The 72,089-nt window shown below is 44.5% G+C and overlaps 1 protein-coding gene across 2 annotated transcripts; it reads right to left on the bottom strand.

Annotated features, from left to right (window-relative positions):
* Positions 1-11,551: 11,551 nt before the first annotated feature.
* On the bottom strand, positions 11,552-70,913 carry KIAA0040 (KIAA0040 ortholog). 2 transcript variants are annotated; one of them, XM_040360374.1, is made up of 3 exons: positions 70,711-70,913; positions 26,338-26,468; positions 11,552-12,095 (listed from the first exon to the last, which is right to left on the bottom strand). In XM_040360374.1, exon 3 carries the CDS (start codon positions 12,024-12,026, stop codon positions 11,652-11,654), a length of 375 nt encoding a protein of 124 aa, XP_040216308.1. In that variant the 5' UTR covers positions 12,027-12,095; positions 26,338-26,468; positions 70,711-70,913; the 3' UTR covers positions 11,552-11,651. The 2 variants fall into 2 exon arrangements, with proteins under 2 accessions (XP_040216308.1, XP_040216307.1); XM_040360373.1 differs by lacking the exon at positions 26,338-26,468.
* Positions 70,914-72,089: the final 1,176 nt, after the last annotated feature.

Raw genomic sequence — 72,089 nt, 5'->3', positions numbered from 1 at the left:
GCACCGTCGGATCGTAACTCCTCCGGCGGAATGCAAATTCCGCGGCTAGGGGGAGTGTACAATTTAAATCAGGCGCGTTCCCGTGCCGATTTAACTGCGCATGCGCCGCCGGCGAAATTTCCCAGTGCGCATGCTCCAAATGACGTCGCCATACTTAAAGCGGGGGTTCGCCCTGTTAAAAAAAAAAAAAAAGTTTTTTTTTATTAGACCATTAAATTCGGCATCGTAGCGCGAGCTACGGTATGCCGGTCTTACATTTTTTATGCCCGTACTCACTGCGGTATCGCTGATTGAAGAATCCGGGGAATGGGCGTTCCTATGGTGAGAGAAGGTGATTGACGGCCGGCCCTGGCACGTCACGCTTCTCCGGAAATAGCCGAAATAGGCTTGGCTATTCATGGCGCCTGCGCATAGCCTGTGCGCAGGCGTCGTGAATAGCCGAGACCTACTCCGGCTGTCTTCGGGGAGCGTGACGTGCCAGAGCCGGCCGTCAATCATCCTCCCTCTCCATAGGCACGCCCATTCCCCGCGGGAGTCGATTTCTTCAATCAGCGATACCACAGTGAGTACGGGGATTAAAAATTTAAGACCGGCATACCGTAGCTCGCGCTACGATGCCGAATTTAATGGTCTAATGATTGAAAGGAGGGTGAACTACCGCTTTAACATTAGCTACCCCTCATATAGCAGGGGTAGCTATCCGCTGGAAAAAGCCGAACGCAAAGGACGTTAAAAAAAAGCGACGGGCGGGCTTACGGACTTAAATCGGCGGTTCTCCTCATTTGCATATCCGACGCGTAAAAAAAAAAGCGTCGTATCTCTTTGATGAATCTGCCCCCAGGTGTCTACTTGTTACTGCTATTAATGCTACTATTAATGCTATTAATGCTGCAATTTTGTAGCTATGATGTGTGCAATGCAATCTTAATCTCCATACATGTCAGGAAAACTGGTCGTGTGTACAGGGCATTAGGCTGGGTTCATACTATTGCATGATAGGAGAGTGTGACCGGCTCTCAAAGGAGCCATTTCACACATCTCTGATGTGGCTGCGAGTGCACAGCAGAAGAGTCCTGTGATTCTTTGGCTCCGTTTCAGGCAGGGTTGCCACCTTTTCTTCAAGTCAAACCCGAACACTTCAGCATCACACAGAAATGTTTCCATACTATGCATGGATAAACTATGCATAGATGTTGCTATTAAATAACATTTATAATCGTATGAAGTTATTCAGAAGAGTCCCCCTTTACATCACAGTCCACAGAGTTCCCCTTTTACATGTGAATGCGCAGAGATCCCCCTTTACATCTGAACTTGCAGAGTTCCTTTTCACTGTTAGGCCCCTTGGGGAAACGGTGGGGAAACTTTCAAGCCAGTGCAGGAGGATGGAAATTATTCTAGCAGAACGGCAGCAGTGACGTCACTGGAATGTGACACGTTTCTTGAGCGGGCGTACTGCGATGACGCGGCAGTCGCGCTCCTTTATCAAGCTCTTGCGTCGCATTCCAGTGATGTCACTGCTGCCGTTCTGTTAGAATAATTTCCATCCTCCTGCACTGGCTTGAAAGTTTCCCCACCGCCGTCGGCTTCAACACCTTACAGCGGTGAAGGACAGCTTCCCACAGCACAGCGCCCAGCAGAAAAAGGACCAAAGTGACAGACCTGATGACTTCACCCAAAGATTTTATGTACAAATGCCTATTTGAACTCTACCAAATGTGAGTTGCCTGTACTTATTTACATATTAAATTGCTTAAAACATCTACACTTAGAGGCGCCTCTTCCCTTGCTCTTTTTGTTACTGATGTAAGGGGGAACGCTGAGAACTCTGATGTACGGAGAAGACTCTGATGTAAGGGGGAACGCTGAGAACTCTGATGTACGGAGAAGACTCTGATGTAAGGGGGAACACTGTGGCCTCTGGTGAAGGGAATATTTACAATAATGGCGCACACTGACAGAAGATAAAATAATTGTCCATAAGAAGTCCTTTGAGCTAATAGCTCTAAAACAGTGTCTGGATCTGGGCAGCCTTGTGTGGGGAGCCAGGGCTGTACTGGGACAAAAATTTGGCCCTGGACTTCATCCAGACCGGCCCACTTTAATTCAATAAAATGCTGCTCCCCCCCGAAAAACTCACGCCAACCAAAAGGCCCCTACATCCATTATTGTATATCATGAGAGGGTGAGAGAGAGGGAGGGTTGAGGGAGAGGGGGGTGAGTGTAAGAAAAAGAGAGTGAGTGTAAAAGAGAGGGGGTGAGTATAGGACCCCTTTTTACACTGAGGCATTTTTAAGGCGCGTTTGGGCTAAAAATAGCGCCTGTAAAGCGACTGAAAAACGCTTCCGCTGCAGTCCCAGTGTGAAAGCGTGAGTGCTTTCACACTGGGGGCTGCCAGGGCGTTAAAAAAAGTCCTCCAAGCAGCATCTCTTTTAAAAAACGGCCCACTGAGCCATCGGCCCACCGGGAAACTCCCTGTAGTCCCTATGGCCAGTCCATCCCTGTCCAGGGGAGCCGAAGCCGAACTCCAATGCATGGAACAGAAACAGAAACAAAAAACAGGCGCCACTTAGAAAGACTGTAAACTTTAATGTAAAAATAGCATCAAAGCACTCACATTGAGATAACTGTGTACAGGCATGTAGAGGGGGTACAGTCTATCCTGAGCCGAGATGTGTGGTCCCTTGTCGCTGTAGGACCTGTTCGCTGCGCTGGTGCTGCTTGTGAAGGAGCCAGTGCGTTGTTCACCGAAGGGCGATTTTCGGGTAGGCTCTGCGGCTACCAGACCGAGGGCTGGAGCGCAAATGATGGGTCTTTGCTGGGACACAACGGCGTGAGGGGGAATGACGTCACACCGAGGACCAAGATGCAACGCGTTTCGGTGCATGCGCCGTTAATTGGTAAGAATCACAGCGCGCACCTTTTTCAAGCTGGGTGTAATGGCGGTATACAGCCTGTTTATATATGCCTGTGTGGTGTTGCCACCTAATGGTAGTAGATGTAAATGCACTCCACAATATTAGAGAGATTTACACTAATAATGGCACACATTTTAAATAGGAAAAACAACAAATAGAATATGTAATGTGTAAACCGGAAATGCTATAGATAATACACTGAGATGGACCCGTAAAAGCTATTTATAATACTGGAGAATAGATAAAAAAATTAAATAAGGGGGAAGGGTTGGATTATAAAAAGTTACAAAAATGCTCTTTTACTGGCCTATAAACTATAGACACAAGAATAGGTGGATTTTTTTGAAAAGTAATTGGCTCCTCTTCATGTATAATAGTTAAAAAAATTAGTAATATAAGGGAATTATTTAAATGATAATATTAACTACTTGCCGACCAGCCGCCGCAGTTCTACGGTGGCAGGCCGGCTCCCCTGCGCTGGCTCTCTAAGCGGCCACTAGGGGCGCGTGCGTGCCGCCGGAGGCACGCGCGCCCCCCGCTCGTCCCTGACTCCTGTGCGCGTGCCCGGCTGGTTGGCTGTGGAAGTGCCTATCAGAGCCAGCGCCTATCAGAGCCTCAGGCTGTAATAGGCTTCCAAACACTTATCTAGCGACGCACGGGGGGTGCGTTCCTTGGATAAGAATGACAGGCGTCTCAGCCAATCAGGTTCACCGGTTCTGGTTACCGGTAACCTGATTGGCTGAAGCGTCATCGAGGGCGGGAGAAGACATCGAGGGACTGTGGAAGGAGGATGGCCGACCCCAGAAATGTAAGTGCCAGGCGGGGGGCATTTTACAAAGCACGATGGCGTAAATTGATGGGCACAGTGGTGACAATTGCTGGACACAGTGGCGAAAATTGATCGGCACAGACAGTGGTGACAATTGCTGGGCACAGTGGCTACAATTGATGGGCACAGTGGCGACAATTGCTGGGCACAGTGGCGAAAATTGCTGGGCACAGTAGCTACAATTGATGGGCACAGTGGCGACAATTGCTGGGCACAGTGGCGACAATTGCTGGGCACAGTGGCGACAATTGCTGGGCACAGTGGTAACAATTGATGGCACAGTGGCTGTGTTTGATGGCACAGTGGCTGTGTTTGATGGCATGGCACAGTGGCTGCGTTTGATGGCATAGCACAGTGGCTGCATTTGATGGCACAGTGGCTGCGTTTGGCATGGCACAGTGGTGACAATTGATGGGCACAGTGGTGACAATTGCTGGCACAGTGGCTGCGTTTGATGGCATGGCACAGTGGTGACAATTGATGGGCACAGTGGTGATAAATGATGGCACAGTGGCTGCGTTTGATGTCATGGCACAGTGGCTGCATTTGATGGGCACAGTGGCTGCATTTGATGGGCACAGTGGCTGCATTTGATGGGCACAGTAGCTGCGTTTGATGGGCACAGTGAGCCTGCAATTGTTTTCTTTTTTGTTTGTTTGCGCCCCCCCAAAAATTTGGAGCACCAGCCGCCACTGGTTTAATCCCTCTGGGGCTCCAACTCCCACGGGCCACAGTCCAGCCCCCCTAAAGTCTAAAGAACAATAATATGGCCCTTTGTTTAGAAAGTTTGGAGATCCTGGGCTAAAACGTCCAGCCCAAAGTTTTTATTTTGGATATAGTAGATACTTTGGATACAGTAATTACTGTAAATATCTCTACTAACAGGATTCCCCGGGTCAAGATTTTCTGTTTGACATGCTTTGGCTAAAATGGGATTTCAAAAAAGTTTTTGACATGAGACTTACAAAATAATTAGTTCTGAAGCTTAAAGGCTAAGTTCACCTTTTTTTGCCATACACTATACAATCTGATTGTAAAATCTCTGTATAATTTTCTATAAATTTATCAAAATTATGGAATAGGAGGACCCATCTATCTAATTATTCACTCTGTATCCAATCAGGCAGGCCCTTGCACTTCATCAGGGGCAGGGACGGGCGGTGAGGTCAGTGACTGGTGAGGCACTGGCTAGTATCAGAGCCAGATACACACAGGTTACATACGCCGCGATCTTTAGATTGAGGGCAATAATTGTAGCACTAGACCTCCTCTGTTACTTTAAACATGTAACCTGTAAAAAAATATAAAGCGACGCCTATCGAGTTTTTTAAGTACCGAAGTTTGGTGCAATTCCACAAGGGTGCGCAATTTTAAAGCGTGACATGTTAGGTATCTATTTACTTGGCATAACATCATCTTTCCCATTATACAAAAATCGCTCTAACTTGATTTTTTCTTTCATGAAACAGTGTTTAAAAAATTGCTGCGCAAATAATGTATAAAATAATATTTGGGGGTTCAAAAGTAATTTTCTAGCAAAAAAATAAAAAATGTTACATGTAGGAGAGAAGTGTCAGAATTTGCCTTGGTGGCAAGGGGTTAATTACCATATGTAATATACAAATATTTATTTGTTATAACTTCCACCCAGTAATTTCACAGTAAATTTATCTATTTGATCACCTCTGCGTTTTAAAATATGTTGCGCTATAAATAAAAAAAGTCTTGCAATTTTGAATAAAACCCAAAATGTTTCACTTTCTGCTAGAAAACATATCCAATAAAAAAATAAATAAAAAAAAATAGAAAAAAATCTAAGGTCTTCATCAATTTAGGCCAATACGTATTCTGCTACATTTTTTTATGTTAAAAAAATCCCAATAAGCCTAGTATTTTCCGGCGTATAAGACGACCCCCTAATTTTCCAGGAAAAATTTTGGTTTTGGGATATACTCGCCATATAAGACTACCCCCTTCCTTCTAGTCTTTCTGGAAGCTGAGGGGTAGCCAGAACAACCGCTGACAGAAACAACCGCTGACAGAAACAGGCTTTTTTCAAGCCTCACTATGCCATTACATGCCTCACTGTGCCATTACATGCCCCCACTGTGCCATTACATTACATGCCTCCACTGTGCCATTACATGCCCCCACTGTGCCATTACATGCCCCCACTTTGCCATTACATGCCCCCACTGTGCCATTACATGCCCCCACTGTGCCATTACTTGCCCCCACAGTGCCATCACATTACATGCCCCCACAGTGCCATCACATTACATGCCCCCACTGTGCCATCACATTACATGCCCCCACAGTGCCATCACATTACATGCCCCCACAGTGCCATCACATTACTTGCCCCCACAGTGCCATCACTTGCCCACACAGTGCCATCACTTGCCCCCACAGTGCCATCACTTGCCCCCACTTTCCCCCCCACTGTGCCATCACTCACGTTTTGCAGGCCGGTGACAGTCTCTGTCTGCTGCGAGCGTCCATGATTTCAAAGCCGCGCCGTCATCTCAGCGTGTCCTGTGATTGGCGGAACAGAAATTTTCCCAGTAGCGCCTCTGTTCTGTGTTCCGGCCAATCACGCATGCCTTCTCATCTCGTCCAAGGATGAGAAGGCATCCGTGATAGGCGGAACACAGAACAGAGGCGCTGCTGGGAAGATTTGTGTTCCGCCTATCAAAGGACACGCTGAGAAGACGGCGCGGCTTTGAAATCATGAACGATCGCAGCTGCACGGAGACCATACCCGGCGTATAAGACGACCCCCGACTTTGGATGCATTTTTTTGCATTCAAAAAGTCGTCTTATACGCCGGAAAATACGGTATATTGTTTGCACAAAAGTTATAGCATCTTCAAACTATAGAATATTTTTATTTATTTATTTTTTACCAGTAATGGTGGCGATCAGTGACTTATAGCGGGGCTGCGACATTGTGGCAGACATTCTGACACTAATGCCCCTTTTACACTGAGGAGTTTTTCAGGTGGTATAGCACTAAAAATAGCGCCTAAATTCCGCCTGAAAAACTCCTACCCAGCATTCTCAATGTGAAAGCCCGAGGGCTTTCACACTGAGGCGATGCGCTGGCAGGAGAGAAATAAATCTCCTGCAAGCAGCATCTTTGGAGCGGTGAGAGGAGCGGTGTGTATACCACTCCTTCCCATTTAAAACAATGGGAAACCGCGGTAATACTGCCCGCAATGTGCCTCTGCAGAGGCGCATTGCAGGCGGTATTAACCCTTTTTCGGCTGTTAGCGGGGGTTTATACCGCACCGCTAGCGGCCGAATCCCGCGGAAATTCTGACGGTATAGCGCCGCTATTTTTTTGTGGCGCTATACCGCCACCGCACCTCCACTGTCCCGTGTGAAAAGGGCCTTACTGACAAATTTTGGTGACACTAATACAGTGATCAATGCTAAAAATATACACTGTCACTGTACTAATGACTGGGAAGGGGTTAACATCGGAACGATCAAAGGGTTAACTGTGTGCCTAACTAATGTTTTACTACACTGTGTGTGGTGCTTTTATAAGAGGAAGAAATGGATCCTAGTCCCTACTTTGCAGAGACACAGGATCCATGCTTTCCTTCCTGGCTGATGATCAGCGTGTGCCGGTGTTCTAAAAAAATCCTGGACTTATGAAAAGTCCACTTCCGGTGCGGCTACGTAACGAAACAGCTTTACCGCTGTATTATCGGGCATGCGTGGATGCAATTTTCGGTTTAAAAAAATTATAGAGCCGAGCGGGTGAGCGGAGCGGCGATTTATTTAAACTTGTCATTGGCAACATCGCGTCCAGCCCCGCCCCCGCCACTAACACGCCCCTAGGCTTTTTTTTTCTATTAACCCGAACCAAAGGAAAGTGGGAGGGGGAGATAGAACCGTGCGTGGAGAGGGGGGCGTGCATAGCACTGTGTGCAGCCTGCCCCCCTCTCCAAGCACCGCTCTATCTCCCACTTTCCCTCGGTACGGGTTAGTAGAAAGAACAGCCTTATGCCGCGTACACACGATCAGTCCATCCGATGAGAACGTACCGATGGACCGTTTTCATAGGTTAACCGATGAAGCTGACTGATGGTCAGTCGCGCCTACACACCATCGGTTAAAAAAAACAATCGTGTCAGAACGCGGTGACGTAAAACACAACGACGTGCTGAAAAAAACGAAGTTCAATGCTTCCAAGCATGCGCCGACTTGATTCTGAGCATGCGTGGATTTTTACCGGTGGTTGTGCCTACTAACGATCGGTTTTGTCCTATCGGTTAGGAATCCATCGGTTAATTTTAAAACAAGTTGCCTTTTTTTTTTAACCAATGGTTAACTAACCGATGGGGCCCACACACGATTGGTTTTGACCAATGAAAACGGTCCATCAGACCATTCTCATCGGTTTAACCGATCGCGTGTACGCGGCATTAGGGGTGGTGTAGTGTCACATTCCGCTCCCTATCACAGAATGCCCCGAAAGTGACGCAACCATCTTGCTACACCCCACACTCATGCATAGTAATGATAGAGTGAGAAGGGGGCAAGCGGACATCTTGTTACACCCACCGGAGTTTTAGATTTCACCGTTATTTTCAACACAAATGGAGCTTATATGCTTAAATACAGTATTTGGAAATCCGATGGACTGTTTAAATGTTAAATTTTAACCACTTGGGATCCGCGCTATGGACAAAAGACGTCCACAGCGCGGCTCTCAAGTGCCGGGTGGACGTCCCTGGACGTCCTGTTGTTGTTGTTACAACGTGCCCGGCGCATTGCTCGGGAGCCGATGCGAGTGCCTGGCGGGCGCGATGTCCGCCAGACACCCGCGATCGTCGGTGACACAGCAGGACGTGGAGCTCTGTGTGTAAACGCAGAGCTCCACGTGCTGTCAGGGAGAGAGGAGACCGATCTGTGTCCCTTTACATAGGGACACAGCATCGGTCACCTCCCCCAGTCAGTCCCCTCCCCCACACAGTAAGAACACACCCAGGGAATACATTTAACCCCTTCCTCACCCCCTAGTGTTAACCCCTTCACTGCCAGTCACATTTATACAGTAATTAGTGCATTAGTGGTCCCAAAATTGTGTGAAAAGTGTCCGATACATCCGCCGCAATATCGCAGGCCTGGCAAAAAAATCGCAAATCGCCGCCATTACTAGTAAGAAAAAAAAAATCATAAATCTATCCCCTATTTTGTAGGCGCTATAACTTTTGCGCAAACCAATCAATATACGCCTTTTGCGATTTTTTTTTAACAAAAATATGTAGAAGAATCCGTATCGGCCTAAACCGAGGGAAATTTTTATTTAAAAAAAAAAATGGGATATTATTATAACAAAAAGTAAAAAATATTGTGTTTTTTTCCAAATTTTCTGTCTTTTTTTTTTTTAGCGCAAAAAAAAAAAAATCGCAGAGGTGATCAAATACCACCAAAAGAAAGCTCTATTTGTGGGGAAAAAATGCTAAAAATATAATTTGGGTGCAGTGTTGTATGACCGCGCAATTGTCATTCAAAATGCGTCAGCGCTGAAAGCTGAAAATTGGTCTGGGCACAAAGGGGATTTAAGTGCCCAGTAATGAAGTGGTTAAAAGCAGCCGCAAACCTGCTGACCTTACATGGTTGCTAATGTGACAGAACACCTCTGATTTTCACATGTAACATGTAAACAGTCAGTCGGATTTCCAAACAATGGGCCGGATTCAGAAACGAGATACGATGGCGTATCTCCGGATACGCCGTCGTATCTCTGAGTGCGGGAGGTCGTATCTATGCGCCTGATTCAGAGAATCAGTTACGCATAGATTTCACTAAGATCCGACTGGCGTAAGTGTCTTACATCGTCGCATCTTTGGCTGCATATTTACGCTGGCCGCTAGGTGGCGCTTTCGTATAGTTACGCAAGGAATATGCTAATTAGGTATTTACGCCGATTCAGAAACGTACGTCCCGCCGGCGCATTTTTTACGTCGTTTACGTTAGGCTTTTTTCGGCGTATAGTTACCCCTGCTATATGAGGCGTAGCTAATGTTAAGTATGGCCGTCGTTCCCGTGCCGAGTTTTGAAAATGTTACGTCGTTTGCGTAAGTCGTTCGCGAATAGGGCTGTACGTCATTTACGTTCACGTTGAATCCAATACGTCCTTGCGGCGTACTTTGGAGCAATGCACACTGGGATATTTTACGGACGGCAAATGCACCGTTCGTAAAAAAACGTCAATCACGTCAGGTCACCCTCCATTAACATAAAACACGCCCCCCTCATCCTAATTTGAATTAGGCGCGCTTACGCCGGCCCTATTTACGCTACCCCGCCGTAAGTTAGGAAGCAAGTACTTTGTGAATACAGTACTTGCCTCTCTGACTTAAGGTGGCGTAGCGTAAATACGATACGCTACGCCACCTTAAAGCGGTAGTTCACCCATTTATTAAATTTTTTTTTCCTCCCCTTAGATTCCTGCTCGTTCGGTCTAGGGGAATCGGCTATTTGTATTAAAATATGAGCAGTACTTACCTGTTTTCGAGCTGCAACTTCTTCCGTCGCTTCCGGGTATGGGTCTTCGGGAGCGGGCGTTCCTTCTTGATTGACAGGCTTCCGACGGTCGCATCCATCGCGTCACTCGTAGCCGAAAGAAGCCGAACGTCGGTGCGGCTCTATACTGCGCCTGCGCACCGACGTTCGGCTTCTTTCGGAAAATCGTGACGCGATGGATGCGACCGTCGGAAGCCTCTCGGAAGACTGTCAATCAAGAAGGAACGCCCATTCCCGCAGCCCATACCCGGAAGCGACGGAGAGGATGCATCTCGTAAACGGGTAAGTACTGCACATATTTTAAAACAAATTGCCGATTCCCCTAGAGAAAACGAGCATTAATCTAAGGGGAAAATGTGCCCTCGAAGGGTGAACCCCCGCTTTAAAGATGCTGCGACCTCTATGAATCTGGCTAATAAGCTCCGTTTTGAGTTGAAAATAACTGAAATCTAAAACTTAGATGGGTGTAAGAAGATGTCCACTTGCCCCCTTCTCACTCTATCATTACTGTGCAATGGTGTGGGGTGTAGCAAGATGGCGGCGACAGGACGTCACTTCCGGAGCAATCTGTGATGGGGAGCAGAATGTGACAAGACACTGGACGCGTGTTTGCCAATGATAAGTTTAAACAAATCGCCGCTCCGCTACGCTTCGGGTCTATAGTTTTTCAACAGACTCTGAATCTTAGGTGAATGATTACACTCCATCCAGATTTATGAGGCAATCCCAATTCATGTTTATATAAAAAGCTTGTCTACAGTTTATTTATTAGAGAAATACATGGACACACTGATGGTTCACATTGATATACCGGTATGTGGAATGCTTAGGGTGACCACATTTCCAAACTACCATTTAGGGACACCCCCTACCAAAAATCAGCTTGTGCTGTAACAAATCGCTGCACAGCGATTGGACACAAGAGGTGGGATTTATGATTTCTCCAATCACAAGCAGGGGGCGGGATTGTGCTCCTCCAGGCATTCCCGGCCAGGACAACTACTGTCAGTGAGCAAAGCGGTAATGTGGTGGCTCTTTTTGGGGGGGCATCAGATTGGCCCAGGGGTGGCTGTGTCAGTTTCATTCCGGGAGACTGTATTGTAATGGAATGAATGTGCCCGGGCCGGGACAGACCTGCAAAATGCGGGTCTGTCCCGGGCAATCCGGGACACGTGGTCACCCTAGGAATGCTTTGAGTAGCAATGTCCACAGATTGACCTAAGGATAAACAGTAGAGCTACGGTATGTATTCTGCATCAAATGCCATAACACTTATTGATATTTTATTGCTAAGCTGTAACAGCCAATATGTGCTTATCAAGAAGAATCTGTCCAATGGTTTATTGTCCACAGTCCCATTGCTATACATTAAGAGAAGGAACCTTCTCCAGCATGATGGACTTGGCTTGAGGGCTGGGGATCCATAAGTCCTCCTCTTCATTCTTCTTCTTTTTCTTCTTGCTTGGCAGGGGTTTGAGCGTGTTCGTTTTTTTGGTCCGACAACAGCAAAAATGACAGCAGATAATACTAGAAATGAACAGAACAAGCAATGGCAGGGCAAGCAGCACTCCCAGGCAGATACTGTTGTAGAGTCCGTCTTCGTGTTTATTTTGTAACATTGTGTAGATGCTCTGGAAGAAAGCAGATATTTGATCCATGGCGGGAGTCGCAGGTTCTCGGTAGTCTGCGGTACTCAATGGTGTACTGATGGAAGCGTTCAAGTTTTGGATATCCATTTTAATGTGGTCAATGGAAATACAGTCATAGTAATAATCCAACTGCTTTAGAGAACGTTTGACTTCATCCTGTGGGATTAAATAAACATGTGTTATTTTTAGAGACCGTGAACAACAGACATTCATCAAATGCCCTGGAACTAAAAACTAAAATGTTTGGAAACTCCTGCCATAAAGGGGTTGTAAAGGTTCGGGTTTTTTCACCTTAATTAATTCTATGCATTAAAGCGGAGCTCCACCCTAAAGTGCAACTTCCGCTCATCAGATTCCTCCCCCCCTCCGGTGCCAGGTATCCTTTGCCACTTCCGGTGGTGGCCATGACGCGGCAGTGAAGTTACGGCGGGGCTCCCTCCTCCTCCCCTGGCCGCCGAGTTAAAGCGGAGTTCCGGTCACAATTTCACTTTTTAAATATAAATACCCCTGTAATACACAAGCTTAATGTATTCTAGTAAAGTTAGTCTGTAAACTAAGGTCCGTTTTGTTAGGTTGTTACAGCATTTAGACACTTTATAAAATAGAAATTGACTGGGGCCATCTTAAGTGTGGGCATCATGAAGCCAGACTGTTTGACTTCCTGGATTTCAGCCTTGCAGATCTCGCACATGCTCAGTGCTGCACAAGCAGTGTAATAGGTTTCAGATCAGGTTTTTAGCACCTGTACTGTCCAAGTCACATGATTCTTCGAGACTGGGGAGTGCACAGACTCCTGCAAAGTTACACCCACTACATTCCCAGGAGTCTGTGTGGTGTAGGTTAGGAAGCTTAAGCACCTAGGTGCAGGAAGTGGGAAGATTAACTATTCTGCCTAGCAACAACACTTTGAAGGCATCTAAAAAAAATGTTTTTTCTTAAAGGACTAATGACATTTTTTTAAAACTACTGATGTAATGTTATATTTATGGGTGGAACTCCACTTTAATAGGAGAGAGGAGCAGGGCCTCGCGCATGCAGAAAGGCTACACTGCTGGGTTCCCTTACCCGCAATGGCAACGAGTCAACGACAGCACCCGACAGCTGATGGAAACATCAGCTGCAGTGACGACATCGAGGGACAGCAGGACAGATAAGTGTCCATTTATTAAAAGCCAGCAGCTGCAGTATGTGTAGCTGCTGGCTTTTTAAAAAAATAAATCCCCCGGTCCTTCACTTTAAGGTGAAAAAACACCTGGCAATGACGACCCCGGCCCCCCCGTTTACTTACCTGAGCCCGTTCACCTACTATGCGCGTCCCCCGGCGTCCTCTTCTCCACAGAATTTGGCCTTTGATTAGATAGATTGATAGCAGCGCAGTCGTTGGATCGCGTTGCTGTCAATCACATCCGATGCGGCCGCCAGGGGGCGGGACCGAGTCATACACTCTGTGTCTATGGACGCAGCGTGTATGACAGGGAGCGCGCCCGCAAGCTAACCCCCTTGGGAGAGAGCTTCTCAGAGGGGGTTAGCTATTGTGGGGAGGAGCCGAGACAGCCACCGAGGGACCCCAGAACAAGACCCCAGAACAAAATGAACTGCACAGTGGAGGTAAGTATTTGTTATATATAAAAAAAAAACATACAACTCCTATAAGATGGTTTTACATTGGCAGTCTGATCAGTCCCGCCGGTCTGTTTTTCATGCAGACCTGATCGGACCATCCATTGCTCTCTATGGAGTGGCGGATGTCAGCGGACATGTGAGGATAGGAGAGCCAATTACTGGCAAGGCTCACACGTGTTGCAGGACATCCATGAAGCAGCTCCTGCTGCTGTCCTTCAGCCAATCAGGAGGCAGAGGCCCAGGAGAACAGCCGCTCTCATGCATATCGCTGGATTTCGATTGGACTTGGCTAAGTATTAGGGGGATGAGGAGGGAGCTGTATACTAAAGGTTATTTACTTTCATGCAAAGAATGCATGAAGGTAAAAAATAACTTTAGCCTTTAGAACCACTTTAAAGCGGGGGTTCTCCCTAAAATTTTTTTTTTTCTAGCATCTCATTCAGCATAGTAGCGTGAGCTACAGTATGCCTTTATATATATTTTTGGCACCGTACTCACTGTGTACTCGCGTAGTAAAGTTTCAGGGGAATGGGCGTTCCTATGCAGAGGGCTTGTGATTGACGGCCGGCTATGGCGCGTCACGCTTCATGGAAATAGCCTAAATAGGTGTTTGCTCTTCACGGCGCCTGCGCAGTCAGCTCCGATGTCTGTGCGCAGGCGCCGTATAGCGCCGGGAAGAGCCGAGACCTACTCCGGCTATTTTCGTGAAGCGTGACGCGCCATAGCCGGCCGTCCATTACGAGCCCTCTGAATAGGAACGCCCATTCCCCACGGGGAGTCTGAAATTTTACTACGCGATTAAACAGTGAGTACGGCGCCCAAAAAAAATATAAAGGCATACTGTAGCTCGCGCTACTATGCTGAATGAGATGCTATAAAGTTGTTTTTTAGGGTGAAACACCGCTTTAAAGTCTATGTGTGTGTGTTTTTTTTTCTGGGATGTTGGGTGGAGAGCAAAGTTGCATGAGGGGCCCCCAAAAAAATATTTGCCCAGGGTCTAAACAATATTAAAGACAGCTCTGCATATGCCATTTATATGGATCCGAAACATCTCCAAAATACACCCTTTCTAACCGTTGAGACCCCTAAACAACTTATTCACTTCCTTGTTATCTCTCGCCTTGACTATTGTAACTCCCTCCTCATTGGCCTACCTCTCCGCAAGCTATCCCCTCTTCAGTCTATCATGAATGCTGCTGCCAGACTCATCCACCTTACTAACTGTTCAATGTCCGCCACTCCTCTCTGCCAATCCCTCCACTGGCTTTCCATTGCCCAACTAACAAAATTCAAAACACTAACAATAACATACAAAGCCATTCACAATTCTGCTCCGAGCTATATCACCAATCTTGTCTCCAAATATCACCCAATCCGTCCTGTCTGCTCCTCCCAAGACCTTCTGCTCTCTATCTCCCTAATATCCTCCTCCTATGCACATCTCCAGGGCTTCTCCAGAGCCTTGCCCATCCTCTGGAACTCATTACCTCTAACCCTCTTGTTTTGAATTGTACTGTTGGTGTATTGTCTCCCTACATTGTAAAGCGCTGCACAAACTTGTATATATGAGGTGATCCACAGTTCATTGTATATTACCAGGATGTGTTATGTGGGGGAGGGGTGGATTTCTCACCTTTTATACTGTGGATCACCTCATATTATGATAAACATAACATAACATATGATAAACATGTCCAAGCTAGATATGTAAATAACCTGTCACTCAAAGCAAGGAGAGAGGAAAGGACTTTTTATTTAGACAGGGTTTTTATCTGGAAGTCTGTTAATTTTCACTGAACAATAAAAGAGGATTGCTCAGAGCTGGATTAACTCTGTGTGGCAAGACTGGGAACAGATGATAGGAAATCTTATACTCTACATTGTGACATCAAAAAAAAAAAAAAAAATTTTTTGGGTTTACATCCACTTTAAGCTGCCTGTGGATGATGCCAATTCAGCAGGTGACCATACTGTCTGGACAAACCGGGTCTTAAAGCGGGAGTTCACCCTATTATATATTTTTTTGTCTTTTCCCCTTAGATGGATGCTCGTTTTGTCTAGGGGAATCGGCTAGTTGTTTTGAAATATGATCCGTACTTACCGTTTTCGAGATGCATCTTCTCCGTCGCTTCCGGGTATGGGTCTTTGGGAGCGGGCGTTCCTTCTTGATTGGCAGTCTTCCGAGAGGCTTCCGATGGTCGCATCCATCGCGTCACTAGTAGCCGAAAGAAGCCGAACGTCGGTGCGGCTCTATACTGCGCCTGTGCACCGACGTTCGGCTTCTTTCGGAAAATCGTGACGCGATGGATGCGACCATCGGAAGCCTCTCGGAAGACTGTCAATCAAGAAGGAACGCCCAGTCCCGCAGCCCATACCCGGAAGCGGCGGAGAAGATGCATCTCGTAAACGGTAAGTACGGATCATATTTTAAAACAACTAGCCGATTCCCCTAGACAAAACGAGCATCCATCTAGGGGGAAATAGTGTCATGTGCGGGTGAACCTCCGCTTTAAGAGGTATGTCAATGCATACAGCATTTGAAACACAACAGAGGTAGGAAACAAGCAGATAACCGTTGCAATAAGGTGGGAAGTCACTATAAGGGTAAAATGTGTTTGTCCATGGAGTTTAGCTTTAACAAAAAGATATATCCAAGAACAGAAAATGAGTTTGATCCCATGCACATGTAAGTTCTTATTACTTCAGTGTAAATGCTAAAGGGTCCCTGGCATGAAAACGTTGTTTATGGCATACTATGATGAAATAACGCTGGTTATTGCACTGACTTTATAAATCATCCAGAAAACTGCAGCCTAGTACTAAGAATCTTGTTCTGCCTTATAAGGTACAGAAAAAACAAACTGGCACACGTTTTATTAAGTAGCATGCTTCCTGCTTAGACCTGCGCCCCCCCGATCAGGGTCTGAGAACATGACACATCCTGTTTGTGCTAAGATTGGCATCTACCCACTTCTCAGTTCTTTCTTATGTAAAATGGGAACTAGTTTCTGTATCTGTGAATTCCATAACTAACTAAGATGACATCATTGCATTTAAACGTTGAACTACACACACATTTAAAAACATTAACCACTTAAGCCTCGGACCATTATGCAGCTTAAGGACCAGGCCCCTTTTTTGCGATTTGGCACTGCGTCGCTTTAACTGACAATTGCGCGGTCGTGCAACGTAGCTCCCAAACAAAATTGGCGTCCTTTTCCCCCCAAAAATAGAGCTTTCTTTTGGTGGTATTTGATCACCTCTCCGGTTTTAATTTTTTGCGCTATAAACAAAAATATAGCGACAATTTTGAAAAAAAAACAATATTTTTTACTTTTTGCTATAATAAATATCCCCCAAAAATATATAAAAAAACGTTTTTTTTTTCCTCATTTTAGGCCGATACGTATTCTTCTACATATTTTTGGTAAAAAAATTGCAATAAGTGTTTATTGATTGGTTTGCGCAAAATTTATAGCGTCTACAAAATAGGGGATAGTTTCTTGGTATTTTTATTAATAATTTATTTTTTACTAGCGATCAGCGATTTTTATTGTGGCTGCGACATTATGGCGGACACATCGGATACTTTTGACACTATTTTGGGACCATTGTCATTTTTACAGCAAATAGTGCTATAAAAATGCACGGATTACTGTAAAAATGACACTGGCAGTGAAGGGGTTAACCTGTAGGGGGCGCTAAAGGGGTTAAGTGTTAACTTTTTTAGAGCCTCTCCAAACCTATGGAACTCCTTACCCCAATCTGTCCACTTATCTCCTACTCTATTAGCTTTTAGACAATCCCTGAAAACCCTCCTCTTCAGAGAAGCCTATCCTACCCACACCTAAAAACTGTATTTTCATCTTGTCCATCTGATCATCCCCCACAGCTACTACCCTTTGTTCCACTTGACCCTTCTAGATTGTAAACTCTAATGAGCAGGGAACTCTGATTCCTCCTGTATTGAATTGTATTGTAATTGTACTGTCTTCCCCAATGTTGTAAAGCGCTGCGCAAACTGTTGGCGCTATATAAATCCTGAATAATATAATTAATAACTTTGGCTTGTTCATTTAGGCTTTTATGAATATACCTGAAAGGTGATCGGTTTCTATGCAGAGCTGCACCAGATTTAGCACTCTCCAGTTTTACAAAATGTACCCCATTGTGGTTAGTGCCTGGGGGCAAAGGTGAGTCTGCAGCTCCTTTTTTCCAACCTACCCCATCCTGCTTATCTACTATATGTATTCTTAACCACTTAAGGACCGCCTAACGCCGATATACATCGGCAGAATGGCACGGCTGGGCACAGGCACGTACAGGTATGTTGCCCTTTAAGTGTCCAGTCGCGCTTGCGACTTGTTCTGAAGTTCTGTGACTGCGCCCGCGGGACCCGTAGACCCGATCGCCGCTGGTGTCCCGCGATCGGGTCACAGGAGCTGAAAAACGGGGAGGTGAGTGTAAACACCCGTTCTTCTCTGTGGCAATGTCAGTGATCGTCTGTTCCCTGTTATTGGGAACGATGATCAGTGACATCACACCTACAGCCACGCCCCCTACAGTAAGAATCACTCCCTTAGGGCACACTTAACCCCCTAGTGGTTAACCCCTTCACTGCCATTGTCATTTTCACAGTAACAGTGCATTTTTATAGCACTTTTCGCTGTGAAAATGACAATGGTCCCAAAAATGTGTCAAAAGTGTCCGATGTGTCCGCCATAATGTCGCAGTCATGAAAAAAATCACTGATCGCCACAATTACTAGTAAAAAAATAAATAAAACTATCCCCTATTTTGTAAACGCTATAACTTTTGCGCAAACCAATCAATAAACACTTATTGCATTTTTTTTACCAAAAATAAGTAGAGGAATACATATCGGCCTAAACTGAGGAAAGAAAATTTTTTTTAATATATTTTTGGGGGATATTTATTATAGCAAAAAGTTAAAAATATTGCATTTTTTTCAAAATTGTCGCTCTATTTTTGTTTATAGCGCAAAAAATGAAAACCACAGAGGTGATCAAATACCACCAAAAGAAAGCTCTATTTGTGGGGAAAAAAGGACGTCAATTTTGTTTGGGAGCCACGTCGCACGACCGCGCAATTGTCAGTTAAAGCGACACAGTGCCGAATCGCAAAAAGGGGCAAGGTCCTTAAAGCGGGGGTTCACCCTATAAAAAAAATTTTTTTTTTCTTCTAGCATAAAATTCGGCATAGTAGCGCGAGCTACAGTATGCCTGTCTTAATTTTTTTATCCCCGTACTCACAGTGTAATCGTACATAGAAGATTCCGACTGCCCACGGGGAATGGCCGTTCCAATCCAGACGGAAGGTGATTGACGGCCGGCTCTGGCGCGTCACGCTTCTCCGGAAATAGCCGAAATAGGCTTGGCTCTTCACGGCGCCTGCGCATAGTCTGTGCGCAGGCGCCGTGAAGAGCCGAGACCTATTTCGGCTGTCTTCGGGGAGCGTGACGTGCCAGAGCCGGCCGTCAATCACCCTCCCTCTTGAAAGTAACGCCCATTCCCCGCGGGCAGTCAGAATCTACTATGTACGATTACACTGTGAGTACGGCGATAAAAAAATTAAGACAGGCATACTGTAGCTCGCGCTACTATGCCAAATTTTATGCTAAAAAGTTGTTCTGCAGGGTGAAACACCGCTTTAACCTGCATAATGGTCCGGGTCTTAAGTGGTTAAAACATATAAAGGTTTTACTTCCAATCATAGACTCTGCCTCTTGCATCAGAGAGCCGGCATTGCTTATAATATAAAACGGAGCTTAGTTCAGTGTACAATATGGCCGCCTAATTGCTACAGAGATTTTAGTAGTGAATCTTATTTGCCTAAAGTAATAAAACCATTACATTAAACTCGTCTTGAATGGCATACAGCACTAATAAGCTAAAAGTTTTGAAGCCATTTCACTTAAGGCAGTGGATAACAGGCTTTATTAATGAAACGCTGCGGCATTCAATGAATTTTGCAGAATGCCAATACTCAACACTAGCTGGTCAGAAATAATTGCCACGTCTGTGTATTTTAATTGCTGTTCGATTGAAATAGTTATTTTATGGGATCAATGTAAAACAAGTCAAACTAGAGGTCTTGTTATTAATCTAGAGATCTGCGGATAAGGATAGACTGCAATTAGAGCCCTGAAAGGTGTACACAGCGCAGAGTGCACACTGCAAATATCTTGTATAAATTCCTGTTTCATTTAACCCCTTCCATACAGGGCTTTTATACACACACCTCCATACCGGGCCTATTCTGGCTCTTCTCTCCTACATGTACAAATCATCATTCTTTTGCTAGAAAATTACGCAGAACCCCCAAACATTATATGTTTTTTTAGCAAACACCCATGGGAATAAAACGACGGTCATTGCAACGTTTTATCTTGCACGGTATTTGCGCAATAATTTTTCAAAAGCTTTTTTTGGGGGAAAAAAATTGTTTTATGAATTAAAAAAAACAACAAAACAGTAAAGTTAGCCCAATTTTTTTGTAAAATATGAAAGATGATGTTACACCGAGTAAATAGATACCTAACATGTCACGCTTTAAAATTGCGTACACTCATGGAATGGCGCCAAACTTTGGTACTTAAAAATCTCCATAGGCAACGCTTTGAAATTTTTTACAGGTTACCAGTTTAGATTTACAGAGAAGATCTAGTGCTAGAATTGTTGCTGGCACTCTAACGCACGCGGCGATACCTCACATATGTGGTTTAAATGGCGTTTACATATGTCGGCGGGACTTGCGTGTGCGTTCGCTTCTGCACGCGAGCTACCGGGGGCAGGGGGGTTTTAATTTTTTTTTATTATTTTTTTACTTATTTATTTATTTTGTTAAACTTTTTTTAATTTTTTTTCTTTTTTTATTACTTTTATTCTTATTACAAGGAATGTAAACATCCCTTGTAATTGGAAATGTGAGTGACAGGTCCTCTTTATGGAGAGATGCGGGGTCAAAAAGACCCCGCATCTCTCTCCCAGGCTGGAAAGCATGAGATCGGTGAAAAAAATTTCACCGATCTCATGATTACTGTTGCTTACTAGCCGCAATCGTGGCTTTGTTTACTTACGGGGACCCGGGCGTGACGTCATCACATTGTGCCGGGTCCTCCGACGGTCATAGAGATGACTGGTGACCATCTGATCACCAGTCATCTCTATGCTTCCTGCCAGCGCCGGATGATTCTTTCTCCGGGCCCCCGATGGCACGGGAGAGCCCGGAGAAGCACCGGATGGCGGCGGGAGGGGGGGATGTCCCCTCCCGCCGTCTATAAGAATGATTAAGCGGTGGAACCGCTGCTATGATCGTTCTTATGGTGCGCAGGATCGCCGGCACTAAAGAATGATGCCTCTAGCTGCAGCTCTCCCCCCTGAAAGAACAGGGAGTTGTGTGTTTACACACACAGCTCCCGGTTCTCATTCTGTCAAGAGCGATCGCGGGTGCCCAGCAGTCATCGTGCCCACCACATCGGTTTCGGGGGAGAGCAACGAGCGCGTGTGCGCCTCCGGCGGCGCACACCCCTAGTGGCCACAGGGCGAAGCGACGTAACATAACGTAGTTTCCCCCAGCCAAGCCATGCTGCCGCAGTAAAACTGTGGCGGCTGGTCAGCAAGTGGTTAAACAAAGGCAAAGATGGCAGCTTCCTTGGCTGAAAACGATACAGGGGTTTTAATTACACTTTAAATGTACAGGCCCGGATTCAGAAAGGAGATACAACGGCGTATCTCCATATACGCCGTCGTATCTCTGAGTGTGCGGCGTCGTATCTATGCGACTGATTCATAGAATCAGTTACACATAGATTTCCCTAAGATCCGACCGGCGTAAGTGTTTTACACCGTCTTATCTTAGGCTGCATATTTACGCTGGCTGCTAGGTGGCGCTTCCGTATATATTTACGCGAGGAATATGTAAATGAGCTAGATACGCCGATTCAGAAACGTACGTCCAGCCGGCGCATTTTTTTACGTAGTTTACGTTAGGCTTTTTCCGGCGTAAAGTTACCCCTGCTATATGAGGCGTAGCCAATGTTAAGTATGGACGTCGTTCCCGAGTCGAGTTTTTAAAATTTTACGTCGTTTGCGTAAGTCGTTCGTGAATAGGGCTGTACGTAAGTTACGTTCACGTCTAAAGCAGTGACGATTTGCGGCGTAATTTCGAGCATGCGCACTGGGATTTTTTCACGAACGGCGCATGCGCCGTTCGCAAAAAACGTCAATTGCGCGGGGTCACAGTTAATATACATAAAACACGCCCACATCATCCACATTTGAATTAGGCGGGCTTACGCCGACACACATACGTTACACCGCCGTAACTAAGGCCGCAAGTTGTTTCTGAATACGGAACTTGCGCCCTAATTTACGGCGGCGTAACGTTTATTGTTTATTTATTATTATTATTTAAACGCTGTATTAAGAACACTTGACACAGCAGCTGGTGGAAACAAGCAAGCAAGCAATTAAATTTGACAGAGGTCCCACTATATAAAAAAAATGGCTGGCCTACTTTGAAATGTTTGGAGTATAAACAAAACATAATAGAGTCATGAAATCCTTTACCGGGTCAGAATCATACAAAATGAAGAATAGCCTGACTGACTGACATTTTCCTTTTCTGGGAAAGGCTCATTACGCTGGTGAAGCTTTATTAATCTAAACATTTAGACATTTCTGTTTCCCTTCATGGTGTTATTAAGTACATCGCTGAATGGGAAGCAATTGAAAGCGCTCCTCTAAAACTTGACAGCTGTGGAGGAGTTTAGAGAGTTTCCCAAACTTGTGACGACTGATCTCAGCCAACACAGGGGAGCGAAGGCCGAGGGAGAGGAAACCAGCTTTAAACAAGCTAGATTACGCAAAAAAGGAAAAAAAAGAAACTATGTCACAGTTACCAGCTCACAGAGAACATTGTGTAGCCAGCAGTCAGATGGTAAATAGCAGGATCCTGATTCACAGCCCCAGCCCTACCCTGGAATGTGGTTTTTACATCTGCCTTCAGTACTGAGAACTCATCACATTGGTATTTACTATCACAGGGGGGAAATCAACAGTGTGACTTTGTAAACCTCACATCTCTACCGTGTCATGTCTGAGTCGGCGGTGAGCAACCTGCTAAAGCTTAAAGTAGAACTAAAGTGTAGCATTTCTGAAGAGTATTCAATCTGTATGAAACACAACAGAAGGCGAGAAACAGTTCTTTTTTTAAAAAAAATCTAATTATTATCTTCACCGCCACAGCCCTTTGGTTTCCTGTACAAACTTGCAGTCGGGTGTGTGTGTGATGCACGGCATACTAGTCCCCTCGACTCGCCGCCTTGGGACTGCTTGTCCCACAATTGATAGGGTCATGGCACGTGCATGCATGCCCCAGAAGCCTTCCTTTGCTGCCTGGTCATGTCAGCACAGGCAGTGTCATAGGATTCTCTCCCTCCCAGCAAAACACATGTAAGGGCGATTCAATAGGCAGTGTTAATTTCGTCAACTAAAACGACTAAAACATTTTAGTCGACTAAATGAATACTATTTTAGTCGACTAAATAATGACTAAAACAGTTGAGATGACTAAAATACGACTAAAACTAAAATGGCATTTTATACAAAAGACTAAAGGCCAGATTCAGGTAGAATTACGTTGCGCAGCGGCGGCATAACGTATCCCATTTACGTTACACCGCCGCAGGTTTACAGCGTAAGTGCCTGATTCACAAAGCACTTACTTGTAAACTTGCGGCGGTGTAACGTAAATCCGCTCGGCGCTCGGTACTGCGCATGCTCCGTCCGTAAAAAATTACCCGACGTGCATTGCGCTAAATGACGTCGCAAGGACGTCATTGGTTTTGACGTTAACGTAAATGGCGTCCAGCGCCATTAACGGACGACTTACGCAAACGACGTGAAATTTTAAATTTTGACGCGGGAACGACGGCCATACTTAACATGGGTTAGACCACCTAGAGGGCAGCCTTAGTTTTACGCAACGCATCTCTACGGAATTTACGTAAATTTAGATCGACGGGCAAAGCGGACGTTCGTGAATCGGCGTAACTAGTCATTTGCATATTCTACGCCGACCGCAATGGAATCGCCACCTAGCGGCCGGCCTAGAATTGCAGCCTAAGATCCGACAGTGTAACACAGTTACACCTGTCGGATCTTAGGGCTATCTATGCGTAACTGATTCTATGAATCAGTCGCATAGATACGACAATTGTATCTCAGAGATACGACGGCGTATCAGAAGATACGCTGTCGTATCTCTTTTGTGAATCTGGCCCTAAAATGGGACTAAAACTAAGATGCCCTTTTAGTCAAAAGACTAATGCCGCGTACACACGATCATTTTTCGACACGAAAAAAAAAAACGTTTTTAAAAACGTCATTTAAAATGATCGTGGCACATCATTTTTCAGTTTCTGAAAAACGGCAAAAAAAAAATTTGAACATCGTTTTAAAAAATGTCGTTTTTCGGGTTGTAAAAAATGATCGCGTGTGGGCTAAAACAACGTTTTAAACCCGCACATGCTCAGAAGCAAGTTATGAGATGGGAGCGCTCGTTCTGGTAAAACTACCGTTCATAATGGAGTAAGCACATTCATCACGCTGTAACAGACAAAAAAGCGCAAATCTTCTTTTACTAACAAGGAATCAGCTAAAAGCAGCCCAAAGGCAAATAGAACTTCCCCTTTATAGTGCCGTCGTACGTGTTGTACGTCACCGCGCTTTGTTCATCATTTTTTTAAAACGATGGTGTGTGGGTAACGTTGTTTTTAATGATGAAGTTGGAAAAACTTCGTTTTTTGGACATGCTGAAAAACAACGTTTTCTTTAATGCCGAAAAATGATCATGTGTACGCAGCATTAGGCCCCTTTCACACCTGCGGACCGTACGTCCGCTTTTTCATCCATCCGTTTGTGAATGAAAAAGGGACATACATTGGTCCCTATGAGATTGCGGGTGTCAGCGGATGAACAGCGGATGGAACTCCGCTTTAAGACCCAATGATGAAGTTGGAAAAACTTCGTTTTTTGGACATGCTGAAAAACAACGTTTTCTTTAATGCCGAAAAATGATCATGTGTACGCAGCATTAGGCCCCTTTCACACCTGCGGACCGTACGTCCGCTTTTTCATCCATCCGTTTGTGAATGAAAAAGGGACATACATTGGTCCCTATGAGATTGCGGGTGTCAGCGGATGAACAGCGGATGGAACTCCGCTTTAAGACCCAAAGCTGATTGAGGAATCAGCTCGGGTGAGGACAACGCTGGATCGTTGGACAGGTAAGGCCTCGTACACACGATAGGTTAAACAGAGGACAACGGTCTGATGGACCGTTTTCATCCATCAAAACTGATCGTGTGTGGGCCCCATAGGTTATTTAACCATCGGTTAAAAAAAAAAAAAAAATTGCTTTAAATTTAACCGATGGATTCCTAATCGATAGGTCAAACTGATCGTTAGTAGCCACAACCATCGGTTAAAAACCCACGCATGCTCAGAATCAAGTCGACGCATGTTTGGAAGCATTGAACTTCGTTTTTTTCAGCACGTCGTTGTGTTTTACGTCACCGCGTTCTGACACGATCGTTTTTTTAACCAATGGTGTGTAGGCGCGACGGACCATCAGTCAGCTTCATCGGTTAACCGATGACAACGGTCCTTCAGACCGTTCTCATCGGATGGACTGATCGTGTGTACGCAGCTTTAGTGTTCATATATTAGAAATCAGCAGCTACGGTATTTGCAGTAACTCAGCACAAGGCAAACTATTAGCTAGATTCAGGTAGGGGCGCGCATCTTTAAGGCGGCGTAGCGTATCGTATTTACGCTACGCCGCCTTAAGTCAGAGAGGCAAGTACTGTATTCACAAAGCACTTGCCTCCTAACTTACGGCGGCGTAGCGTAAATGGGGCCGGCGTAAGCGCGCCTAATTCAAATGAGGGTGGGGGGGGGGGGCGTGTTTTATGTTAATGTTTGGTGACCCGACGTGATTGACGTTTTTTACGAACGGCGCATTTGCCGTCCGTGTACAAATCCCAGTGTGCATTGCTCCAAAGTACGCCACAAGAACGTATTGGTTTTGACGTGAACGTAAATTACGTCCAGCCCCATTCACGGACGACTTACGCAAACGACGTAACATTTTCAAATTTCGACGCGGGAACGACGGCCATACTTAACATTGGCTAGGCCAGCTATTTGTTGGAATGACTTTACGCCGGAAAAAGCCATACGTAAACGACGTAAAAAAAATGCGCCGGGCGCACGTACGTTCGTGAATCGGCGTATCTAGTCATTTACATATTCTACGCCGAACTCAACGGAAGCGCCACCTATCGGCCAGCGGGAAAATTGCACCCTAAGATACGACGGCGTAGGAGACTTACGCCGCTCGTATCTTAGCCTAATTTAAGCGTATCTGGTTTCCAGAATACGCTTAAATTAACGCCGGCGTAGATTCAGAGTTGCGACAGCGTATCTACTGATACGCTGGCGTAAACGTACCTGAATCTGGCTATATGTGTGTTGTGGTGCACCATTCTGCAGATGTATTAGCAGCTACTCTACAAGTGCATTGGCATTCTAAATGAATGGCATCACGATGCAATGCAAACAGGCCCTTGGGTTGATGTGTTTTGCGGTATCTGCATTTTACCGACAGTTACTGCAACGCACGACAGAACAAATAAAAAATGCACTGTGATATCTTCAAAAAACGTTACTACATAGTAATATATACTTACAGTGGTACTTGACAAATCAGCATATCACAAAAAGTTAATCCAAGATGAGTCCTGCTCTACCATCTGGATGCAGAGATCGTCAACCATTCATTCCATTATTCAGCATATAGTCACTGTTGGATGTGTGCGTCCTAGCCCAAGAAACAAAAAGGTTATTTTTTACTCCATTTTATGCTTTCTTGAGCATAAAGAAAAAATACTAACTGAGCATATTATACATATTATACCGCCTACCCCACGCACACACACACCTTTCAAGCATGTAATGGCATTCAGCATTATAGGAATTATAACAGCAGAAAAAAGCATTAAAACCGTATTATGAGGAAGAACAGTAATCTTTTTTTCCTATATACTTAGGAAACTACCAGCGAGGTTTGTTGTAATACCTACATAGTAACCAGTAATAAGCTGTAGATACCAATTTAACAGAAAAAATGGAATATGCACGAACATTCTTCCATCTACCTATTGTCAAGGAACTGTTATTTTAAAGTTGTAATTATCGCTGACTATTTCTAAAGATCAACTGTCATCTTTGTCTTAAAAAGATTTCACATACTGCCTTGAGCATTCACTATTTAAAAAAAAAAGAAGCCATGGAATATATTTGTTTGTAGAATGTGGAAGAAAGCCACTAACTCACATATAGGGTTTTGCTTAAATGTCAAGCTGACCCAGACACGCCTAAATAATGGCATTCTCTTTGTACAAGCTCTGCTTCTTGTGTCTAGAATTCACTATTGGAGGCAGCAAGGGGTCTGCCATAGGCGTGTGCACAGTGTGTGCCGGATGTGCCCAATCACCCCATGCAGTGCCGATTCTCCCTGCTGCCCTACTGACAAATTTCACTGCCCTACTGACTGACAGCATCTACTGCTCTACTGAGGCCTTAACGCTGATGTGCTCAGGCAGCGTTATGAGCCCTGACTCAGGAGCGGAGCTGCCAGTGTCCCTAACAACCAGTAAATATCGGTGACACCACCACTTGTGAGGTCAATGACCCAGCATGCCCTCAGCCAATGACACTACAAGGGGGCGGGTTCACCAGGTGACATCACTGGGTGGCCCCCGCCCCTTAGTTATTAAAGAGCAGGATCTGGGGGCCAGATTCCGATAAGCCCCCTGCCCGCAGACCCCCACAACCACCGGCCAGGGTTGTGGGGAAGAGGCTCTTTTCCTTGAATTATTTTTCCCATCATGGGCGAGAGTGGGGCCCCATGTCAAGTTTTGACTAAGGCCTCACAAAGCCTAGATCCGCCTCTGGTACAGACCACCCATAGAGAAAGGAGAGATTATTTCATGTTTTGTGAACTCTAAAGAGCCTTCTGACTCCTCTTACGATCCCTGCACCTCATCCCTCTATAGTTCTCTGGCAGAATTTAGTAAAAAATGTCCAGCAATGGCCTAGATCTGAGACAATTGGTTTGTGAAAACATGTTACTATTGGTTGGAATATATTAGTTCTGTAGAATATAAAGCCCTGCTGGCTAATTAGTAAATCTGGCCGCTCCAGATGGGGGCCGCCCCTTACATTCATATAGCAGTTTAGTCACAAATGGTTGGCTGCTATCAGAGGTGGCTGAACATCTCTCTGGATGCAGCAACACAGGGTCAGATTCTCAAAATATATACGCCGGCGTATCTCTGAGTCTGCCCGTCGTATCTATGCGCCTGATTCATAGAATCAGTTACGCATAGATAAGCATTAGATCCGACAGGCGTAAGGCTCTTACGCTGTTGGATCTTAAATGCATTTTTTTTTCGCCGCTAGGTGTCGCCGACGTCGTTTTCCCGATCAAGTATGCAAAATACGCGAATTCCCGAAAGTACGCCCGACCGACGCAGTGAAGTTACGACGTTTACGTAAGATTTGCGACGTGTAAAGTTGCCCCTGGGTATATGAGGCGCAGTCAATGTTAAGTATGGCCGTCGTTCCCTCGTCGAAATGTGAAAATGTACGTCGTTTGCGTAAGTCGTCCGTGAATGGCGCTGGACGCCATTTACGTTAACGTCGAAACCAATGACGTCCTTGCGACGTCATTTAGCGCAATGCACGTCGGGAAATTTTAGGGACGGCGCATGCGCAGTACGTTCGGCGCGGGAACGCGCCTAATTTAAATGTGAATCAAGCACTTGCCCATAAAACTTGCAGCGGCGTAACGTAAATGAGATACGTTACGCCGCCGCAAAGATGCGGCGATCTACCTGAATCTTACCCACAGTGTTTTACAACCGCATGCAAACTGTCCGATTTGCTATGAAACATCGACATGCAGGTTACCTCCTGGGTCAATCGGAAGCTCTATTGGCATGGAACTGCTCAGATGAGCAGTGGAGGTGCTGGCCATTAATTTGTACAAATCTAACAGCCGCCACTGACAGCTACAACTGTTCGCACCGAGTGTGCGCATGCGGCTTTTACAACCGCCAGCTACAATCTGCTGATTCTTGCCTGACCACAGATAAACTGCTTTGTGAATGTCTCCTAATATATCTGCTCCATATTTATTTCACTTCACTCCGGAGTAAATCAGATCCTACGGCTCCACTGAGACCCCGGGGAGGTTTGTTGGCACACAGATTCCAATGATGCCATATCATTTTTTATGATTTTTACGAAGCTGCAAAAGAAAGTACCAGGCTGAGAACAGCAAAAACACTCCATAAAAGGGAAATAAGTACATTTCAGGATTTGCACATGGCAGCTTGGGATTCACATAACTATTTTGTTACCATTGAAAAAAAAAATTGAAAATTGTAATAACAATAATAATATTTTTTTTATCTAAACCATTCTTCCCACTCTCTATATTCTTATATTTTATACATCTCTTTCCATATCAAATTCAAGAACATCCAACCATCTCTTCCAGATTTTCTCAGTGCTAAATCTTTTATCCAATTTCTAAATTGCTACATTTGTAAATGTCAAAAGCCAATATAAAGGAATAGTAGTGGTAAAAAATGCACTTGTGGATTTAACCAATCATTCTTTTTGTATAATTCTCCTTTAAGGGGGTGTGGAAAGGGGGTGTGTCCTATGGCTGCATACTTTTGCTAATAGGTATCCCTCATTCTCTTTTCTAAAAGTTGGAAGGTGTGTGATTGTTCTCTAAGAGGTTTATTTACTAAAGGCAAATAGACTGTGCACTTTGCAAATTGCAATTTCTCCAGAGCTTCGTAAATGAGGAAAAGCTTTGCTTTGCAAAGAATACCCAATCACGTGCAAGGAAAAAAATAATGATGGAATTAATGCTTGCACATGATTGGATGATGGAAGTCAGCAGTGCTTCTGCTCTTTTACTAGGCTCTGGAGCAACTGCATTTGCAAAGTGCACACAGTCAATTTGCCTTTAGTAAATCAACCCCTATGTGTCCTTCAAAAAATAGGGGATAACTTGGACAGCCGCACTCCAAAAAACGTTCCTTTTATTAAAACTGGTCACAAAAGATACATGCCACAGCAAAAATTAGAACAGAAACTGACGCGTTTCACACTGTAAAACAGTGCTTAATCATGACTTATGTTCTAATTTTTGCTGTGGCATGTATCTTTTGTGACCAGTTTTAATAAAAGGAAAGTTTTTTGGAGTGCGGCTGTCCAAGTTATCCCCTATTTTTTGCATTACTATTGCATCGCCGGCAGCCATGGTTTGGATCCAGTGAGAAGGCTCTTGGTTCGTCTGAGCAGTTACTCTTTTCTCTATCTCCCTATGTGTCCTTGCGTTGAATCTGCATTGATCTATAAAGCCTGCGCATGCGCGGCTCGGGGCGGCATCCAGGCTCATTCCTTACCACCCCTGTGGACTTGGAGCATGTTAAAAAAAGAGCCAGGAGGCCGAGCGAGCGAAGCGAGCCGTCCGAGCGAAGCAAGGACATGAGGTCGACTGGCCACTAAGGCTCCATTCACACCTAGGCGTATTTACACCCGACGCCCGACGCTCGACACGCTGGAGTTGAGAAATACCATTGCCCTCTATGGAGATGGTTCACATCTCCACGCCGAACGCCGAAACGCCGAAACGCCGAAACGCCGAACGCCTGAAGCTCAAAACAAGTCCCGGACCCTTTTTTATAGGCGGCTTCGGCGTTCGGCATAGGAGATGTGGACCTGGGGGTTAAAATCGCAGCGTTTTGTCGCCGCAAATCGCGGTGCAAAACGCCGCAATTTGTCGCCGCAATTCGCGGGACAAAACGCCGCGATTAGGTATGAATGCAGCCTTACAGCGAGGTCCATGTGGACTTGTTGCAATAACAACTGAGGGGCGGGTACACCTGAAAACAGCTGATCAGGTTTGGTGATTTCCGTCGGCTTGGATTGCGCCTGGGCAGTCAAGGGGGAACCATATCGATAGCAGGTACCATAACGGCAGAACACCGGTTCACACTAGCGCACTGTGCGATATCGCATGTGATTCGCACCGCACTGCAAATCACATGCGATGTCCGTGCAATGCAATTTCAGCCATACAGATAGTATGGCTAATATCGCATTCGGACCAAACACGCACAGGACCATTTTTTTTGGTCCGCACCAGAATCGGATTGCATGGGTGTTCACACCTATGAGATCCGATTCATGTCCGAACTGTCAGTTCACAGTGCGATATGCAATCTGAAATGGGCGCGTCGTTAATGTTGTCTGACACTCCCCAGCAGTTTGCATATGGCGGTGTGAACTGCCGTGCGAGTCGGGTGCGATGCGGGAACCCGCAGTGGATTTAAAGGGTTCCCGCATCGCACTAGTGTGAACCGGCACTTACTAAGCTCTGGAACAACTGCAGTGCGCAGTCTATTTGCCTTTACTAAATGAACCTTGTGGCGTGAACGAGCCCTAAGACAAACTACTTTTCTATCTTGTTTTCATCCTTGGAATGGCAAGAAGTGGAGGAGGTTCTAGTCCAGCTGCAAGGTCACTGTCATTTTGCTGCAGCTGCATAGCAGGTCCAGGAGTGTCCAGACGTAACGACATACGAAACTCTGTGCAATGAAACCAAATTATATTGTGCAAGATCAAAGCAAGTTTATATTCTTGGCAACATCAGCTATTGCTAAAAATGAAACTGATGAAGAAAGCAGACTTTTTTTTTTTTTACTGCACTCCTACTATGTTGTTTGTTTGGGTGTGTATTGATTTAGACTTTCTTTGTTCAACCTAATCTTAGTTATTGTGGATTTCAAGGTAGTGCTGTGATAATGGTATCAGGAAGGACACATTTAACTGACTCCAACAACAGACGTTTGCTCTAATCCTGAGTGGGTGAGACTTTGGTTCACTGTTCTGTTAAAGATTTTTGGCCGATGGTATTTCATTTTTTAAGTTTAATTTTCCTGTTATTTTTTTAGTTTTAGGGTGTATAAAATGTTCATTAAAATCAGTTTACTGTATCAGATCAGGCAGTGATTATGATTGGTTGCCAGAGGTTACAGAATATCATTACCACTTTCTGACTGGTTGCTAGAGGATACAGCACATCATTTCTTCTTCTTGATTGGTTGCTAGAGATTACTGTACAGTATTAGAGCCCATTCACACCTAGGCGTTTTGTCGCCTGTAGCGTGACGCTCACAAACGCCAGAGGGACCAAAATACATGAAAGTCTATGGGGATGGTTCACATCTGAACGCTGATGCGCCTGACGCCCATCGCCTGTAGCCAAAAAAAGTTCCGGACCCCGTGTATCAGGCGGTTTGGGCATATTTGAGCGTTTCCATTTCCCATAGAAAGTAATGGAAACGCTCGATTCAAGCGACTTGCACGACAACGGGCGTTTGCTACGGGCGTTTCGTCGCTTTAGACTCCATTCACACCTGAGCGACAGCCGCTTTCGGCGGTAGCGGCGTATTTTGCCGCGAGTGTGAAACTTTCAATTTTTTTTTTTTTTTCAAAGTCTTCCCATTGCTGTCAATGGCCAAACGCCAATGTCGCCTGAAAAAAAGGGTCCGGGACTTTTTTTCAGGCGACAGGCGTTCGGCGTCTATGAGATGTGAACCATCTCCATAGACAGCAATGGGAATTCTCCCCTCTAGCGGCAGAAGCGTCCGGCGTCGGGCGTTTTTTCGCTCAGGTGTGAATGCAGCCTTAATCAATAGAACTTGTCGCCCATGCAGAAGATTAAAAAAATCTACCAACATAGCAACAAGTGATGAAAAGATGATAGTTTTTCCTATTGGCTAAAATAAAAAACGTCAAAGTACAAAAACGTCGGACAACGCTGTATGCAAACGCGCAAATAAGCATGAATATGCGCGACAAAACGCCGGAAAAAAACGCCGAAAAAAACGCAGAACGACCGACGCTCAGGTGTGAATGCAGCCTTACTGCTCACTGATTGGTTGCTAGAGGTTACAGCACATCATCTCTTCACTGCAGAGGGGCATGATGATATACATATGAATGCCTCCTTTATTTACATATGAATGCCACCTGCCTCAGCTATTTACATATTAATCCTGCCGCTGAATGCTCCCGCTATTTACATATGTAAATGGTGGAAAAAAAAAATGTCCCAACCAGGGAAACCAGGTAAGAAACTCAACTGTGCTGGCTGTGACTTGTTAAAAGGGGATAAAGTATTGCATGACTGAGCAAAGTTAATGTGACGGGCTTGTAATACCTAAGGGTATTAGCTGAGGCTGTCAGTATTAATATTGAAAAGTCACCCAGAAGATACCAAAGTTAGTCTTGTATGTGAACTTTTCAACCGCATGATGAGTGTTATGTTGTTCATTATGTTACTTGTTGAAATGCTATAATGCATGACTGTATAAAATATTTCCAATTTACTCACCGACATTGTGGCTTTTCCGCATTCTGTGCTCAGTAAAACTGAAAGATAGCTAGTGCCCTAGTTACTCATATAGTAAGGGCTGCAAGAACAACCAAGATGACTTTGCTTGAAGGTGTGCCACATTTTTAAAATCTAGGAATATAGAATATTAGCTGGATTCAGAAAGCCCGCCTTAACTTTGCGGCGGCGTAGTGTATCGTGTTTACACTACGCCTCCGTAAGTTAGCGAGGCAAGTACATGATTCACAAAGTACTTGCCTGCTAAGTTACGGCGGCGTAGCGTAAATGCGGCAGGCGTAAGCGCGCCTAATTCAAAATAGGCTGAGGGGGCGTGTTTTATGTTAATTTGTGTTGACCTGACGTGATTGACGTTTTTTTGGAACGGTGCATGCGCCGTCTGTGTACATATCCCAGTGTGCATTGCGGCTAAGTACGCGGTTTTCACTTGGACGTAAATGACGTAAATCCCTATTCACTGACGACTTACGCAAACGACGTAAAATTTAAAAATTTCGACGCTGGAACGACGGCCATACTTAACATTACTATTCCAGCTATTTGATGAAATAACTTTAGGCCTGATAATGCGTTACGTAAACGGCGTATCTGTACTGCGTCGGCCGGGCGTACGTTCGTGAATAGGCGTATCTAGTGATTTACATATTCTACGCCGACCGCAATGGAATCGCCACCTAGCGGTCAGCCTGAAAATTGCGCTTTAGGATACGACGGTAAAAGACACTTACGCCGCTCGTATCTGAGCCTAATTTAAACGTATCTGGTTTCCAGAATACGCTTAAATTAGCGCCGGCGCACATTCAGACTCAGTAGATACGCCAGCCTAAGTCTTTCTGAATCCACCTATATTTTTCTAAACCCTGAGTCCAATATTCCTGAATTGAAAAGTTCTAAGGCATTGGAGACTGATGTCCTTGACTACTTAAGGGTAACTCCACTTTCATTTGGAGAAATATAGAAACAAAGAAAAAAAGAATATAGCATTTACAATTGTGACACAAGTCATATTGTAATTGAATGTTATTAAAAAGGACCTTTCCTTTTCAATCTGCAGCTCTGTAATGTTCTGAAAATGCAATGCAATATGGCAACCTGGCGGTGTTTTGTACACAGAATGTGTACAGAACGCCCCCCAGAGATATTATTTCCTGCTTGTGTGATTGGCTTACCAATTTTCCCAGAAGTCTGCTTTAAGATACAAGTCAGATTTCAGGCATCCCCTGCAACAAAAATGTCATTTTTGGTAAGATACTTCCAATAGGAAATGTTGTCTAAAGGGATGCAGGCCCAGCAGCTTTCCTTATTAGAGCCCTGCAGGTGCTGCATATGATTGATAATTATGAAACCACTCCTATTAAACTCACTGTACACTGGGAACACACAGGGATTTCTTTCAGAATAACAAAAGGTAGGAATTTCCAACAAAGTTTGTTAAAATCCTTGTAATGTACATAGATCACCCAGAAGGGCGTGTTTTTTTTTCTCAACAAAAGTGGAGTTACGCTTTAAAGTAGAACTAAATCTAATCTCTAAAAATCCATAGAACTTTTACATGTTAAAGCGGAACTTCAGTCATATTTTCATCTTTCCATCTATTAGATCTTTTGCCCTTGTTGTTTTAACTTTGGATAGCTAAACATTTTTTTTCTGCCAGTAAATACCTTTTACAGCCCACTTCCTGTTTCTTGTCTGGAAAAAAACCTAATGCCGCGTACACACCATCGTTTTCTGCGATGGAAAAATGCGACGCTTTATGTGCTTTAAAAAAACGTCATTTTTCAAACTTCAATTTGAACAACGACGTAGCATACACACCATCGCTTTTTCACAACGCTCTAGCACAGCGCAGTTCCGTCAATCACGCACGACGTCACTATAAAGGGTCGTTTCCAAGCGGAAGACGGCCTCTTTTGCTGATATCGTGTTGCTGCGTGTTAGTAAAAGTTTGGTGAGATACGATTCGTGATTTTCAGTGACTGTGCTTTAAATTTCGTTTTCTTGTCTATAAGCTGAAAAACACCTTAACGAATGTGCTGATTCCATTCTGAACAGTCGTTTTACATGAATGAGCGCTGCCGTCTCCTAACTTGCTTCTGAGCATGCGCGGGCTTAAATCAACGTTTTTACGTACACACGGTCAATGTTTAGAACACAGAAAACGACGTCGGCCAAAAACGACACATAAAATTGAAGCATGCTTCAATTTTTTTCTGTCGTTTTTTAGAAGACATAAAACGACGTTTTTGCCCACACACGGTCAATTAAATTGACGTTTTTGAAAATGACGTTTTTTTCCATCGCAGAAAACGATGGTGTGTACGCGGCATAAGATTATGACATCATGCACAGCTCTCTTTCTCACTCTCCTGAAGCCTCGTACACACGTCCGGTTTTCCTGCCAGGAAAACTGCCAATAGAGCTTTTGGTTAGGATAACCGGGCGTGTGTATGCTTCCTCTTAGGCCCCATACACACGACCGAGTTTCTCGGCAGAATTCAGCCAGAAACTCGGTTCAGAGCTGAATTCTGCCGAGAAACCCGGCCGTGTGTACACTTTCGGCCGAGGAAGCCGACGAGGACCTCGGCGAGGAAATAGAGAACATGTTCTCTATTTCCTCATTGTTCTATGGGAGAACTCGGCCCGCCGAGCTCCTCGGCGGCTCCAGGACTGAACACGCCGAGGAACTCGATGTGTTTGGCACGTCGAGTTCCTCGGCCGTGTGTACGGGGCCTTAGTTTTGCCGGGAATCCAGACGGGAAATTAGAGAACCTGCTCTCTATTTTCCCGCCGCGAATTCGCGGCGGTTTTAAACCCGGTAGTTTTCCTATGGGGAAACACTGCGAGGGAGCATACACACGGCCGGAAATTCCCGGCCAAAGCTCTCGTCACAGTTTTCCAGACGGGAAACCCGGTCGTATGTTTGCACCCTCGCAGTGTTTCTCCATAGGGAAACTGCCAGGTTTAAAACCAGCAGGAATCCCGGCGGGAAAATAGAGATAGGGTTCTCGGTTTTCCCGTCGGGATTTCCAGTCGTGTGTACAGGGCTTGAGAGTTTGCCAGGAAGGGAGAGGGATGAGTCATACAAGGGCCAATGAGGGCTGCAGAGCTGAAGGTGTGCCTCTGTGTGTCTGTGTAAATCCAGGAAGTGAACAGTCAGCAGCTTCAGCCACCCACAGTTAAAATGGTTGCAGCCAGACTTAGTGGAGGGAGATTTCTGCAGCATATTTGGCAAGTACAGAATCACAGTATATATAAAATAATAAGCAAAGTGGTTGAAGGGAAGCTTCAGAATGGCAAAGATTTTTTTTTACAAATAATGTGAGAAGACTGCAGTTCCTATTTAATATCATTTTAAATGTTTCCAATCTTTTAAAATGTGTAGTAATAATTAAAAGAACACCTGGGGCCGGATTCAGATACATTGGTGTATCTTTCCGGGTGGCGCAACGTATCTCAGATACGGTAGGCCGCCGTAAATTAGGGCACAAGTTCCGTATTCAGAAAGAACTTGCGCCCTTAGTTACGGCGGCGTAACGTATGAGTGTGTCGGCGTAAGCCCGCCTAATTCAAATGTGGATGATGTGGGCGTGTTTTATTTAAATTCACTGCGACCCCACGTATTTGACGCATTTTACGAACGGCGCATGCTCGAAATTACGCAGCAAGTCATCATTGCTTTAGATGTGAACGTAACTTACGTACAGCCCTATTCGCGAATGACTTACGCAAACGACATAACATTTTCAAAACTCGACGCGGGAACGACGCCCATACTTAACATTGGCTACGCCTCATATAGCACTGGTAACTTTACGCCGAAAAAAGACTAACGTAAACGACGTTAAAAAATGCACCGGGCGGACGTAGGTTTCTGAATCGGCGTATCTACCTAATTAGCATATTCATTGCGTAAATATACAGAAGCGCCACCTAGCGGCCAGCGTAAATATGCAGCCTAAGATACGATGGGGTAAGATACTTACGCCGGTCGGATCTTAGGGAAATCTATGCGTAACTGATTCTATGAATCAGTCGCATAGTTACGACCCCGCACACTCAGAGATACGACGGCGTATCCGGAGATACGCCGTCGTATCTCCTTTCTGAATCCGGGCCCTGGTGTTTATTCAGGCACTTCTAGATATAGGACCGACAACTGTCTCACAGTTTTACTCATGTTTTGTCTCCTTGTCACATGAGGCCTTGGGGGAAGCTATAAGTGACTATGACAACACGTATAGTACAGACAGCGCACAATCACCCAGAACAATCGTTTACAGCCAGAAGTAAAACAGGAGCACATGGGAATGAAGTATCTGAATTTGCAGGGGGATAAGGAGCATTGAGATGTAAAAAAGGTCAAAAAATAAATAAAAATGTGATAGTTGTTTATGATAAATAGTGTTTTAACAAACTACATGCCATGGTGTTAGGTTATAGATCTACTATCTAAAATCTATTGCACAGACTGGCTCTTGAAATCTCTATTATTTGATTTGCATTATCTTTTACTAAAAGCATTATATGTATATATTTCTCTCACTACAAATGCACAAAATATATAATGCTGAACCAAGTTTGCAGACAATCTGACACTAAACAATCATTTAAAAAACAGGCCTGTGGTAGCACATACCGTATTTATCGGCGTATACCGCGCACTATTTTGCCCTGAAAATCAGGGCAAAATCGTGGGTGCGCGATATACGCCGATACCCGCTTTCCCGCCACGAGTTTGAATACTGCGCCGGCATATACCGAGCGCAGTACACTCGTGAATCTTCGGGCAGTCTCGGAGCCTCTTGCACTGACGTCCTGTACGTACAGGACGTCAGCGCGACAGTTGCCGAGCCTGCCCGAAGATTCACGAGTGTACTGCGCTCGGTATATGCCGGCGCAGTATTCAAACTCGTGGTGGGAAGAACGCGAGGACGCCGCAGAAGGACGCCGGACCCGCCGAAGAGGACACCGGACCCGCCGAAGAGGACACCGGACCCGCCGCAGAAGGACGCCGGACCCGCCGAAGAGGACACCCGAAGCCGCAGAAGGACGCCGGACCCGCCGAAGAGGACACCCGAAGCCGCAGAAGGACGCCGGACCAGACGAGGCCGCCGATGGACGCCGCGCAAGACACCAAAACCGTAAGTACAAAAAAACGTTTTTTCCACAGGATTGGGGGCCACTTTAGGGGTGCGCGGTATACGCGGGAGCCCGTTATACCGCGATAAATACGGTAAGTACATGTATGACCCATTAAAAAAGGGATAGTTATAAGTGACCAAGAACTTTGGGCCAGATCCACAAAAGGGATACGCCGGCGTATCTACTGATACGCCGTCGTATCTACTGATACGCCGTCGTATCCCTGTTTCTATCTATGCGACTGATTCACAGAATCAGTTACGCATAGATATTCCTAAGATCCGGCAGGTGTAATAGTTTTACACTGTCGGATCTTAGGATGCAGTACCGCGGCCGCCGCTGGGGGCATTTCTCGTCGAAATTTTGCGTCGGGTATGCAAATTAGCACTTACGGAGATCCACGAAGCGCTTTCCCTTCGTGAAGTCTCCGTAAGCTGTTAGTTTGCAAACGCAAAATTAAGGCTACTTTTACAAAGTGTAAAGTTAGTACACCATGTAAAAGTAGACCCTTCTTTCCCGCGACGCTGTCAAATTTTTTTTTAAATTTTTTTTTTTCCCGCCGCATCTCTTTTTTTTCCCGACACAACTTTTTTTTACCCGGCGCGATTCACAAAACTCGGCGTAACGTAATTTCACGCAAAGCACGTTGGGAAAATCGCGTCGGGAGCATGCGCAGTACGTCCGGCGCGGGAACGCGCCTAATTTAAATGGGACTCGCCCCATTAGATTGGGCACGCCTTGCACCGGACGGATTTAAGTTACACCGCTGCAAATTTCCAGGTAAGTGCTTTGTGGATCGGGCACTAACTTGGGAAATTTGCGGCGGTGTAACTTAAATGGGAAAAGTTAAGTTGCGCCGCCTGGCTGTGGATCTGACCCTTTGTTTCTCTCTTCGCTAGACTTAGGAATACGAAACAATATAATAACTCCTATTGCAGTGTTGCCAACCGTCCGTATTTTTACAGACAGTTCGTAAAAACTGCCACTTTTTTCCCCTGTTTCGTAAATGTCTGTGGTTGCGGAAATGTGCCAGTAAAAGTAGCCGAGTTCGGTTCGGCTTGGAACTGCGCATGGAGATTGGAGGCAGGGGGTGATTGGAGGCAGAGGGTGACGGTGGCTGCGGTGGCACCACAGAGGGGGATGGAGGCAGGGGGAGATTGGAGACAGGGGGTGTTAGTGGCAGGGGGTGATCGGAGGCAGGGGGTGTTAGTGGCAGGGGGTGATTGGAGGCAGGGGGTGTTGGTGGCACCGTAGAGGGTGGGGGATAGAGACAGGGGTTGTTGGTCGCCCGCAGAGGGGGTTGGAGGTAGGGGACGATGGAGGCAGGGGGTGATTGGGGGCCTGAGGGAAATTGGAGGCAGGTGGAGATTATGGCACCACAGAGGGGGGTGAAGGCAGCCTATCGGATAAAAGACAGGACACCAAATGTAATTTTACTTGTCTTGGGACAGTTCCGATAAGGGAATCCTGTACAGTATCTCATCTTGACATAACGATGCACTGTTTTCTATTGTGTCTTATGATTGATGTATTTACTCTGAGTCTTCTATATAAAATAATTTACCAAGAATAATAAATAAATAATAGTGTCAGTTTGTATAAAATATGTCCTATTCTATTCCTGTCGGAGTTGAATTATTGGAATTTTTATCTTACACCAAGTTTTCTTTTCCCTTAGAAACTAAATCCAATGTATAGTCTTATCAATGATTATGTAATATATAGATTAAAAAGATCAAATTGACGTAATCAAGTTATTGTCTGTTGATTTTTTAAAAATTATGTAACATTTTTAATTGAATATGTAAATAGGGAAGCCATGGAGAAGTTGCTGCACAATGGTTGTGCCTTAGGCTTCATTCACACCTGAGCGTTTTGTCGCCTGAAGCGCGACGCTCAAATACGCTAGAGGGGAATAAATACATTATACCCTATGGAGATGGTTCACATCTGCACGCCGATACGCCTGACGGCGAACGACTGAAGCTCAAACAAGTTCCGGACCCTTTTTTGTCACGCGTATCGGGCGGTTTGGGCGTATTTGAGCGTTTCCATTTCCCATAGAAAGTAATGGAAACGCTTGATTCAAGCGACTAGCGCGACAACGAGCGTTTGCTACGGGCGTTTCGTCGCTTTAATCAATAGAACTTGTCACCCAGGCAGAAGATTAAAAAAATCTACCAACATAGCAACAAGTGATGAAAAGATGATAATTTTTCCTATTGGCTAAAATAAAAAACGTTGAAGTACAAAAATGTCAGACAACGCTGTATGCAAACGCGCAAATAAGCATGGATACGCGCGACAAAACGCCAGAAAAAAACGGCGAAAAAACGACCGACGCTCAGGTGTGAATGCAGCCTTACTTCATCTTCTTACAGTACAAGTCTTTAAGTCTTTATATTTTCTCTGTGGCTGTTATCCTATTATTCCCAGAGAGACAGTATAATTGCACCAAGGTACTGACATCTTAATCTACTGGCTAATCTGCAAATCTCTAGATTAAAACTCAGGTTTAGCTTCATCAGAACGCAGGGGCGGCTGGAGCTCTGCGCCCCGAGCCCACCCTTTTTGAAGCCAATAAGAGCCTCTGGCTCTGATCATGTGATTCTAAAAATAGAAAAAAAAAAAACATTGGAATCCATGGCCCAGATTCTCAAAAGAGATAAGATGACGTATCTCCAGATACGCCATCGTATCTCTGAGTCGCGCCGTTGTATCTATGTGCCTGATTCTTATAATCAGTTACGCATAGATTTCCCTTAGATCGGACAGGCGTAAGTCTCTTACGCCGTCGGATTGTAACTGCATTTTTCCGCTGACCGATAGGGGCGTGTAAGCTGATTTACGCGTCGAAAAATATGAAAATCAGCTATATATACGCGAATTCCCGAACGTACGTCCGGCCGACGCAGTAAAGTTACGCTGTTTTCATTAGGCTTTTCCTGGCGTATAGTTGACCCTGCTATATGGTGGCATAAGTGCGGCGTACCAATGTTAAGTATGGCCGTCGTTCCCACGTCGAAATTTTAAAATTTTGCGTTGTTTGCGTAACTCGTCCGTAAATGGGGCTGGACGTAATTTACGTCCACGTCAAAACCAATACGTCCTTGCGGTGTATTAGGAGCAATGCACACTGGGAGATTTCCAAGGACAGCGCATGCGCCGTTCGTGAAAAACGTCAATCACGTCAGGTCACAGTATATTTACATAAAACACGCCCCCCTGATCCAAATTTGAATTAGGCGGGCTTACGCTGGCCGATTTACGCTACGCCGCCGCAACTTACGGAGCAAGTGCTTTGAGAATACAGCACTTGCCCGTCTAAGTTGCGGCGGCGTAACTTAAATCGGATACGTTACGCCGCCGCAGAACTACGAGAATCTGGCCCCATGTGTCCAGCACCCTGCATGCAGATTAAGGGGCGGACACATTGATTAGGGGGGCAGTGCCCCTGCGCCCTGCATGAGCAGCCACCACGACTTAAAAAAGGATGCATTAAGGTGAAAAAACACGAAGGTTTACAACCCCTTTAACTAACTGCTGAAATATTGCATTACATTGCTATTTGCATCACTGCACTGTCATAGATCTGATCAATGGTTTGAAAGTTTAGGAATGTCCTGAGAAACACAATACTGGGCATATTGAAAATTCTTAACTGGGTTTATATAGGAATATAAGAATGATGTGCCACAGGGTAGGGTGACGTTTTTATTGGCAAGGATGAATGTGTGGACGTTTACAGTGGAAGAAGTCATGCCGCATAGCGTAGGAAAGGTACTTTGGCACTTCTGTGTGTGGCTGATGCAGAAATAGTCATTGTTATTGCAGGAATTAGGAGTTGGCAGAGAAGTTGGAGTTTAGAGCACAGCAGGAGTGAAATGTGTGTGCTTGGGAAGTTTATGAGCCAATTACATGTAACACTGAGCAGGGGAACGAGTAGAGGGGCTCTCAGTATTGGTCAATGACTAATTGTATTAATATTTTTAGAGGAGCCCCAGTTTACCTAGCTACCTAAGCCAGACCTGTGATTGCAAGTCTTTATGGTGCATAGATGGCTTGAAATATCGGCTTTTATTTCTGTTGATTGCATTTCGCTGCCAAACTTGCAAAAAGAAAGTATCCCGGCAGCCTTTATAAAACTCATGTTTTTTAAGCTGTTGATATCATTTACAGCCAAGTTAGGAAAACTGCTGGTTTCCAGCCACAGGATGGGGCAATAAGGGGCAATAAAACGGTCTCTGGCATAAATAAAACACATCAGTCCACATTTTTGTGTATGGCAAAAATTCAGGATGTCTCAATAAGCATCTATTAAACTACCATTGCCAACCCTGCACTAGTGAGAATCAACAGGGCTTGATGGAAGTTTATATGAGTCCATATGAGCGTGAAACAAGCTTAAAAGTGTTTTTAGATACAACACCCTCTTTAGCAGACACAGCAGTTGCCAATCTAAACATGGTACTTGGATTTAAACAGTTTAAAGTGGAGGTTTTTAAGATTAGATTCCTGCTCATTTTGTCTAGGGGAATCGGCTAGTTTTTTAAAAAACAAAGCTGTACTTACCGTTTTAAAGAGCGATCTTCTCCGCCGCTTCCGGGTATGGTCTTCGGGTCTGGGCGTTCCTTCTTGATTGACAGGCTTCCGACAGTCGCATCTATCGCGTCACGATTTTCCGAAAGTAGCCGAACGTCGGTGCGCAAGCGCCGTATAGAGCCGCACCGACGTTCAGCGTCTTTCAGCTACTCGTGACGCAATAGATGTGACCGTCGGAAGACTGTCAATCAAGAAGGAATGCCCAGACCCGAAGACCATACCCGGAAGCGGCGGAGAAGATCGCTCTTTAAAACGGTAAGTACTGCTTCATTTTAAAAAAAAATAGCCGATTCCCCTAGACAAAATGAGCATCAATCTAATCTTAAATTTTTTTTTGTGGGTGAACTACCGCTTTAATTACAAGAATGTTGAGATCAGGCTCCTACATTTTTAAGTTTATTGGTAGCCAAAACGTATTTTTTGAGCGGACTTTCACTGCTCCTGAGCACCACAAACAAAAAACACTATTTAATTCATGTTTAATATTCAAAAAGAACTTCCCCATCCATCCACGTCTCCATGCTTTATTTTGTTGAGAAATCACTTTAAATCTCCCCTAGCATTTCTACCCATGACCATCTTTCTAAAATCCATCTGCCCTTAGCTCAAGCATGCATGCAGGAGAGTGTGCTTGGCTGAGAAAACATCTTCTCCTCCACTCCTGAAGACTCCTGGGATGTATGACATAATTTGCATAGGCCAGAAACCAGGAAGTAACTGAAGACATTTTTAAAAAAAAGTTTAAAACAAGTAAACGTAGTACCTTCTAGCGTGTGCTAGAAGTAGTTCAGGTACATTTTAGTTAGCTCAGTGATAACCCTGAACTGTGGAATCTGGGTCAGAGTTCAGTGACTCAGGGCTGGTTGACTCACCCTGACAGCTCCTCTGGTGCCTCTCCCTGGTCTGGAAGGTTGTAGAATCTTCTAGAATTAGTGGGTGGAGGTGAGGAGGAGCTGTCTTGAGTATTTATGAGGCCTCGGCCAATCTCCAGTAGTTGGCTGGCAAGGGGCAGAGTTTACCTCATAAATAGTCATGGGCCATGCCAGCCGGGGCAGTCGGTGGAATATGGCGACACAGTGTTCTCTGACTCTGGAGTGCCTGTGAAAATTCTGTTTGCCTGGCAGGAGTGAGGGATCCAAGTTCATCTGCGGCTCCTTAGGGGATGAGCTACATAATTATGATATACCTTCCTAACTATTTACTAGGGGCATTGTAAAAAGCACTGCAACTAAGAGCCCATTCACACAGGGGCAACACGACTTCCAGCACGACTTTGGGAGGAAACTTGGACACAACTTGAGTATGAATCATCAGGCAACTTACAAGGCAACTTCAAGTTGCCTCCAGGACAGGAGGCTTTCCAGTGACCAATCAAACAACAATCAGCTCTGTGGGAGGGAGGGGTTTGCCTGAGAAATGTATGTTCTCTTCCTGTATTGTTGCTTCAGTTAAGACAGTGATCCGACTTCTGAGGCAACTTCCATCAATGGGTACAAGTTGCCTACAAGTTGTCTAGAAGTCGGATTGAAGTAGTACAGGAACCTTTTCTGAAGTCAGAGCGACTTCAGTAGTGTACATTAAGACGGCCCATTAACTTACATTCATTTTCTCGACCGTGTGATTCGGGGCAACTTGGGGGCGACTTGAAGTCGGATACCAGGTCGCCCGAGTGTGAACCAGCTCTTAGCACCAGTGCAGGGGATTTAATAGAGTTGCCAGTGGCACTAATGTTGGACATTATAACGGTCACTGGCTAATGATTATTATTGTAATCTCTGGCATGAATGCTGGGGATATTATTTTGATGCTGTGGGTTATTAGTAGGGTTGTCCCGATACCGATACTAGTATCGGTATCGGGACCGATTCAGAGTATTTGCGGGAGTACTCGTACTCCCGCAAATACCCCCGATACCAAAATAGAATACTCCTCCCCCCGCCGCCGCCAACGCATCCCGCCGCATCCCCGCTGCCGCCGCCACTTGGTTAATACGGGCGGGGAACATTACAGCATTCATTTGAATAGCTGTAATAATTCGCGCCGCGTATAGACACTCCCCCTTGCTCGGGTGAACTGTCCAATGCCGAGCAAGGGGGAGTGTCTATACGCAGCGCGGCACGAATTATTACAGCTATTCAAATGAAAATCCCATTTACGTTACACCGCCGCAAGTTTACAGCATAAGTGCCTGATTCACAAAGCACTTACCTGTAAACTTGCGGCGGCGTAGCGTAAATCCGCTCGGCGCAACGTACTGCGCATGCTCCGTCTGTAAAATTACCCGACGTGCATTGGGCTAAATGATGTCGCAAGGACGTCATTGGTTTCTACGTTAACTTAAATGGCGTCCGGCGCCATTCACGGACGACGTACGCAAACGACGTGAAATTTAAAATTTTGACGCGGGAACGACGGCCATACTTAACATTGGCTAGGCCACCTAGAGGGCACCCTTAGTTTTACGCCGCGTATCTCTACGGAAACAACGTAAATTTAGAGCGACGGGCAAAGCGGACGTTCGTGAATTAGTCATTTGCATATTCTACGCCGACCGCAATGGAATCGCCACTTAGCGGCGGGCCTAGAATTGCAGCCTAAGATCCGACGGTGTAAGTCACTTACACCTGTCGGATCTTAGGGAGATCTATGCGTAACTGATTCTATGAATCAGGCGCCTAGATACGACAATCGTATCTCAGAGATACAACGTCGTATCAGGAGATATGCCGTCGTATCTCTTTTGTGAATCTGGCCCTTTAATTTTGAGGAACTTTGGCTCTGAGATCTATGCACAAAATCCTTTATAACATCATACAGCCTGTCTGCTTTCAAATTGTTTCTCATTTGTTGGGAATGATGATACATTTGACTTTAATTCCAGCCATGGCATCACATGTATGAAATTAAAGTTATGACTGCTTAATACCAGTGCAGTTATAACGAAAACAAATTACGTTAGTCTTAGCACCAGATTTAATCCAAAGACAATTTAAGGACTTAATTAGGAATATCCAATATAAAGTATGTTGGCAGTAATTGCATTGCTAGGCAATTTTAAATGCCCTGCTTCTCTGACCAGGGACCGATGTCAGAAAATAGAGCACAAATTATAGGAGAATGCAGGAAATAAAGAGAAAAGACCAAAGGGGGCAGACAGTAAAGAGGAACGCTAAGGGAGAGAGAAGATAAAGGGGTGGGAGGCAAGAAACAGTCACTTTTTGATGTAGCGTGATACTAGCCCTGCAACAGTTAAATCAGGGGTCTCCAAACTTTTGAAACAAAGGGCCAGTTTATTGTGTCTCAGACTTTTGGGGGGCCAGACTGTGGCTAGGAGAAGTGGAAATTTCCCTGGCATCAATGGAAATAAACATTGCCACCTTTGGTATTAGTGGGAGGAATAGTGCCTCATTGTTGGTATCAGCAGGAGAAATGGTGTCCCACTGTTGATGTCAGTTGTCAAAATAGTGTCTCATACACTATCAATGGGAGGGATATGCTTCAAGGGCCAGATAAAAAGCAAACAAAGGGCCACATTTGGCCCCAGGTTCGCAGTTTGGACACCACTGAGTTAAATCAAGGTGTCCAGGGATGCTCCAGGTCTTTTAGAATACTAGTAATACTACTTGCTGGAAACTACTGGAACCAGAATCGTTTCCCAAATTTTGAAAATACAATTACAATCTCTTTTAATATTATTGTCAAGGTCCTCATCAAAATATCCTTGTCATTAAAGGGGTTGTAAAGGTTTGTTTTTTATTTTCTAAACAGGTTCCTTTAAGATAGTGCATTGTTGGTTCACATACCTTTTCCTTCGAAGGCCCTTCTAAATGTTTTTTTTCCTTGTCTAAATTTCTTACTTCCTGTTCCTCCTCAGTAAGCTTTCCCCCACCATCCGAGCCATTCTGGCTGAGGGTTAGTCAGCATGCTCACCCCCCCTTGGGACTACATCCCTGCGGGGAGATGCAGCATCTCCCCACAGGGATGTAGTCCCAAGGGAGGGGACAAGCACGCTGACTAACCCCCAGGAGACCTGGGCAGCAGAAAGAAGAGGAACAGGGATAGGAGGGGTGGCATATATTGGTACCGATCCCTTGTATTTTCCTCCTGTGGCAGCTGAATGTCAGCGGGAGGGAGAGGAGGAGAAGCCAACTTTCAGCTGTTGCAGGAGGAAAATACAGATCGGTTCCACTAAATTCCACCCCCACCTGCTCTTCGTTCCAGGTTCTGGGGGTTGTCAAGGAAGGATCATGGTTGACCTGTCACTTGCCTGTGATTGACGGGTTGCCAACCCCAGGATTAGGGTGTGCCCAGGCACACCTGGCACACCCCTTGCGCACGCCTATGATGTTAGATATGGAATAATATAGATGTATTACTTCGCACAGCTAATATTTTGTGACTTTTGCAGCACATAATGGTTTTAAAAACTGTTAACATTTGATGCGTGGCCATCTCAGCAGATGTTTGCTATTTTTTGTACCTTACAGCTATTTTTACACATAGACCAGTGTAACTGAATGACAGCTGCAAAGCGGAGATATACGAGAACACAGATAAGAATCAGGAAGTCTATTACTCATTGTGATTGACACTCGGTGATGAATTTCCCATTGCTCATATCTAATCCTCTGTGTTCTTACAACGTGTCGAAATTATTAAGGAACATAGTTACCCATATACGTATGTTTGCTTTGTGGTTGCCAAAGTCTGCCAACATTCTCGAGAGGCACCAATCATGACTACCCAAAACCTGGAAACGCAATCTTATAAATCAGGCAGTAAAAAAGAACCAGAGACCACCCCCAAAAGTCACCAGAAAAAAGGGAATTTTTTTCTCTCAATACCCCTTTTTGTCTGGTGACCATTGGGGGTAGTCTTCAGTTCTTCTCTATTGTCACAATAGGATGATGGTACCCCCTCTTTTGCTCATTTGGTTAATTATACACTATAGAGGCTTAGGCCTCATACACACGACCGAGTTTCTCAGCAAAAACCAGCAAGAAACTTGCTGGGAGATATTTTTTTGCCGAGGAAACCGGTCGAGAAACTTGACGAGCCAAAAAGAGAGCATGTTCTCTATTTCCTTGACGGGAATGGAGAAAATTGGCTTGTCGAGTTCCTCGACAGCCTAACAAGGAACTCGACGAGGAAAACGATGTGTGTTTCGTCCGTCGAGTTCCTCGGTCGTGTGTACGAGGCTTCACAGTTCTTATAAACGAGGCAGATACCAAAGGACTATGGGCCAGATCCACAGCCAGCCGCCGTAACTTATCTTTTCCCATTTAAGTTACACTGCCGGAAAATTTCTACCTAAGTGCCCGATCCACAAAGCACTTACCTAGAAATTTTCGGGTGTGTAACTTAAATTCCGCCGGCACAGCACAAGGCGTTCCTATTCAAATGGGGGCGAGTCCCATTTAAATTAGGTGCGCTCCCGCGCCGGACGTACTGCACATGCTCGTGACGTCATTTTCCCGACGTGCATAGCGCGAAATTACGTTACGCCGAGCTTCGTGAATCGCGCCGGGTCAAAAAAGTTGCGTCGGGAAAAAAAAAAGATACGGAAAAAAAAAAAAAAAAAATAACAGCGTCGCGGGTAAGAAGGGTCTACTTTTACAAGGTGTAAACAGTTTACACTTTTTAAAAGCAGCCCTAATTTTACACATGCAACTTAAAACTTACGGAGAAAAAACGAAGTGGATCTCCGTAAGTGCTAATTTGCATACCCAAAGCGGCATTTCGACTCGAAATGCCCCCAGCGGCGGATGCGGTACTGCATCCTAAGATATGGCAGTGTAAGTCCCTTACACATGTCGGATCTTCTACCTATCTTTTGGAAACTGATTCTGTGGATCAGTTCCAAAGATAGAAACAGGGATACGACGGTGTATCAGTAGATACGCCGGCGTATCCCTTTTGAGGATCTGGCCCTATGTGTTTGGGAGCCCCTCTTGTGCTATAAAAGCCCTTGAGATTTTCAAAAGCTCATTAAGTTCTCTTAACATTAAAATACATTTAACTGAGCAAAAAATAACCTACTGTACACTCGGCTCCAACATTTTACCAAGCCAACCAGTGGTCACTTTTTCAACATTATTTTCAAATTAAATTTAGAAAAGTTATGTGACCATATGACATCTGACAATGTTTACACATCCGGACTGTGGTGTCAAGAATGCAGAAATCATGTAGCTCAGCTCTTATCTCAAATGGTTTTGAAGTTATTTAATCGAGTGACCTTAATGGAAATATGTATTTTTTCAAGTTGTCTAAGGGCCAAAGTTGATGGATTTTTGTTCACATCCGGTGAGTTTTGCATTCCCATAAATGTGTAACTAGGGGCTTGCGATTTGCTAAATGTTGGCACCAAAAGCACAAGTGTCTGCCCCTGCTCCTCCCTTACTAGAACTAGAACCCTCTTGCTGTACCCTCCGCCATATTAGGTCTCCACATGGCATTCTCGGCCAATGACATTTATATCCCCATGGTAGAATGGCACAAACAGTGGCATTACACCGACATACTATCCGGGGTCACATGGCAGTAAACACAGTCAATCACTTTTAGTGGACACTCTGCAGTAATCACATGTGAAAGCATCATGCAGCCATTAAAGTAAGCCATCCTCCCCTAAAAATCACTCTCCATCCGGGGGTCTTTAGTACTCATGGAGATAGGATCTCTGAATTTGCCTCCTCCATAGGTACAACTCTCCCAGGATTCCCCAAGAAAATATCCTCACTCAGGGAACTTTTAGCCTGGCCTACAAGGCCTTTTGCAATCTGCACTAGCCCCCACCACCATAAGGATCAGGAAGTCTATCAGATCTATCTCTCCCCGGCCTCCAGCCCTGTCTATGGTCTCTGCTTGCTGGCTACATCTGCATGGATGTGGAGTATTTAGCTCCCATGCCCCAAATGCACTAGGGGACCTCACAACCTGGCATATATGTGGGCACTGACTCACCTATTACATCACTGCAGGAGGGCTCTGAGTAAAAGGGGCCTAGCACCTGATGACACTATTCTCTGTAATCAGACACTATTCTGCAACAGAGCCACCTAGTGACAGACTAGCTAACTGCACCTGCTTACACAATTTTATGCAAAACTTGCTTAAATCAGGTCAATTGTAGGTCAGAAGGAAGTCAACTGCATAACAAATGCATGCCTCAATGAATTCTGAATGATCTGAAAGGGGCTCAAACTGATGTCAAGCTGATTCCATCAACAAGTCCAAAGGCCATTGACAAAGGTCCTAATTATGACTCTCTTAAGCAGGGAGAGCAATTTTTTTATATTTCTGGGCCAACAGTTAATTGCTAGTATAGAGTATATATAAGTGTCCTATAGTTTCTTTTATGTGAAAAATTAGCAATCTCTTTTGCCCGTAGCAGTAAATTAGACTCTGGATATCATGCTCTAGAAAACAGTTAGGCCTCGTACACACGGCCGAGGAACTCGACGTGCCAAACACATCGAGTTCCTCGGCCAGTTCAGCACTGAAGCCGCCGAGGAGCTCGGCGGGGCGAGAGCTCCCATAGAACAACGAGGAAATAGAGAACATGTTCTCTATTTCCTCGCCGAGCTCCTCGTCGGCTTCCTCGGCCGAAAGTGTACACACGGCCGGGTTTCTCGGCAGAATTCAGCCAGAAACTCGGTCGGAAGCAGAATTCTGCCGAGGAAACTGGTCGTGTGTACGGGGCCTTAGAATTGTTTTGGGAGGCACAGAGATTCTTTCACAGTCTTTGCTACATAAGGATCTCTGAATTCAGTCAAAGGGTTCATGTACACAGAGCTTACAAATGCCACTTTTACAGGTGATTGGACTTCTTTTTTTCTGCCTTTAAATTCACCCCTATGTTAGCCTATAAGAGGAGAAGCATTGGCAGTGGGCAATATGGTCCAGTTCTGAAGCCACCTGCTGCATTAACCACTGGGAACTTGCGCTTAAGATTAACGTCATATGTTATCTTACACCCTATGAGCTAGCAAAAGAAAAAACAGACCTGGCCCTTGCACTAGCACTCCCCCCCTGCGCGCATCTCTCGACCAATCACATCGGCGACCCTCTCGCACTAAAGCCACCCGCGTGTGCCTCCCAATCGATCGCAGTGGCAATCCTCCCGCACTAAAGCCACCTCCCAGTGTGACCAGTGCCATTACCTTATACTGCAGTAGAGGTGCGGAGAGGAAGATGAGGTGGCGGTGCACTGCTGAATTCGGGGGAGGGTGCTGCCGGGGCCGATGCTTCTCCTCCTAGCTGAACAGGAGGCGGGTCCTGAGACCTGTCCTAAGACTCCCCGCCAATCGGGCCTCAGGTGCTGCTTCCTGTTTGGCAGGGAGAAGAAGCAGGTAGACTTTAGCGAATATTAATTTGCTAATGCCACACAAGTGCAGAGCACTGCGCCCTGAGCCCACCCTTTTTGAAGCCAATTAGATGCTCCGGATCTAATCACGTGCTTAAAAAAAAAAAAAAAAAACCACATTGAAATACGGTGTCCCACATAGATTAGGGGCTGGGCGCATGGATTAGGGGGGATGGCGCCACAGTTAAAGCGTATGTATTAGTCGGTGATCATTATGAACGACATTCCCTTATTAGCACCAAGTTCTAAGGGTGTTTCTGTACATTTTACATGCTAATGTGTTTCATTTTTTTTTATAGCCTATATATTTGACTCCAGCGGCTGCGTTCACATTCATCCTTGTTCTGTTCCTCAATAAAAAAAAGAAGAGAAGCATTTACAGGCAGAAAAAAAACATGAATAGCATATTCAGTAGAGAAGCTTTTTCACAGAAAAATGCTTGCCACGCGAAAACGCATCTAAATGCCACTAAACGAGTTTAGCGTTTGAGCGTTCATTCATTTCAATGACCAGAATAAATGAATATTCTGGCCAATGGAATCCATAAACCTGCACATGCTTGAAGTGCTTAAACACTGTTAAATGCGCTAGCAATATGTGGCTATAGAAACATTTTTTTAAACTCCCTTTTCCTGTGTGCTTGAGGCCAAAGATTAAAAGCCAGATAAGCTATGATAAATGTGGTGAAACACTAGATTTTTTTTTTTTTTTTTCAAGTTGGTAAACACCCATATAATCAAATTTCAAAATTTCAGGCCACTTTAGGACAACTCATACACAACTGTGTCACTTGCAATAATCAAGATATATACACCCAAAGAGCTGTAAGCATTACTTATCTCACAAAAAGATTACTCAACATGTTGGAAAAACTCTATTACCAAGCAATGATCATTGCACTTTTGCAATAGAAATTTTCCAGAGAAAAGCGGATGGATGCCTGATGTGTCTGTGATAGGGCTGGATCAATAGAGGTAAAAATTGGTTGCAATGGATCTGCTGTAACGTGATTCTTCCTTCAAAGAAGCAGATCCGTGGTTGAAATTTAGTTTGGATAGTCCCTGTTCTGTTCCTAGGCTGCTACCTCTCTGACAGTGGAAGCACTCATAGTATAAACTCTTGGATCTGTACAGAGGAGCACCTGGTACAAAGGTTCATCTCACTTAAAGCCCTCAGTGGACCCCACCAACCTGAACAACTTAAGACTCATCTCATTGCTCCCATTTACCTCTAAGCTTTTAGAATGCTTAGTCTACAACTGTTTTAGCTCATACTTCATTAAAACAACCTTCTTGATCCCTTACAGCAGGGGTGCCCAACCAGTGGCCCGCGGAGCCCTCTGATGTGGCCCGTGACCTCCTGCTCTGGAATGGCTGGTTGGCAAGCCCAGATTGCTGGATGCCGATTTGCCATCCCAGAGCATCAGGCCCCGTACACACGACCAGTTTCCTCGGCAGAATTCAGCTTCCGACCGAGTTTCTGGCTGAATTCTGCCGAGAAACCCGGCCGTGTGTACACTTTCGGCTGAGGAAGCCGACGAGGACCTCGGCGAGGAAATAGAGAACATGTTCTCTATTTCCTCGTTGTTCTATGGGAGCTCTCGGCCCGCCGAGCTCCTCGGCGGCTTCAGGGCTGAACTGGCCGAGGAACTCGATCTGTTTCGCCCGTCGAGTTCCTCGGCCGTGTGTACGGGGCCTAAGTGTTGTGAATGAAGCCCACGGTAGAGGAAGCAAGTGGCTTTTCAGAAAGTAGACCACACCTGCAGGATATAATAGACGGCTATGGCAAAGTGCAGCTAACGGGTGGGAAAACCACAGGTACACTGCGCCACACCCACGGTGTGGGTAGACCGCAGACCATCAGTGTAAAAGCAGCCTTAGGCTCCTTTCACACGATTGGTCCGACCCAACCGGACCCTCCATTCACCTCCATGGAGCAGCAGATGTAAACAGACCTTTGTCCGTTTACACTTGCCTACCTCTTAACCGATCTGCTAAAAAACAAAACAGAAGTGGATCTGTCCCCTTCCATCTGATTGGATCAGGTGGCCCATAGAGTAGATTGGGCTGTGTCTGTGTCTCCTTTGCATATGCAGACTGGACAAAGACCTATCATCTGCCCACTCTGTTCATTGTGGCCCGCGACTGGTTACTACGTTGCTTAAGTGGCCTTCAAAAGGTTGGGCACCCCTGCCTTACAGTCTGGCTTTAGCTCACAGCACTCCACAGAAACTGCCCTACTAAAACTCACTCAATGATTTACGAAACTGCTAAAACCAATGGCTACTACTCAATACTTACTACTAGACCTCTCTGCGGCCTTTTATACTGTTGACCATCTGCTCCTTCTCAATAAACTCCACTCCCTTGGCCTCCAAGTTTCTTCTCTAATGAAATACAGCCAACACGTTTCAGAGAATATGCCTCCCTATTCTTCAGGGCTTGAGCAGGTAATGTTAATAAAATCATGACAGAATGCACTAAAGGGCCTATGTTAAGGCTTGATGAAGACCAGGGTTTCCTAACTGCAATGGGCTGTGGTGGCTTGACAATTTTGGCTTGTGGTGCTCAGATGCAGTGTAGTTCTGCTTTAATGCCAAACGAGATGTAAATAGACTGTTCCCTTGTCAGTAGAGAAAAAGGAACAAATACTGAAAGAACTTCCTTTTGCCAAGTAAAGAGCCCCTTCAATGCACACGAGTGCTAAAATTTGGCCACAGCTGAAGTTCTGTTTCTGGTAATAGTGAGTACAGGTAAAGGGAGGAGAATTTACCATAGGGGAAGAATATCTATTAGATCAGATTTGTGACCCTGTCTTATGGTGGCTGCTTGGCAGACATCTGTCTGCACCCATAGACATAAGATTGCCATCCGATCTGGAAGATTTCATAGCAAAGGTGTAGCACTTTTTTACTTAACAATTGAATGAGTCCAACATAAAGCGGAACTAAACCTTACTATTTTTTACAACCAAGGAAGCTGCCTTCTTAATGTTCTATTTGACCGACAGTTATTATGATTCTGCACACGTGTTTTTCAGTGCATTTTGGGTTTTGCAGAAATGCACTACAGTCCACTTAATGAGGGTCACATTCAGATATGGAAAAGAAGCAGAAACGCATACAAATGCATAGAAACACATAAAAAACGCCCACAAAGAGTGTTTGAGAAAACACAAAACACACCTGGAAAATGCATCAACCACAAGCTGCATAGGTGTAAACCAGGCCTTAACAACTTGCTGCCTGCAATACGTATATACACATTGCGGTTTGCAAGTGGTTTACCGGAATTATGGCTGAAGATATCAGCCATAATCCCAGTACCATTTTTTGCAGCCGGCTACTGGCTTTCTCATGAAAGTATTTAGAGCGGCTCATGAGCTGCTGGAATGCTTTCTGAAGTGGCAGGAGGGGAGGTACACCCCCTCTCACCTCTCGACAATGTTTTTTGGGCATACCGTTTCCACCGATTCGCCAGAGAAATGATCTGATGGCGCGATCAGCTGGTCACAGAGGCAATCAAAGAGTAGATACTCTTTGATTGACTCTATGGCCTTGGAGGACTGGAGCGACGTCATGACTTTACTTCCAGTCCAAGCTGAAAGTAAATTCTTTTCTTTTTAAGCAAAAGATCAAATTCTTTTTTTTTAATCTTTTGCTTTTGATGGTAAAGAAATTGTTTGAGTTTTTTTTCACCCCAGATCTCTCCATAAACAGGAGTCGTCATCCTTTTTTCTATTACAAGGATTTTTTACATTCCTTGTAATAGATATAAAAGTGAAAAAAAAAAAAATGAAAGGAGACAATGTAAAAATAAAAAGTAAAATAAATAAGATTTTTTTTAAAGCGCCCCCATCCCCCCGTGCTTGTGCACAGAACCAAACGCACATGTAAGTCACACACGCGTATGTAAATGGTGTTCGCACCACACATGTGAGCGAACGTTAGAACAAGACAAATAATTCCAGCACTAGACCTTCTCTATAACTCTAAACAGGTAACCTGGAGGTATTTAAGGACTGTAGTTTGTCGCCATTCCACAAGTGTGCACAATTTTAAAGCATGACATGTTAGGTATCTATTTACTCGATGTAACATTATCTTTCATATTTTACAAAAAAATTGGGGTAAATATTGTGTTTTTTTTTATTCAATAACCACTTTCCACCCAAGGTATGTACCTGTACATCCTTGGGTTTCAGTGGTTATCCCGGGATGTTGCCTGCACCTACAGGCATCATCCCAGTATCATTCATTTCAGGCAGAAATGCACTGATTGGCTAATTAGCCACTCTAACACTTCTGTGGGGAGTCGAAGGGGGTCCCACCTCCCTCCCAGCGCAACTCTCCTGGGCTCTCCTGTTTCATGAACAAGGCCGGGAGTGATGCGGCGATGGCTGTCCTGTACAGAGAAAGAGGAACTGACGTTGTTTCCCTCTCTCTGTAACCCTAGAAACCAGGAGTGACAAGTATTTTGTCACTTCCGGTACCTCCTAGGGTTGCCACCTGTCCAGTATTTACCTGGACAGTCCAGAGGGAGGCGGCGTTCTGACGTCACCGCGTATTGTCTTCCTGATACAGGCTGTGTATCGAGCGGGCCGGCTCATATTTTATTCGTTTGCCTACAATGATATGTAAGTGTAATTTTATCTATACCGATATTAAACCAAGACGGAATTACGCTATGCGAGGTCTCTTTGTTTCTTATACCCCTGGATGACCTATCGAGAGATGCATCTGTAAAGACAAAGTTACTAGGATTTCATCGCTGTTGCTGTCCATTGCTGTCTATGGGATATCCATTTATGCCTCTTATGCGCTGTTTGATCTCTCTTAATCCGGAGATCAATTATATTTGGTAAGAGGCTTTTATTTCGTTGGTGGAGGATCTTTCTGTCCAGCACTTTTCCTTGTGGATTGAGTTCATCACCTGGGAGAATTTATATACTTGCCTTTGTGGCGGGACTTATTATTCATTTGAACTTTATGTCACTTTTTGTTTACATATCACTTATTTAGCGCGATCTCTTCCTTTTTTGCATATATGTTAGTGTGGTATAACACTTTTTGATCGCTGCTTTTCTTCTTTTTTCACTGTAACAAGCGCAATATTTTTTTCTTACCTTGCATACCTCATGAGGTAATATGGAAGTGCAGCGCTTCCAGAAGCCTAAAGGTAATTCAACTTTGGAAAGAAAAATAACAATTCCCAAACATTGATGGCATAAATAAGCAATGTCTGGGGCCAAAGTGCAAAAATAGGATGGACCTTCGCTTTAAGTGCAATACAAACACTTTTTTTTTGCACATTTAGGAAACAGACCTGAAAGAGAGATGGTGTGGAGAAAACAGACAAATGAATTGGGGTCTGAAAAGGGACCTGTCCCTCCGGAAGGGGAATAATTCAGAGCTATGAAGGATTACGGTGTGAGGAGTCTGATTGGTGACTTTTCTAAATGAGGCCCACTATGCTCTGCCTAAACAAGAACCACTTGTATATCTCTTTGCGTTATTTTTTTTCCCCTCACAATTTAAGGGTTAAGCTCTCGGCACAAGGAACTGGTTTTATTTTCGGCTCACGCACTCAGATTGTCCATATTAGGGACTAGTGGAATTTTCAACTTTAATGAGCGGGGGCGTGAAAGTTTTTTCCTCTAAATTGTTATCACAGGACTTCACAGAAGCCCAGGGGAGAGCAAGTTGAATGGCTCCAGTGTCTTTTCTAGCGAGGAGGGGAAGCAGGAGTTGTTTATCATGCAAGATGTTAGTGAAACAAGCACAGACGCCTGCTTTTCCTCCATATACACAGCCATTGTATACAAGGAGGATTAGACCATACTGAGAGAACCTCTCACGGATGACAGGAAAATAACATCCAAACAAGAGGGAACCTCCCCCTCCTACGCAGCCTGATCCATGGGAATTTTTGCTGTCATCTATAAACAGGGCAATGTGACCATGTAATATGGAAATGTCCACACAGTCCCTCACATTACCATGGTTGCTGCTTTGTAAATAGTTTTTTTTTTCAAATGCAAATGTTACTATGTATATAACTTTGAAGTTTAAATAAAGTTTTTTTATTAAAAAAAAAAAAAAAGTAAGAAGAAAACTGCTGTAAAATGATGGAAGTTTATCAGTGGCCAATGTCAAGGCTCCTGGAAGTGATGAACTGCTTTATCTAAGTCTTATTTATATATTTTATTTATTTATTTCAGGTACTTATATAGCACCATTTACGTAGCGCTATTACATATACATTATACATTCACATCAGTCCCTACCCTCAAGGAGCTTACAAGGTCTCTAATGCCACGTACACACAGCCGGACTTTTGTGTGAGAAAAAAAGGCCATGTGTAGCCTCCATCTGACTTTTTTTGTCAAAAGTACGACAGATTTAGATAGAGAACCGGTTCTCTATCTTTCTGTTCCGACAGACTCACGTGGACTTTTGCATGGTCAAAAGTCCGACCGTGTGTACAAGGCATAACACACATTCATACATATACTAGGTGCAATTTAGACCGGATCCGATTAACCTACCAGCATGAAGTCTTCTATTATTCTGGTCATGCACTTGGAAATTTCATTGCATCCAATCAGCTTTCAATCAAAAACACTTCTCAGCATGTGCTAAAAAAACTGGGATAGAGATTGACTGAAAATTGTGTTTTTGTTTTGTTTTTTAAGCAAAACTTTAATCAGAAAATTAAAGTGTTACTAAACTCACAACAGTAAAATCAATCTTTTTATGCAGTAAAGCATGCTTGTTATACTCAATATGAAACTTAAGGGGTTTGGTCCTGTTTTCCCTTCTTACACTGTCTCCAATCCATCTGCTTATAGAGCAGAGCCTTGGGGGCACTCTGCACATGCTCAGTTTGGTGTGTATTGCTAGAGAGAGTTCTTTTTTCCGTGGGAGGGTGCATGATATCACCACAGGTTCAAGCAGCACTGTCTAGACAGAGGGTCAGGGGTCTTGCAGTCTCAGGCCTCGTACACACGACCGAGAAACTCGACGGGCGAAACACATAGTTTTGCTCGTCGAGTTCCTTGTGAAGCCGTCGAGAAACTCGACAAGCCAAGTTTCTCCATTCCTGTCAAGGAAATAGAGAACATGCTCTCTTTTTGGCTCATCGAGTTTCTCGACAGTTTCCTCGACGAAAATGTACACACGACCGGTTTCCTCAGCAAAAAAATATCTCCCAGCAAGTTTCTTGCTGTTTTTTGCCGAGAAACTCGGTCGTGTGTACGAGGCTTCATAGAACTGTCACAGTAGAATGAAAACTCCTCCTGCAAGCTTTACCAGACACTGATAAAAGTCACAAGACTCCTATATACTGCTGATGAGAAAAGGTATTTAGTAGTTTATATTTACTAAAATACAGGCATAGCCCACTTTTAAGTACACAATGGAGTTTATTTACTAAAGCTGTTAAGTGCAAAATCAGGCTCACTTCTGCAAAGAAACCAATGAGCTTCCAGATTTTATAACCAAAGCTTAGTTGAACAAGTTGGGTTGGAAGCTCATTGGTTTCTATGCAGAAGTGAGACTGATTTTGCACTTTCCAGCTTAAGTAAATAAAACCCATTGTGTACTTAAAAGTGGGGTATGCCTGTAATTGCATTTCCGTGTTCTGTGTACTGTGGGAGACCAGATGTAGTAAATGCAGGACCCTGGGTTTAGTAACACTTTAAAGTAGAACTATAGGCAAAACATTTTTTTCTCATTTTGGATAGAGCAAGGGATTGTTATAACCCGTCAGATTTGTTTTTGCCATCTGTGTGTCATTAGGGAGATTTCCCTTTACTTCTTGTCCCATAGTAAGAGTAAATCCCTGTAAATCGAGGGAATTCCTTGGGGACCCCCAGGCAACCAGAACTAGTGTACCCATTGGAAGATTTCCCCTCTATTAATTTTCCGGGGACAACCCAAAATTTCGGTAATTTCTTTTAATTTCACTTTCAATGAGGGGACAAATAGAGAGGGGGAATCTCCCTAACAGGAGCACACACAGCAATAAAAGCCTGACAGGTGTTCTAATCCTGCTCAACTACCCAAAACTTAAAAAAAAAGAGTTTTGCCTTTAGTTATACTTTAACTTCCAGGTAATCTCTCCCTGTGTTCTTCAGCTATGGCCACTGTCAACCCGTCATTGCTTTGTACAGATTTCTTGGCCACCCTTCTCTGGACACACATAGGCTCCAGGCCACAGTTTACTGGCGAGACATAAATAACTATTTTTTTCACTGCAAGGTTCAAAAAACATACAACTGATTTAAGTTTTTTTGAGGGATACTAATAAGTTGCAACATCTTTGGTATATTTTATTTCTCAAGGACTCTTGTGGAAAGAGGTTGGTTTGTTTGACTATCCAAGCTTGTCTACCTGTGAAAGCCCCTAAGATGGGGGATTTCATTGTTCCCATGTTTGTTTTCATCTACTTTCTATTAGAATGTAGAAGGAGAACTGAAACTACCTCTGCTATAGCAGTAGGTAAGAGTTATGGTATGACACAGAGCTGGGAAGTATAGGGAATCTTTAGAATTATAATCTTGGGTATACCAGGCCAACTGGTTTGGCATGCAAACAGATGACACATTGCATTTTTTTCTTAATAAATTCAGTACATACTACAAAAAACTGAATTCAGTAAATAGACCCTGATGTGACATCTAATATTTCAAGTCTTCTAAGAAGCCACAGTTTGAACTTCCCACAGAAAAGAAACACAACCAGCAGCAGAGCCTGGATATGAAAGGGGTGCTCCTAGCCGTAAAGCTGCCGCCTTGGTCACAGCCTACATGTCCAAGGGTGGCACAGATCTAGCCCTGGGAATTTTCCCCCCAAAGTCTCCAAATGATTGAAAAAGATAGTAGGTGATTTGATTTATTAGTATTGACCAAAAATGTAACGATAGCTTTGGGCGGACTTATTCTAAGAGCTTATGTTGGTTCTAATATATTTTAAAATGCACCCTGTACAGCTGACTGCCGACTCACTAGATCCATTTCAATTACCGGTATCTTTATTTTGTGCATATCGTTGAACTGCCCTCTGTGTTTGATATAAAGGGGCAGTTCCCCAGAAGCACCCTTTAGATCCTCCTGGATCTGGCATGACTCAAAATTAAGGTAAATTTGAGTGGAAGCTTTAGAACTTGCTGCCTGGATTAAATATTAACTTTCCTCTGTTCCAGGACCCTAATGTGTAGTGCCCAATAACCAATATACAAACATCTTATCTAATCAAAGGATTTGCAGATTGGGTCCCCTTTGTCTGTAGAATATTTGGATAGACACAACACCCAATGTGTTTACATTCCTTCCTGACAATTGGCACAAATTTGACAATTTCCATTGGTCACAGATAAATGCTCATGGCTATGTAAGTCTAAAGGACATATAGCCGGATTTAGAAAGACTTACGACGTATTCTGGAAACCAGATACGCTTAAATTTGGCCAATATTTAAATGAAGCCCACCCACTACATGACTACTTTGAATTAGGCGGGGTTACGCCGGGCCGATTGCGCTACGCTGACGTAACTTAGGGAGCAAGTGCTTTGTGAATACAGTACTTGCCACATTATGTTTCGTCGGCGTAGTGCAAATGGGATGCGCTACGCCGGCATAAAGATACGCCGCGATACGTGAATCTGGCTAATAATAGCTAATACATGCTATGTTTAGCAATTACTTTGAAGTTATTTCTTAAAATGTTCGTTTAGGCTAGCCTCAACTAGATGTGAACTACTAATCAAATTATTAGTCATCTCATCTACTGCTTGTATGCTATAGCAGGCATTGCCAGGTGCCCAAATGTAGCTTCTACAGTGCCCAAAAAAATCCCAAAACTTGGTGAACTCTATTATGTAAATGCTAACCTGAGCTAGAAAATTGGTACTTTATCCTTCCTATTCACGTACCTCATTATTGATCAGTAAGGCCGCTCATCACAGTGATGGGCCAAGAGAGAGGTGCAGAAAAGAGGCAAGCCATAGGCTTGACTTTCTAGATGAAGTCTATAATTCTACAGAGGGCTACAGAGCTCTTGGGTTTAGGGATTCTGGGGTTCTCTAGAATTAAGCTGATGGTATAGGTAGGCACCTGGGAGTGTATGCTATATGATGCAATGGGCAGTAAGTGTACCTGCACTTCTAGTTAGTTTTACTGTATGCCTATGACTGGAATTTACGCTTCACATAAATGAATACAGCACATTACCTCATTAAGGTGTCAGGCTAAAACATTTTTAGTTTTAAGGTTCCATTAAAGAGATTGACCTTACTTCCTGTCCTTATGACAATGGTTTAACCAGACAGGAAGTGAGAGAAAATCTGCAACAGGGACAAACACAGCATTAAAAATCTGGTAGGGGTTCCCTTCCAGTCTTTCCTTACTCTTTTTTAATTGTTATTTTTAGGCCGCAGCTAATTTATTAACAATGAATAAATAGCATAACATTAAAAGTAACATTCAACAATGTAATTCTAACAATGTAAACAAGGGGTCTTTGGCTGTCCATAAGGCACAATTTTACTGAAATCGTCCATGTCCTCAGCCGCACCCCAACTGGCTTGAGGACGTTACAACCTCACCAAACTTTCATTCTCCCCCCATAGGGGACCTAGCTCTTGGGGGGGGGGGTACCACTAACCAATCATGTGGAGGCGCCATACTTTAGATGGACCCCATAATTTAGCAACAATGTCAATAATCACTGAACAAAAGACCCCTGACCTGAAAAAAAAAAACAGTAGCACTTTAGGCAAAACTTCTTATTTTCATTTTGGATAGAGTATGGTAGGGTTATCATTCTTATCGATTTATTGTTTGCCATATGTATCCCATTGGGGAGATTTTCCTTCACTTCCTGTCCCATAGCCAAAACAGGAAGTGAAAGCTATTCCCAGCAAATTAAAGGAAATTCTTGGGAACCCCATTTTCACCAGAACCAGTTTTCCTATTGGAAAATTTCCCCTGTATTACATTTCTGGGGAAAACCCCAAATTTGGGGTTTTCTTTACTTTCACTTTCGATGATAATGGTAAACAGGACAATTAAAAAGGGTGAATCTACCTAACTGGGGAACAGACTGATTAGTGATTATTGACATTGTTGCTAAGTTATGGGGTCCATCTAAAGTATGGCGCCGCCACGTGATTGGTTAGTGGTACCCCCCTTGGGGTGTGGCAGAGGACACGGACGATTTCAGTAAAATTGTGCCTTATGGACAGCCAAAGACCCCTTGTTTACATTGTTAGAATTACAGTGTTGAATGGTACTTTTCGTGCTATGTTATTTATTCATTGTTAATAAATTGGCTGCTGCGGCCTTATTAAAACGCATGTTGCGCAGTCAGTGTCTTTCTTTTAGGACCAGGTTGATGCAAGTACAAGCAAGATGTAAATACAATAACATATATGGATGCTAAAATGCAAAGATACTACTAACAAAGAGTCCTTTTATAACTTCTATTGCAGGAAGACAATGCATTACGTCACCAGTTCACCATGAGACCGATTTGGTTTTGGTTTGCAGGCTCCGGACAGACTACTGTGTGTTGAAGGTGTTTGACTGCTTTAATTCTCAATGTGCTGCACAAGTCGTGTGACACGCCTGCAGATTTTACTGTGCAAACATTTTCCTCCCGTTCATGTGAGTTGTATATTCTGGGCCATATTCCCATACGAGATACGACGGCGTATCTCCTGATACGCCGTCGTATCTCTGGGAGTATCTATGCGACTGATTCATAGAATCAGTTACGCATAGATAGCCCTAAGATCCTAGGATGCAATACTTCGGCCGCCGCTGGGTGGAGTTTGCGTCGTGGGTATGCAAATGAGCTTTTACGGCGATCCACGACGGTTTTCACGTTCGTTACGTCGTCGCTAGTAATTTTTTCCCGTCGCAAAGTTAAGCCTGCTTTAACATGGCTTAACTTCAGATGAGCCATGTTAAAGTATGGCCATCGTTCCCGGGTCGAATTTCAAATTCTTTTTTTTTTTTCGTAAGACGTCCGGGAATACGAAAGTACGTTACGCACATCGCCGTTCAAAAAAATGACGTCACTTCGCCCAAAGCACGGCGGGAATTTCAAAACGGAGCATGCGCAGTACGTCTGGCGCGGGAGCGCGCCTAATTTAAATGGTACAAGCCCCATTTGAATTAGGTGGGCTTGCGCCAGACGCCTTTACGTTACACCGCCGTAAGTTTACACGCAAGTGCTTGGTGAATCAGGCACTTGCGCGGAAAACTTGCGGCGGTGTAACGTATAGACGATACGTTACGCCGCCGCAAGTATATGTGAATCTGGCCCTCTATTATCATCCTGTATTAAAGAGCATGCTACTGCATTACATTGGCCAGACGTTTAGGGCCAGATTCACATATACTTGCGGCGGCGTAACGTATCGTCTATACGTTACACCGCTGCAAGTTTTTAGCGCAAGTGCCTGATTTACCAAGCACTTGCGTGTAAACTTATGGCGGTGTAACGTAAAGGCGTCTGGCGCAAGCCCGCCTAATTCAAATGGGGCGTGTACCATTTAAATTAGGCACGCTCCCGTGTCGGACGTACTGCGCATGCTCCGTTTGGAAATTCCCGCCCTGCTTTGCGCGAAGTGACGTCATTTTTTTGAACGGCGACATGCGTAACGTACTTTCGTATTCCCGTCTTACGTAAAAAATAAATAAATTTGAAATTCGACCCGGGAACGACGGCCATACTTTAACATGGCTCATTTAAAGTTAAGCCATGTTAAAGCAGGCTTAACTTTGCGACGGGAAAAAATTACTAGCGACGACGTAACGAACGCAAAAACCGTCATGGATCGCCGTAAAAGCTCATTTGCATACCCGACGCTGGAAAACGACGCGAACTCCACCCAGCAGCGGCCGAAGTATTGCATCCTAAGATCCGACGCTGTAAGACAATTACACCTGTCGGATCTTAGGGCTATCTATGCGTAACTGATTCTATGAATCAGTCGCATAGATACTCTGAGAGATACGACGCCGTTTCAGAGAAACGCCGTCGTATCTCTTCTGTGAATCTAGCCCTTTGTTACTACAATGCATAGTTGTAAACTACCCCTTACAAATGATGCAGCAACCTGCAGCTCCCCTCCTGTTGGAAAGTCAGAGATTACAGTAAAAGTTTTCTGTCCCTTCTATACATGTGTAGAAAATCTCTCCATTGGCGCTGGAACTTCAAATCTCAGACCTGTCAACAAGGTTCGCTGAGAAAATTATCTATCTATCTATCTATCTATCTATCTATCTATCTATCTATCTATCTATCTATCTGTCTGTCTGTCTGTCTGTCTGTCTGTCTGTCTGTCTGTCTGTCTGTCTATCTATCTATCTGTCTGTCTGTCTAGCAATCTATCTGTCTGTCTAGCAATCTATCTGTCTGTCTAGCTATCTGTCTGTCTAGCTATCTGTCTGTCTGTCTGTCTGTCTGTCTGTCTGTCTGTCTGTCTGTCTATCTATCTATCTATCTATCTATCTATCTATCTATCTATCTATCTATCTGTCTGTCTGTCTGTCTGTCTGTCTGTCTGTATGTCTTTCTGTCTGTCTGTCTATCTGTCTGTCTGTCTGTCTATCTATCTATCTATCTATCTATCTATCTATCTATCTATCTATCTATCTATCTATCTATCTATCTATCTATCTATCTATCTATCTATCTATGCACACAAATGTGTGGTTATGGTATGGTGGCTTTATATCTCACATTTACAAAGTCTATCCCTTGGCGAGTCTCACTTCTCCGGCTGAAGTCTTTATTGTTTGAAATAATTACATACGACCTGGGGCCTAAAGGCCTAAAGTGGTTCTAAAGACAGAAGGTGTTTTTATCTTAATGCATTCTATGCATTAATATAAAAAGCCTTCTGTGTGCAGCAGCCCCTCTAATACTTACCTGAGTCCCGTCTCGAATCAGCATTGTTGTATGAGAGACTCGGCTATTCGGGACTCTCTCTCCTCATTGAGACAGCAACAAAGCGCCATTGGCTCCCGCTGCTGTCAATCAAAGTCAGTGAGCTAATGAGGAGGGAGAGAGGGTGGGGCAAGGCCTCGGCTCCATGTCTGAATGGACACAGGGAGCTGTGGCTCGGCTCGGGTGTCCCCAAAGCAAGCTGCTTGCTGTGGGGGCACTCAGCAGGAGGGAGGGGCCAGGAGCTCCGAATAAGGACCTGAGAAGAGGAGGATCTGGACTTATCTGTACAAAACCACTGCACAGAGCAGGTTAGTATACCATGGTTGTTATTTAAAAAAATAAAATAAAATCAAGGTTTTAGTATCACTTTAAGCTGACCATAGATGCATCTTTTTGCACCTTTAGGGGGGGGGGGACAGGATACCTGACGTCACCGCGGGGCTCCCTCCTCCTCCTCCCCTGGCCACCGGGCTAATAGGAGAGAGGAGCGGGGCCTCACGCATGTGCAGTAGGGTTCCCAGGGTGAAATCAAAAGGCTACACTGCCGGGGGCCCCTTACCCGCAATGGTGGAGGCAGCACCCCGACAGCTGATGGAAACATCAGCTGCAGTGCCGACATTGAGGGACTGCAGGACAGATAAGTGTCCATTTATTAAAAGCCAGAAGCTGCAGTATGTGTAGCTCCTGGCTTTTAATTTTTTTTCCCGGACCTCCGCTTTAAATCAGATTTTTTTTATTTAAATAAAATGTGTTTTTAAAAAAAAAAAAATCTATCTAAAAATAGTTTTCTATTTAAGATACATTAATAATTTAGTTTATGTAGCATGAGGCTGTATATTCTGCAATATATACATTTTTGGTAAACTCATTCATGCAAGCTGAGATAACATGCACTGCATTGATGCATTCACACAATTTCACAGTAACCATAAAACCAAAGTTATAAAATATTCCTTTATCCCATTGTTTTTCAAATCTATGTACACTACAAACTGTATGATTGAATCGGTTCTGATATCGCTGTTTTACTAACCTGACAGCTTATTATTGAGAAACCTTCATTTTGTTTGCAAATATTAAAGGCTCTAACTGCTAGAAAGAATGAGTCCTTACATTTAAAGAGCACCTGTCATTTCAGAGTCATCATGGCAGCACCTGTTAGCGAGAATCCACTCACCTGCTGCCACCACATCCATCACCTTGTTGTGTCACTGCCACATCACCAGCCATCCTATTAAAGTAAATGGGACTCTTGGTGAGTCAACAGCGGGTCAGAGGAGGAGAAATGATAGCTGCACTTTAAAAATTATGATTTAAATCGAGTTGATTTAAATCAAATCCACCCTGCTTTGGTACAAATCCCAAACAGGACTCTACCTGCATGGAGTTTGCATGTTCTACCTCTAAAGACATGCTGGTAGTTTAACTGACACTAGAATGTATGTAAGTGAGGCTGGGTTCACATATGCGCGGCCGCGGTTCTCAGCATGGGGCCTGGTGTGTCTAGGGTTGCCACTTTTTCTTCAAGCCAAACCCAAACACTTTAGCGACGCACAGCAATATTGTTTTTTAGTATACACTAAAGAATTGTAACAGATCTGGGACACCATTGGGCGCTCCAAAGAGAACAGTAATGTGGCACACATAGTGCCCCCTCACCCACCTGTCAGGCCCTATTCCGAGCAACATTCTTATCTGAATAATGTAGGACAGTCCAGGTTTTGAATCATGTGTCCGGATTTTCAGTCCACCTGAAACCCGGACACATGATTCAAAACACGGACTGTCCGGGTGAATCCCGAACAGGTGGCAACACTAGGTGTGTCCCAGTTCACCGGTTCAGGTATGAATCAGGTCTGAATTTTTGCCTGAAATTGCACCTGAACCGGGCCCGCACACACACAGGACCCTTTTTGGAATGCGTGGCTGCCCCGGACCTGTGTGAACTGGCTCCATTGTGAGACAGGCACGCTCGCATGTCATGTGAATTGGATGCGGGGAAAATGGGTTCCCATGAGTAAGTCACGTGCCTGTGACGTAATGCGTAGGGAGGAGCCTGCGATTGAATCCAAGTGCATCGGATCGAGCTGAGGAAACAGCATACTGAGTGGCGTTTTCATGCTTTACTGAAAGCGGGGATTCGTGAGTGCATATGTCAATGCTCTGATTACATTTTTGATCTGTCATCGAATATTGCGCAATGAGGTTCTTTCTCTTTTTTTTCATGCAATCCCTGTCTGTGAGTGCCTGTATCATCTGATCACAGCGGTGGAGGGCTGGATTAGCATTCAGATTGAAGAGAGTGATTTTTTCCCTGCATGGAATCCTGCTAATCACTGTGCACTAATTAAGGACATATTAGTAATTCACAGTTTATGGAGTGTTCTCCCTGATTAGTTTTCTTTGTACGTTTTATCACCTTTTAAGTTAATATTAGCGCATCTATATTTTATATATATTTACTAGGGCTGTTACTGATTAAAATGTTCGTGTTTGATTTATTTGATTTTTTTTAATCGACTAATTTCGTTTAATTATAACGCACATACAGATCCAACTACTTTTAGCTGATCTCCTTGCAGGCTGATTCCCAGTGCAGCTACCAACCACTGGAAAAATGGATAGCAGGATACAAAAAACACACAAAGGCCACGCTCGATGGGAATAACATTAAAACTTTTATAGTCTACAAGTAGGTAACCAAATAAATATTGCACTGGAGATAAAATTGATGTAGCTACATAAACTGTAAAAATGGTGCGATACCAAAACCAAAAACCAAACGGTAGCAAAAGCAGTCATAAAAACATGTAGCTAAGTATGATACTGGTATAAAAATGTGTACAATGATACCACTGCTGAATCCAGATGAGGAGGGATTAACATCAGTCCGTCGGCAACGGATTGATGTTAACCCCTCCTCATCCCCGTGAAGGGAACTATCACAACTCCCAGTGGATGGCTGTAGAATCCCAGGTTGATAGAGGGAAGTGATAGAGGGAAGTGTAATGCCGCGTACACACAATCATTTTTCAGCATGAAAAAAAACACAGTTTTTCAGCATGTCGAAAAAACGACTTTTTCCCAAATTCATCATTAAAACGATGTTGCCCCAAACATGATCGTTTTAAAAAAATGATCTAGCAAAGCGCGGTGACGTACAACACGTACGACGGCACTATAAAGGGGAAGTTCCATTCGCCTTTAGGCTGCTTTATCAGATTCCGTGTTAGTAAAAGTCGATTCACGCTTTTCTGTCTGTTACAGCGTGATGAATGTGCTTACTCCATTATGAATGGTAGTTTTACCAGAACGAGGGCTCCCATCTCATAACTTGCTTCTGAGCATGCACGGGTTTTTCACGTTGTTAAATCCCACACACGTCATTTTTTACAACCCGAAAAATGACATTGTTTAAAACGACGTTAAAAAATGCAGCATGTTCGAATTTTTTTTTGTCGTTTTTCAGAACCCGAAAAATGATGTGAAGCCCACAAACGATCATTTTAAAAGACATTTTTGAAAAACAACGTTTTTTTCATGCCGAAAAAAAATGATCGTGTGTACGCGGCATAACAGCCCTTGCGTGTGGCAGATAGTGAGGTCCCGCCGGGATGCAGATATGAAGGCACAGCAAAGGAGCCCTTCAGATGTACACGGCAAGCACCGCCGGTGTCTGTGACGTCACCGGATCTCCGACAGAACTCCATGAAGACCCAGAAGCCGGCAGAGAGGTAAGTACCGATCAAAAGAATTTTGATAGATCAAAAAAATTAACAATTAATCAAGGAATTAATAGTTAATTTCCACAGCCCTAATATTTACAATATATTGTATATACTTGCCTGCTAATATATGGCGGCGTATATTGTAAATATATGTCACATATATACCGTATTTATCGGCGTATACCCCGCACCTTTTTGCCCTGAAAATCAGGGCAAAATCGTGGGTGCGCGATATACGCCGATACCCGCTTTCCCGCGCCGAGTTTGAACACTGCGCCAGCATATACCAAGCGCAGTACACTCGTGTATAGTCGGGCAGGCTCGGCTCCTCTCGCGCTCACGTCCTGGACGTACAGGACGTGAGCGCGAGAGTAGCCGAGCCTGCCCGACTATACACGAGTGTACTGCGCTCGGTATATGCCAGCGCAGTATTCAAACTTGGCGCGGGAAAGCGGGGATCGAGCGGGGAGGACGCCGCAGAAGGACGCAGGACCTGACGAAGAGGACACCCGAAGCCGACGAGGCCGCCGATGGACGCCGCGCAAGACACCAATAGGTAGATTCAGTAAGAGTTAGGCCGGCTTATCAGTAGATAAGCCGACCTAACTCAGAATCTACGCCGACCTATGTTTAAGCGTATGCTCAAACAGAGATACGCTTAAACATATCTAAGATAGGACGGCTTGCGCCGTCCTATCTTAGGTTGCAATATTTTGGATGGCCGCTAGGTGGCGCTTCCATTGCGGCCGGCGTAGAATATGTAAATGAGTTTATATGCCGATTCACGAACGTACGCCCGGCCGCCGCAGTCGATTTAAGCCGTTTCCATAAGGCATTAGGTAGAATAACAATGTTAAAGTATGGCCGCCGTTCCCGCCGCGAGATTCAAATTTTTTACGTCGTTTGCGTAAGTCGTCCGCGAATCGGGATTTACGTTGTTTACGTCCACGTCTAAATCAATAGGCCCGTGTGGCGTACGTAGCCACAATGCACACTGGGAAATGTAGGCGCCCGGCGCATGCGCACTTAAAAAAAACGTAAAAAACGTGAGGACAAGCCTCATTACTATCAAACACGTCCCCCTCCAACACATTTGAATTCAGCGCCCTTACGCCCGCCCGCTTTAGGCTACGCCGCCGTATATTAGCAGGCAAGTATATTGAGAATCATTACTAGCCTAGCTAATTTACGGCGGCGTAACCTAAACAGGCTAAGCTACGCCGCCGCATCTTTAAGCACTCATACCTGAATTTACCTACAAAACTGTAAGTACTAAAATGTTTTTTTACAGGAATGTCGGGTCCACTTTAGGGGTGCACGCTATACGGCGGAGCGCGCAATACCCCGATAAATACGGTATATATATATATATTTTTTTTTTTCTAAATATGTTGGAAGTATATTTCTCTTCCATGTGGGGAGGACCGGCACTTATGTGAACGTACAATAATCAAAGCGCTGCGTAAGTTTATAAATACCTGAAATAAATAATACAGTAAATCGGGAAGTCAAACATATAAGTCATCCGTGAGTCAACCCTTCAACAGTTACAAAGAAAGTTCCCTTTAATACTTTTAAGGCTGTCAGACTTTCATGTTACTCGGCTGCACTGACATGGAAACATGCAGACAGATTGTAACTAGAAAGGCTCACTATTCACTGACAGCTCCAAAGTTCCAGGTCCCCTCTGTGCTCTGAACCTTCCATGTAATATATACAGAAAACTGGAAATGTAGTCTTCTAGAATAACAGCTGCGTCTTACCTTACTGCTGAAGGCTAGATCCATAAACTTCATTTACAAAGCTGACTTTTCTTCCCCCGTAGCTCCATCTTTAGATACATCAGGAACTAGTATGAGGTTTTTGTTGTTTTTTTTCTACGTGTTGCTGTCAGTGCTCTCATAGGTTTGCTGTGCTCGCCTCCCCTGCCTCTCCCTATGTAGATCTCCTCCCCAGGATCCCCTCCCTTCTCTTTACTGGTACCTGAAGGTTCTTGTGAGTCACTCAGTCCTGTCTGAGGCTTCACTTTTCCTGCTGTGTAGTCCTCAGGCTTGTGCATGCCGCTACATATCTGGGGATGGCGGGCAGCCAAGATGGTTAAACTGATGTAACAAGGCTGGATTTACGGCACTTGGCTGGGTGAAAACACATGGGAAGTATCCGCTGAAGTTTTCTAGTGGCATAACAACCCTGGTTTGGTTTACAGAGCTGGTGAATAATTAACAGCATTTTTAGTGTGACAATATACACAAGGCCTTGTACATAATGAGGCTGGTTTACTAAAGGAGTCGAGAATCTTTACGCAATAAATTGTGGGAATATGTAGCCAGATTCAGGTATAGTTATGCCGGCGTATCAGTAGATACGCTGTCGTAACTGTGAATCTGTCTACATTTAAGCGTATGCTCAAACTGAGATACGCTTAAATGTTGCTAAGATACGAGCGGCGTAAGTCTTCCTACGCCGTCATATCTTAGCTGTCTATTTACGCTGGCCGCTAGGGGCGTGTACGCTGATTTACGCCTAGAATATGTAAGTCAGCGAGATACGCCTATTGCGTAGGGCGTTTTCAGGTGTAAAGATAAACCACCAAAAAGATGGCGCAGCCAATGTTAAGTATGGACGTCGGAACCGCCGTAGAATTTCACGTCGTTTGTGTCGTTTGCGTAAGTCGATTCAGAATAGGGCTGGGCCTAGGTTATGTTCACGTCGAAAGCATTGACTATTTGCGACGTGATTTGGAGCATGCGCACTGGGATACGTCCATGGACGGCGCATGCGCCGTTCATTCAAAACGTCATTTACGTGGGGTCATGCTTTATTTGCATAAAACACGCCCACCTCTTCACAATTTGAATTAGGCGCGCTTACGCCAGCACATTTACGCTACGCCGCTGTAACTTAGGACACAAGTGCTTTGTGAATACAGCACTTGCCTCTCTAACTTGCGGCGGAGTAACGCAAATTACATACGCTACGCCCGCACAACTTTAAGCCGCCGTACGTGAATCTGGTCAATTCACTTTAATTAACCAATCGTGCAAAAAAGCTAAATTCTGTTTACGCAATTCGTCTGGATAACTGAAGTGGAACTTCACAAAATTAACTGTGTGCTTATTCTCCACTCCTTTAGTAAATCAGC

This window comes from Rana temporaria, chromosome 7, assembly GCF_905171775.1.
Source record: "Rana temporaria chromosome 7, aRanTem1.1, whole genome shotgun sequence".
NCBI classification, from domain to species: Eukaryota; Metazoa; Chordata; class Amphibia; order Anura; family Ranidae; genus Rana; species Rana temporaria.
The sequence above is the reverse complement of the archived record's forward strand: the minus strand, read 5'-3'. Positions and strand labels throughout refer to the sequence as shown.

Bases quoted from the DNA above. Each gene is read 5' to 3' on its own strand.
- KIAA0040 (XM_040360373.1), bottom strand. From the start codon at position 70,743: ATGAAGTTTATGGATCTAGCCTTCAGCAGTAAG. The intron at 12,096-70,710 runs GTAAGACGCAGC...TTAATCCCACAG, and splicing joins ATCTAGCCTTCAGCAGTAAG to GATGAAGTCAAACGTTCTCT.